The sequence below is a fragment of the Equus quagga genome, chromosome 2 (genome assembly GCF_021613505.1).
Source record: "Equus quagga isolate Etosha38 chromosome 2, UCLA_HA_Equagga_1.0, whole genome shotgun sequence".
In the NCBI taxonomy this organism is placed as follows: domain Eukaryota; kingdom Metazoa; phylum Chordata; class Mammalia; order Perissodactyla; family Equidae; genus Equus; species Equus quagga.
Window position 1 is genome coordinate 63,703,737 of NC_060268.1, and position 72,089 is coordinate 63,775,825.

The window sequence follows — 72,089 nt, forward strand, 5'->3', positions numbered from 1 at the left end:
TTCTTTGTGTCTTCTTCGATTTCTTTCAACAATGTTTTATAGTTTTTGGCGTACAGATCTTTCACCTCTTTGGTTGAGTTTATTCCTAGGTATTTTATGCTTTTTGTTGTAATTGGAAATGGGATTGTATTCTTAATTTCTCTTTCTGTTACTTCGTTGTTAGTGTATAGAAATGCCACCTATTTTTGCACGTTGATTTTGTATCCCATGACTTGACTGTATTCCTTTATTGTTTCTAAAAGTTTTTTAGTGGAATCTTTAGGGTTTTCTAGATACAAAATCATATCATCTGCAAAGAGTGACAGTTTCACTTCTTCTTTTCCAATGTGGATCCCTTTTATTTTTTTTTCTTGCCTGATTGCTCTGGCTAGGACTTTCAATACTATGTTAAATAAGAGTGGTGACAGTGGGCATCCTTGTCTGGTTCCTGTTCTTAGAGGGATAGCTTTCAGTTTTTCTCCATTGAGAATGATATTTGCTGTGGGTTGTCATATATGGCCTTTATTATGTTGAGGCACTTTCCTTCTATACCCATTTTATTTAGAGTTTTTATCATAAATGGATGCTGTATCTTGTCAAATGCTTTCTCTGCATCTATTGAGATGATCATGTGATTTTTATTCTTCATTTTGTTAATGTGGTGTATCACGTTGATAGATTTGTGGATGTTGAACCATCCCTGCATCCCTGGAATGAAACCCACTTGCTCATGATGTATGATCTTTTTAATGTATTGTTGTATTTATTTGCTAGTATTTTGTTGAGGGTTTTTGCATCGATGTTCATCAGTGATATTGGCCTGTAATTTTCTTTTTTTGTGTTGTCCTTGTCTGGTTTTGGTATCAGGATAGTGTTGGCTTTGTAGAATGAGTTAGGAAGCCTCCCCTCCTCTTCAGTTTTTTGGAAGAGTTTGAGAAGGATAGGTATTAAGTCTTCTTTGAATGTTTGGTAGAATTCACCAGGGAAGCCATCTGGTCCTGAAATTTTATTTTTTGGGAGGTTTTTGATTCCTGTTTCGATCTCCTTACTGGTGATTGGTCTATTCAAACTTTCTACTTCTTCTTGGTCCAGTTTTGGAAGTTGTATGTTTCTTAAAATCTATCCATTTCTGCTAGGTTATTCAATTTGTTGGCATATAGCTTTTCATAGTATTCTCTTATTATCTTTTCTGTTTCTGAGGTGTCTGTTGTAATCTCTCCTCTTTCATTTCTGATTTTATTTATTTGAGCCTTCTCTCTTTTTTTCTTGGTGATGAGTCTAGCTATGGGTTTGTCAATTTTGTTTATCTTTTCAAAGAACCAGCTCTTGGTTTCATTAATTTTTTCTATTGTTTTTTTAGTCTCTATTTCCTTTATTTCTGCTCTGATTTTTATTATTTCCTTCCTTCTGCTGATTTTGGGCTTTCTTTGTTGTTCTTTTTCCAGTACCTATAGATGCACTTTTAGATTGTCTATTTGGGATTTTTCTTCCTTGTTGAGGTAGGACTGAATTGCTATAAACTTCCCCTTAGAACCGCTTTTGCTGTATCCCACAGATTTTGGCATGTCATGTTTTCATTTTCATTTGTCTCCAGGAAGTTTTTGATTTCTTCATTGACCCAATCGTTGTTCAGTAGCATTTTGTTTAATCTCCACATTTTTGTGGCTTTTCCAGTTTTCTTCCTGTAGTTGATTTCTAGTTTCATACCTTTGTGGTCAGAAAAGATGCATGGTATTATTTCCATCTTCTTAAATTTATTGAGACTTGTTTTGTGGCCTAATATGTGATCAATCCTGGAGAATGTTCCATGGGCATTTGAAAAGAATGTCTATTCTGTGGGTTTTGGATGGAATGTTCTGTATATATCTACTAAGTCCATCTGGCCTAATGTGTCCTTTAAGGCCAGTGTTTCCTTATTGATCTTATGTTTGGATGATCTATCCATTGGTGTAAGTGGAGTGTTAAAGTCCCCCAATATTATTGTGTTACTGTGTATTTCTCCTTTTATGTCTGTTAATAATTGCTTTATATATTTAGGTGCTCCTATGTTGGGTGCATAGATATTTACAAGTGTTATATTTTCTTGTTGGATTGTTCCCTTTATCATTATGTAGTGCCCATCTTTGTCTCTTGTTACAGTTTTTGTTTTAAAGTCTATTTTGTCTGATATAAGTATTGCTACCCCTGCTTTCTTTTCTTTGCCATTTGCATGGAATATCTTTTTCTATCCTTTCACTTTCAGTTTGTGAATGTCTTTAGGTCTGAAGTGTTCCTCTCGTATGCAGCATGTACATGGGTCTTGTTTTTTTATCCAATTGGCCACCATATGGCATTTGATTGGAGCATTTAGTCCATTGACATTTAAAGTAGCTATTGATAAATATGTATTTATTGCCATTTTGTCACTTTTTTTTTCTGGGTGTTTTAGTAGTTCTCTGTTGTTTTCTTTTTCTCTTGTTCTCTTCCCTCGTGGTTTGATGGCTATCTTTAGTAATATGTTTGATTTCTTTTGTCTTACTTTTTTTCCTGCTTGTTATAGGTTTCTGATTTGTGATTTACCATGAGGATCCTATTTAATATTCTATGCATATAACAGTTTATATTGAGTTGATAGACTCTTTAGCTTGACCTCTTTCTAAAAGCTCTACTTTTTCACTCCCCTCCTCCGACATTATGTGTTTTTCAAATCATATATAGTCTCTTGTTTAGTGTGTGTCTATCCATTACCCTCTTATCATTGAAATAGGTGATTTTAGTACATTTGTCTTTTAACCTTCATATTATTTTCACAGGTAGTTGATCTGCTGCCTTTACTATATTTTTACCTTACAAGTGATTTTATTGCCTGGTTTTTTGTTGTTGCTGTTTTGGTTTTTTTGATAATTTGTTTTAAATCTCTATTTGTGGTCATTGCTTTCCCACTTAAATAAGTCCCTTCAGCATTTCTTGCAGAACTGGTTTCTTGGTGATAAACTCCTTTAATTTTTGCTTGTCTGGGAAGCACTTTATCTCTCCTTCCATTCTGAATGACAACCTTGATGGATAGAGTATTCTTGGCTGTGGGTTTTTTCCTTTTAGCACTTTAAATACGTCGTGCCATTCTCTTCTCGCCTGTAGGGCCTTGGCTGAGAAGTCCGCTGATAGCCTGATGGGCTTCCCTTTATATGTCACTTGTGGCCTTTCTCTTGCTGCTTTTAGGATTCTCTCTTTGTCTTTAATTTTTGACATTTTAATTATAATTGGTGTGGGCCTCTTTGGGCTTATCTTCTTTGGAGCTCTCTATGCTTCCTGAACTTGGATGTCTGTTTTCTTCCTCAGGTTAGGAAAACTTTCGTCTATTATTTCTACAAATAAATTTTCTGCCCCTTTCTCTCTCTTCTCCTTCTGGGACACCTATAATCCAAATGTTAGCATGCTTGATATTGTCCCAGAGTTCCCTTAGACTGTTCTCATTCTGTCTAATTCTTTTTTCTCTTTTCTGTTCTGCTTGGGTGATTTCCTCTAGTCTTTCGTCTAGCTCGCTGATCCGCTCTTCTGCTTCCTCTACTCTGCTATTGAGTCCCTCTAGAGAATTTCTCATTTCCAGTATTGTAGTCTTCATTTCTGACTGTTTTTTTTTATATCCTCCAGTTCTTTGCTGATGTGCTGTGTCCATCCATTCTTCTCCCCATATCTGTGAGCATCCTCATGATAATTTGTTTGAACTCTTTGTCAAGTAGGTCACTAGTTTCTGTTTCATTTAGTCCTTTTTCTGGGGTTTTGTACTGTTCCCTTGCTTGGAAGGCATTTCTTTGCCTCCTCATCATGCCTCTTTCTCTGTGCTTATTTCTATGTATTAGGTGAGTCGGCTATGTCTCCTGATCTTGGAGAAGTGGCCTTATGTATGAGATGCCTTATGAGGCCCAGCAGTGTGCTTCCCTCTCATCACCAGTCCATAAGAACCAGGAGTGACCCCTTTGTGAGCTACTTGTGTCCTGCTGTGGCAGGGTTGCTCCCACTGCTGGTACCCAGGCAGTCTAATCTTTCCTTCCCTGGCCAGCTGTTTGTAAATCCAGTTTGGGGAGCCTCAGCACTGTTTGCTACAAAGTCTATCAGCACACTCCTATTGCAGTTTTCCTCTTAATTGGGTTGGTACCCAGTGTAGCTGGTTGCTAGGCTCAGGGGCATACAGTTGTGATAGGCCTCAGGCCTACAAGGCTGTTGTCAGTTCTCTTGGGAGTGCAGCTGAGTGGGGCTGGCCCTAGGCATAGGGGCACTCAATTGTTTCAGGCTTTGGAAGGTGGGGATGATCCTTTTTATGGCTATTTGTGAAACACAGGTTTTCTGCTGCTGATAAGCCTCACCCCCCCACAGGACGACATACACCGTCAACACAGTCCTGGTCGTGCACACTTCTCAATCCCCTGGAGCATACCCCGACGCCACACTGCAGGGGCCCCCACTTCTCCACCTGTGCTCCCCACAGTTCACCTGGTCCTCACACGGGCCCTTTCCCATAGAGGCAGACACCCTTGCGTGCCTGTAGAGGATCAAGACACCAGTCAATGCAGGCTGAAAAGTAGTCTGAGGGCTTGCTGTTAGGTGGGGCCAGTCCCTAGGGCGGGTTGCCTGCCCTGGCTGAACTGGATTAAATCTGTGCTCTAGTGGGCATGGCAGACCCCTGGGCTAAAAGGCCAAGGGATGAACCTCAATGGCACCCTCTGGGGTCCATGTCAGCACACCTGGACCAGCTCAGAACAATGGCCCCCACCAAGGTCTCAGTCTCCGGAGAGGTCCCTCCTCTCACCAAGATGCCCCCAGAGCCCACGAGGTGAGCCCCGTTTCACCAAAGGACTGTCAGCCTTCTCTCTGGTGATTTTAGGTTGCTGCAGTGAGTGAGTTTGTGGGTGGGCCCATTAAGACCCAGGTCTTTTCGGCTTTCGGCCGATAGCTTCTCTGGGGGTGTCCCCGCTGCAGTCAATAGCCAGCAAAGCCAGACAGTAAGACCCCCGTCTCAGTTGGGCTGAGTCCAAAGGATGCTTATAGCAGTATCGCCCCCACTCTGGACCTCACTCCTCCAGGGAAGGCTATGTACCTTAGGGTGACTCCCGCCTGGCCAGTTGAGAAGCTCCGCTGCTCCCAAACATGGCTTTTTTCCTCTCTAGCAGGAATTACTGCCTCTTCTGCCTTGGTCAGGACTGTCCCTTGATGTGGGGGTTCTTTTTATCCAGTTTTCAGTTTTCAATCTGGGGTGATTTTTCCAAAAATTGTTGTAACTTGGTTGTGTTCATGGGAGGAGGCGAGTTCAATGTCTGCTCACACCGCCATCTTGACAAGATCTCTGTTGAGAAGAATTTGAAGCCCCAGTTAATGTGTGTGGAAAGAACATAGCAGGAAACAGTGGCAATATGTATGCGTTATATTTACCATCCTTGTTCCATATTGTCCATCAGAGGTCAACGAATAAGGAAAGTAGAATCATCAAAGTTAAATGTTAGGTGGGCCACTTGGTAAGGGGATTTTCCAACGAGTTAAGTAACATTTCTCAGGAACAGTGATGGTGAAGGCAGAACTTCTTGAGTGAACTCAACCAGACATTATTTATGTCACTGCAGAGCACAGTCCTATGACGGAGGAGACCCACACTGCCTGGGGCAGTGCACAAGTGGGTTTACAGTGGTCACAGAGCTGGTCATCAGCTTCATAGGTCTAGAAACACAGTGTTGTTGGTGCATCTGGAGCTGACTGGACTCTTGGGAACACACCTACAAAACTCACATTCATGAGATGCCGACAGCAAAATAAAATGTGAGCACTTCCCAAAAATACAATTTTTATCTGCTCCCCAGACTAAATGGTCATCAAAAAGGCTCAGTCCCACGAAGATGATGGAATGAGAAAAAGGAAGTGGGAAGGTTCAGAGAGAATGTTTCACACAAGTCAGGAAAGGTGGATAAACTGTCTCTGTCTGACAACAGTGCCCTCTCTCCAGCAATGGTAAAACCCCTGACCTCATGTCCAGTGCCTCTCTCCCTTGAGACTAACTGGAGGCACACTGACCATTTGTAGACATTGATTCCTCTTGTAACATCTCTGCAGATCCCATTCCTTCTGGAAGACATGCTTCCTCGGTCACATTAAAATAAATGATTAGGCCATTGGACTTTTTAAACTTTTTCTGTTCAGAAACACCTTCTGGGGATTCCACCTTAATTGGAGTTTGCTTTCCCAAGTTCCTAACTGTCCATTACCACCTTGATTTATAAGGCATCTTATCCCTTTGAAGATTTCTATGTAATGCATTGATTTTGTCCATCCACCCATCCATCCATTTATCCATCCACCCACCCATCCATGCATCTATCCATTGTTTCACCTATTTTTCTGTAAATACTTAATATGCACTCAGTTGGTCCCGGGGTACAAAGAGGAATGGGGCATGAGCCCTGCCTTCAAGGAGCCCCAAAGGTAAGAAAGGAGACAGGAGTCTAGGTGGGAGACCAGTCCTAGACAAGAAAAGGGAAGATGTGAGTACACTCTGACTAAGACTGATCAGAGGTAATGGGGAAGAAGAGGCAGATAGTATAGAAAGAGAGCATTAAAGAGAAAACGGACTGTGACTACCTTGTGGGCAGGCAGTGAGGGAGAAGCAGAAGACCAGGATAATAAAAAAGATTGTTAACTACTAAGTATTTATTAGTGTCATCATCATTATTATTAATAGCTGGCATTTATTGAGCACTTCCACCATGCCAGGTACTATTCTAAGCCCTTTATATGCATGAATTCATTTAATCCTCACAACCCAGTGAGAGAGATACTGTCATTACATCCATATTTCAGGCGAGGAAGTGGAGGCACAGAGAGATAAGTAACTTGTCCAAGGTGACACAGCTGGTAAGTAGCAGGAATGGAATGGCCCTTAGTCACCCAGTTCAGTGTCTAAGTGGGTGCCTCCCACAAAGGTAGGAAATATAGGAGGAAGATACACAGAATAGTTTCAGAAATGTGCAATTTGGGATGCCTGGGACCATCCCCGTGGAGAGCTCCAGGAGGGAGTTGTATGCATAGGATGGAGGCCAAGGAGAGCGTCTGTGCTGGAAACATCAACGTAGACACCATCAGCGCCTACATGTGGTGGCGGAAGCCATAGGTCTGGTGTGGAATGTCAAGGATGGGGGTGAGGTCAGGACCTGGGAGAAGACTCAAGAGTGAAGGGGCATTTGGAGAAAGAGGAGCCAGCTTGGGAGTATGGAAATGAATAATTAAAGAGTTAGGATGTGAACCAGGAACAGGGGGGTCTCATAAATGGTGAGGGAGTGAAGAGTTTCATAAGGAGGCAGTGTTCAAGCAGGTCACATACCACCAAAGAGAGCACACAATTGAGGCCTGAAAAGTAGCCACTAAATTAGACATGCAAGAGTTTTCACAACTAGTGACCTTGACAAGCACAGTTCAGTTGCATGAACTCCAGATCCCAAAGCACTTGCATCACTGGTTCTCAAACTCTGGTGCAGAAGACTCTCCTGGTAGTTTATTAAAATGCAGATTCCTGGGACCTACCTCCAGAGACTTGGATTCGTAAGGCTTGAGTTTGGGCCCAGGAATCTGAATTTTGAATAAGTCCTCCCAAACACCCCTCATCCCCATGATTCTGATGCAGTTGGTTCACAAACTATATTTTCCTAAGCACTGCCCTGAAGACACAGCACTTCCTTTCCCACCTGCCCCAGGTTCTGGTTTCCTGTTAAATGATCCACAATCTCCACATGGGAGCTTAACACTGTAAGTGGCTGAGCTTCTCAACACCTCCCCAGAGGGGCCTTGCCGCACAGGCCCCAGTGGTATAGACATATTTCAATACTACAATTAGCAAAATGTTCATACATACCACACACACACACTCACGTGCATATGCAGAATGGGAGAGAGATAAACAGTTATAACGCAAATAAATATAAACACACATGACTAATTCAATGAGAAACAAGGAGGAGACTAGAATAACACAAAAGGAGGCAATGCTCAAGTGAGTCAAACACGCCAAAGGCAGCCTACAAATGAGGTTCTTAACTATTAAGAGTAAATATAAATACTCTTATATTTACTCAAGAAAAAAGTGCAAAGGAACACAGAGGAAGGAGTAACAAATTCAGCTGGGAGGACATGGTAAAGGCATCCCTAAGAAGGTGACATTTGAGTTAGACCTTGAAGGGTGAAAAAGAATTACAAGGCAGAGAAAGGGAAAAGGATTCCAGGCAGAGGAAGAGCAAGTGTAAAAGTATGGAGGCACGAAGGAGCACGGTGTTTCCAGGAAAGATGAGAAGTTTAGTGTGGCTGAAATAGAATAAACAGGGTGGAGGGCGGTAGAAGCAGATGGAGTCACTGTGAACTGGGCCAGAAAGCTACACTGGACCATCCTTTAGAAGGTCTTTGATGCATGCTAAGGAATTTGGACTAGGTCTTAGAAGATGTGGAAGCCCATGTGGTTTCTAAGTAGGGAGTCTGTCTTTTGTTTTAGGGAGCTAAGGATATCACAGTGGGGAAGCTGGCAGATCTCTTCCTTTCAGTCTACGACAGCATCCAGTGGAAGGAAAGCTCTCGTGGAGACAGAATCCTGAATTCACATGGTTCTTGCAGACACAGCTTTTGAGTTTTCTTCTTCTAAGCTGTGGAGCCTGAAGACTCTCAGTTGGGAAATAAACCATGGGGAATGAGGAGGGAGAGGAAGAGGGGAGAAATAACAGTCATCTCCAATTCCTCAAATGGAAAAAGAGAAGTATAATGTCTCCTTGTCTAAACATGAGTTTAAAATAATCATAAAAAATAAAGTTTAGTTTTTGCAGGGTGGGCTAGGGGAGGAGAACCAAAAATGATGAAAGAACAACAAAGTAGAAAAAACAAGCAGAGGAGGAAAGAATATAAAAACAGGAAGTCAGCAGGCAGCAGTTCCCCATGAGGTCATTGGCAAAGGCCCCAGGACCGATTCTCTGCAGGTCATGGGGATGGGGAAGGGAAAGCTGGGGTACAGGCCTTTTCTCATGGCCTTGGGCACTAGAACAGGCCAGAATACAGAGTCAATGCCAGACACACTTGGGAAATTTCAAAAACTCTTTCTATGTGGGCTGGGGGAGGGGTAGTCTTAAGGCTGCCCAACTGAGCCCTGGGGGTGAAGTCGGAGGCAGCAGCTAAATTCAAGTCAGAACGTGAGTCCTGCATCTGGGTCTATGTGACTCTGGGCAGGGCCACTACCTCTCTGGGCCTGTTTCCTCATCTGGGAGTTAGTGTGGCTGGTCAGGCCTCCGTGCACAGGTGGCCAAAGGGCACAGTGAAATCCAGCTTTACACTCTGGCATGATCTGTGACCAGGAAGAAAGTATTTTATTTTTCTAATTTACACCAAAACATGGTTCTGCCAGCCAAACCCAGAGCCCACAGGGCCATGACCATTTAGGGAAGTGCCTTTTTCTCATTCATATATAGGATCTTCATAGGCTAATGGTGGACCTGAAGGGGGGCGTGTGGAGACGCAGTGGACTAGGTTGGAAAAATAGGCTGAGGCCACCCCATGGAGAGTCTTGGGTGCCATGCTAAGGAACTTGGACCTGATCTTGAATGAACAGAAAGCCAGATTTTCTTGAGCCCACTTGCCTCCCCACACACTCTTCTCCTGGCCCTTCTCAATAGAGAGCCCCTGCTGCCACTGTCACCGAACTCCTAACACAGCAGGCTGCCTTAGCCACCCCGAGAGTGAGGGGTGGGTTTTGGCATGACTTTCATTATGTCCACTGTGATGGGAAGAGCTGAAATGGCTCCTGCACCCAGGTCCAACCTGACCTGGACCCACTGAGTTTGGCCCCATAGCTGCCCTAAGGGCCCAGCTACACAACCCGAAGGACAAGGGAGTTAATGTCCCATGGGGTGAATTTTGACCAGCAAGAGACCTGAGAGAGGGAGGAAGCAACGGAGAGATTCCTGACTCTTCTCCCCAGCAGATTGTTCAAGGCACAGTAATTTTGTGTGGTCCCTCCAGAGACATCCAGCATGGCTAAGAGATCCTTTCTATTTCTCGTGGGGCCACAGCCAGTTCAGAAATGGACCACTTTGTGTTTGCTTTGCTCTTTCTCTGCCTCACTTCCCCTTCCTCTCACTGTTGCTGCCCTGGGATTAACTCCCCCTCCCCATAAAGCTTTAGCATATAAGCTTTGCCTCTTGCTTCTTAGGGAAAATGGGCTAAGACAGAGGGCTCCCAGTAATAACTGATGCTGGCTATCTTGCTGACCCTGGCACGTGAGGGCTTGCCACATTGGTAATATGATTTTTCTTGCTCCTGAGAAAAGGAACAAACTCATACTTGTTACAGACATTTGGGCTGTACAATCAAGAGGGCATGAAGTCAAACAGACTGGGCTCAAATCCTGGCTCCGTCGCTCACTGGCTTTGTAAACTTGGGTGATGACTTGACTCCTCAAAGTCTTGGTTTCCTCTTCTGTGAGATGGAGATAATAAAACTTCACAGAGTTGGCAATGACTAAATGAACTGGCATGATGTATGTAGAATATTTAGCACATTGCTAGACATGTAGGATGAGCTCAGACAATGATGTTTTTGTTGTAATGATCAGGAGAATTGAAGAGTAGGCATCCAGGAGGCCTCTGAGTCAGCGTCCTGCAACAGCACCTGCAGAGAGGGACAGACGTGGCTCACAGGAGGGGCGTGACTGTGGTGGCAGAGGCCAGTCTGGAAGGTTCCCCAGACTAGATTCTGCACGTGGGGATTCTCTGTTGTTTGAACGTGCAGAGTGACGTGAACATTAATCCCGGGCCCTCCTCCTAACTCATTTCATCTACACGTTGCGCATGCCCTCTCTGACCTTGGCCCAGAGCATGTCCACCCTCACCCGGGAGCACTATTTCTGCTCCTGCTCCGGCTCTCAGTTCATCCTCAGAAAGGACCAGACTTCTTGCCTGGCTTGTTTCCAGTCTGGCCTTGGTCTTGGAGACTGAAGGTGCAATTTGGCGAGAGGTAAGGCCCAGGGCAACCTAGGACAGAGCTCTCACTGCCCTCAGCCTCAGCGGCCTGCAGAAGCCTCTGATGCCAGCTTACATGTCAGCAACTCAACCTCAAGGTCATCATCACAGCAGTGTTGCTGCTGGGGTCCTGTGCTTACTTTCCCTGCTCCACTGCTGGGTGTAACAGACCACAGGTGGGGCGGGGTGGGAGAAGGGGGAGGGGCTTCTACCCATTCCTCAGCCCCCTGTGTCTCTACACCTGCCCCACATCTGAAGCTGAGCACTTAGGTTCGAGGGAACTGAGGCAGGCTTGAGAACACACTACTATAGCTTTTGTTTTGTTCTGTTTCATTTTTTGGTGATGACAGAGTTTGCACATGGAAGGAGACAGAAAGAAAGATGAAAGTCGGTGGAGCAAAGATCCAGAGGAAACCTGGGAGGGGTTGAAGGCTCTGGAATCCAGAACACAGGTGAAGAGATTCTGGTCTCTATACTGGTGGCGCACGTCTGACCCCTGACATTGGTGGGACGGCGTGAGGGGCAGCAGACATAAGCAAGTTTGTAGGTGAGAAGCTGGAAGTCGAAAGATTTCGTGCCAGGTGATCTCAATTTTCTCTGGGAACTAGGAGGCAAAGCCATCTGCTGAGAGGGGAGTTGAAGTAAGCATGGAATTAGAGTAGTGGTGAAAATCTGGAACAGCCATAGTGGGGAAGGGACGAGATGCTTTCTAGAAACATGTCAAATGATGGCTCGGATGCACTGAAAATTGTGAATTTATGATTTCCTCTGCAGCAGCACCCAGCAGTACAGAGATTTTAGTTTCCACCAGGCCATCCCATTCGCCTCTGTGTGCCATCTCCTACTCCTCTACCCCCAGGGTCAACTGACCCTGTGGACAAGTGACCTTGTGGACAGCTGGGGTGCTGCAGGAGCAGATGGCCAGGTACATACCCCTGCCTCTGTGGCAATGATTGAGCTCCCTGTGCCCAGTGTCCCAGAGGTAGCACACAGCCAAGATGGGGTGCAGCCTCCATGTGCCTGGACAATACGGGCTCTTTAAACACAAGGGTTGTCGGCTTCATGCAGCTGGGCCTAGATCTCAGCCTGTCACTCAAAAACTGTTCATGAGATGGCACTCTGCCTCCTCTCCTAGGACCCAACATATGGACAAGAAATATCACCAACCTTCCCTGAGGCGAAGGCCAGCTTTATGAACAGGGGCTTATTCTCAGAGATGTTATACTTGGTGTATAACTAACTCTATGTTTCCACAGATTAGTTGTTTCTCAAAACTCTCCATGTGGGTGGGGAGAGCCAGGGACTAGGGTGACTGGAAATGTGTTTCCTGGCAGAGGATTTATTAACAGAGCACTTGAACTGAGGCCACTTATTGTCCTTATATATGAAATAGCTTAACGCTTGGCCTTGGCTACCTTCTCGAGATGCCATCAGTGCACAGATGCCAACCAAGTGGCTCAGCCTTCCAGGAGAGATGAGCCTTGTGAATTCACTATGCACTCACTGTTTATTTGGGTTTTTTTGGGGGGGTTTTTTTTTTTTTTGCCACTTTGAATTTTGTTGATTCCTTATCTAAAAGAAAAAAAGGACCCAAAACAAAAGCCAACACCCTCCCACCGCCAACCCCACCCTGGCTGTGCTATGTCTTTATCTCCAGGTTGAACCATTTATCCCTTTTTGTTTTGGCGGAGTTGAGACGTTGTTCTATAGTGATCCATGGTATGTTGCCATCTCGTGGTGGAAGAGTGTAACAGCCTATTTATGCTCTGGGGTCGTATTCATTATTTTAACAGGTACTGTATATATTTGTTGAGAGTCCACTCTCTAGCAGGCACTGTATGGCAATTGCAGTCATTTCTTTACATTAAAAATAAGACTCTCCCTACGTGGTAGGAAGCTGCCCCTGGGATTGGTGGTAACTGGCATTCCAGACCTTCCAGAGCAGCTGCATCGTAGGAACCCGAAGGCCTCGCTTCACACTCAGTTTGAGATTTCACTAAGATTCTTGGACGCTGAAAGGAACCCGAAGGAAAAGGCTGCCTGGGGCTGCAGAATTCACTTCAGGTGCAACAGAACGTGACCTTCTCCAGCTGTAGTAATTGCCCATCCCACACATCAGTGGTTCTCAGCCCTGGCTGCACATTAGAACCCCCAGCAGGTTTTCAAAAACAGCGACGCCCAGATCTCATCCCCGGAGACTCTGATTTAATAGTTCAGGAGTGAGGCATTGGTGTTTTTAAAGCTCTCCAGGTGATTCCAATGTGTAGTCAGGATTGAGAGGCTGTAAAAATTGGTAAGCGTGGGTCAGACATCTCCTTTTTTATTGCTATATAACTGGGAGAATTACTCCCTCACATACACACACCTCTCCCCACTCCCCACTCTCAGACAGAAATTGGGAGTAGCTTGGCCCTACCGTCTAAAAATTTCATCTTTCTCACATTACAAGGAATATTTTCCACGTTTCCAGGGGAGTCTTTGAGAAGCTCCACAAGCTACAATTAAAGGGTATATGACCAATAGGCCTCTTTTCCTACTCTTGACCAGCCCAAGAGAGCACAACTTGAAAGCAGAATGGGTGGGGGAAGAGATGAACGTAGGAGCATATTCTGGTCCCTAAAAGAATGCAAAGTAAGACTCCAAGGGGCAGCCTTGCAAAGTACGGGAAGTTACAGGGGGAAAGTTTGCTTTGTTTTCTCCTTAAGAGTCTAAAGTTAGTCTATATTATCTTTGGAATTAATGTTTGTCATTGGGAGAGTGGGATGTGTGCGCCAAGTGTTAGCCCATGGATATCTGGAAGAATAATGAGGTTTGTTTTCAACTCATATTGGTGGGACACCTTAAAGAGGACCAGACATGTGGTCCCCACCTCCCCCACAGATTATCTGGCTCTGAAAGCCTGGGAGACCCCACATTCATCATGGACCATTTGCTGAGCCATTCTGGGTGGAATAACTAAGACCTGGCTGAATGAATTTCTGGGGAGTTGGGCGGGGGTGGGAGACCCTTGCGTGACAGCGCAGTCCCTGTGGGCCGCGGGTGGAGTTTTTGAAGCGTGGAAGGGATGCAGCCCCAGGGGGGAGATTTGAACAGGGAGGCTGTCTCTCCCCAAGGCAGGCAGATGTGAGGTCAAGGAACAAGATTAGGTTCTTAACAGCACCCACCTAAAGAGTTTCCTCCAGTGAAACGTTTAATTTGGTGGATCTTTTTACATCTTGGATGTTTTTCCAAGAAAAATGGTATAGGTGACCATTTAAAATTTTCTCTCTTATATGTTGTGACTAATCTGTTCAACCTTTAGTACAGTCTGATACTTTATTTGGGTTTGTGTGATGATGTTGTGAAGAGAGAAGAGACGTATTCATCAGTCTTCCCTAGCACGGAGGCCGTTATCCAGGAAGCAGCAGGATGCTGGGGGTGGCCTGCCCCGTGTGGACCTGAGTCGTGGCCCACACAGAACCCAGAGCCACCAGAACCGAAACAGGGCTCAAAGGGAGAGAGGCCAGGGAAACAGACCTGGGAGGAGGGAGACAACCCCCATTTCTCTCCCAAATATAGAGGGAGGCCACTCTTATGAAGGAAGGGAAAGCTGTCATTAGGTTCCACCATAAATTCCTTCATTATTGAGACACAGGGGAGAGAGAAAGGCTGTGGACTGAGAGGGCTGATCCAGGGACGTGATTCTAACTTAGTTTGGGGTAGGAGCGGGATATTCAAGCACAGACCTCCCATAAACATGAGGACCTGTGGTAAAGAGAAGGTGAAAAATTTAAGACCGGAGGTAGAACTTGGAGAGTCTAAGCAGTCTGAAAATTTTCCAGGTATAACAGGTTTTACAGACATAGAGCACATCCTAGCCCTTTGCTTTCCACGTGAGGAAACTGAGACTCTGAGAAGGGCAAGGGTCACTGATGTCCCCAAGGCTGCAGGGCTATTTGACATGAGATCAGTGGCTTGAACTCACCTCTCCTGACTCCCAAATCAGGTATTTGTTTTTGTTTTCTGTTTTCCAGGCGTCACCTTGATGCCGGTAATCTGAACACCTACGATGGTGCACACAGGAAAGGCAGTGCCTGGGATTTTCTGGGGCGACTCACCAACCAGTACTCTTTCACTGGATTTTCTCGTGCTGATTAAAGGTAGGTTTTATTTCCCCTTTTTTAAAAAATCTAACTTTGCTTTGTTTTGTTTTAGTAGAGTAATGACCAACGTTTGAGCAGGCAGGGAGTTAAATCTCCCAGTCGGTGCTCTCTCTTTGTTTCAGAATGCTCAGTGACTTTAGGACCGCGTGGGCAGAGTGTATCAAATGGTTTCCATTTAAAAGGGAACTTGAAGTCGAGCCAGGAGCTTGGCTGCCGTCCTGTGCTAAGTGATTCCAACGGAAGCAGGCCTAGCCCGGTCATTGAGGAGACATTAGCCCACGACCAAGGTGACCAGGGCTTGGAAGAGGAGAAGCAAAGCAGGAAAGCGCTGCAGAAACATCCCAGGAGCCAGGTGAAATGCCCCCTTTGAATGGGAATTGGCCACCCTGGGGCAGCAAAAAGGGAGGCGGCAACGATCCTTGGAGCACTGGCTTATGTCTTCCTCCCTCTCTGTCTCCTTCTTTTATAGAGTTAATGTCTCTATAGCCATTTTGTCAACCTGGATTTGGGGGTTTGGGTTGGCATTTTTTGCCGTTGACCAGAACATCTGTCAAATAAACATCTTTACTGGCAAAGTATCATCTCCTCTCTGTGTTAAATGCGAAGCCGCCTCAAGTGGTGACTCACGGGCCTCCCGACAGCCTTGCCCTCACTCATTTTCCAGTGTTTTCTGAGGTCAGGGGTTCTAGCCCTTCCCACGATGCTCTGTTCTCCACGGTTAAGCCTCAGTTGTCCGTGAGGAGTGGGGATGGCATAGAAACTAGCTCCTGGAGGCGTTCAAACTGGCCCGGGCCTCCTAGGTGGTGTGTTTATAGCAACGAGGCACAAGCCGTGGGCTGGAGGAAGCTGGCAATAAAGCTTCTGTGGTCTGGGTCAGGTCACCTTGTACCTGGGACCCTGTGAAAAGCTTGGAGACACCACGTTTGTTTATTCTGAGACAGAAGGGTAAGAAAACACATTGGAAGAAGCCCTGTCCCTTCATCATTGGAGTCAGCCAGACGAGGAAATTCTCTCTAACCACAAGACAAAACCGTATTTTAAAAGCAAACTGTTTTCTTGTTCCTCCCAGTCCTCAGTCTCAGTTAAATGTTCCAATTATTTGGACCTCTCTTCTCAGGGTATGATTACTTTTCTCTTTAACTAATCATCCTTTTAAGTGAAAAAGCCCTTTTTCCATAATTCACTATTATCCATCCATTCTCCACGTAGCAGCCAGAATGATCTGTAAGCAGCACAATTCCTTTCCACCTGTTTCTATGGCTCTCCATGGGCTGGCCCTGCCCTTCTCTCTGACCTCACTGTGCCTCCCCCCAGCTCCAGCCACACTGGCCTTTGGTTTATTCCCAAGCACTTCAGGTTTGGGGGACTGATGAGGATGGATCAGGCTGCGTACACACTTGAAACCACTCATCAGTTATTTTTATTACTTTTTAAAAACTTACATATAGTAAACATCCCTTTGTTGTTATACAGTCCTAGGAGGTTTCACACATGCATAGATTCTTATAATCACCACCACAAACAGGATACCAAACAGCTCCAACACCCAAAAGAATTCCCTCATGCGGCCCCTTTGTAGTCAGTTCCTGCCCCCACCCCATGGCAACCACTGATGTGTTCTCATAGTTTTGCCTTTTCTAGACTGTCATATGAAGGGAATCATACAGTATGTAATCTTTTGAGACTGGTTTCTTTCACTTAGCATAATGCATTTGAGATTCATCCACATTGATGTGGGTAGCAATAGCCCATTCCTTTTCATGGTTGGGTAGTGCTCCTTTGTATAGATGTACCACTGTTTTTTAAAATCCATTTATTCATTGAAGAATATTTGAGCAGCTTCCAGTTTGGGGCAATTATGAATAATGCTGCTATTAAACATTTGTGTATAGGTTTTTGTGTGAGCGTAAGTTTTCTCTTCTCTGTAGTAAATACCTACAGGTGAGATGGCTGGGTCAAATGGTAAGCGTATGTTCGACTTTGTAAGAAAATATCAAACTGTCCTCCAGAGTGCCTGTCCAGTACCCTATTGCATTCCCACCAGCCGTGTATGAGAGTTCTAGTTGCTACACACCCGTGTCAGCACTCCATATTATCAGAATTTTTTATATTAGCCATTCAAATAGGTATGTAATGATATCTCATTGTGGTTTTTAATTTGCATTTCCTTAATGACAAATGATGTGAACAGCTGTTCATATGTTTACTTGCCATTTGTATATTTTCTTTGGTGAGGTGCATGTTCAAATCTTTTGCTCATTTTTAAAAATTGGGTTGTTTGCTTTCTTATTGTTGAGTTTTGAGAGTTCTTTATATATTCTGCATACAGGTCCTTCGTCAGATATGTGATTTGCAAATATTTTCTCCCACTCTGTGGCTTATCTTTCCATTCTCTTAACCATGTCTTTCACACAAAAAACTAAAACTTTTTAATTCAATGAATTCCAATTTATCAATCTTTTTAAGGATCTTGTTTTCTGATCCAAGAGCACAAAGATTTTCTCTTATTTTTTTAATCCAAGTGTCGGAGTTTTTTATGTTTAGTTCTGTGATTCTTTTTCAGTTAATTTTTGTATGTGATTTGAGGTATAATTGAGGTTCAAACTTTGCATATGAATATCCAATTGTGACAGCACCATCTGCTGAAAAGACAATCTGTTGAATTGCTTTCATACCTTTGTCAAAACTTTGAACAGCCACTTCACAAAAGAGGGTATACAGATGGCAAATAAGCATGTGAAGAGATCTTCAACGTTAGGAAAATATCTTCAATGTTAAGAAAATGCAAATTAAAACCACAATGAGTTATCACCACACACCTTTAAGACTGGCTAAAATTAAGTATTGGCAAGGATGTGACAGAGCTGGAACTCTCAGACACTGCCGGTGGGAATGTAAAATGGTACAACCACTTTGGAAAACTGTTTGTCAGTTTCTTTAAAAGTTAAACACTCAGTTACCATATAATCCAGCCATTCTACTTCTAGGTATTTACCCAAAAGAAATGAAAGCATATGTCCATACAAAGACTTGTGCATGAATGTTCCTGGCAAGTTTGTCTGTAATAGCCAAAACAGGATACAGCCCGAATGCCCATCAACAAGTGAATGCATAAACATGGATACAAAAGACTACTGTACCACAATAAAAAAGAATGACCTATTGATGCATGCTACAAATGGATGATTCTCAAAATAATTATGTCAAGTTCAAGAAGCAAGACAAAAAACCACCTTCTGTATTATTCCATTAATATGAAATTTCAGGCAATGTAAATTAACATAAATGGCATAAAGCAAATGAGTGATTGCCAGGAGATAAGGTGGGGAGGTGGAAAGGGGTGGGAAGAAAGGATCACTGAGAGACACAAGGAAACGTTGGCGGCTGATGGATGTGTTCATTATCTTAATTGAGGTGATGGTTTTACAGATGTATACATATGTCAAAATTTATCAAACTGTACACTTTAAATATGTGTAGTGTGTTGTAAGTCAATTATACCTCAATAAAACTCTTTATAATTGACCATATTTTATGGATCTATTTTGGAGTCTCCATTCTGTTCCACTTCTCTATGTGTCTATTTTTCCATACCATACTGTTTTGATCACTGTAGTTTTATTTTATAGTATATATTAAAATCAGGCAGTGTGAGTCTTCCGACTCGTTCTTTTGCGAAATTGTTTTGGGTATTCTAGGTCCTTTGCTTTTACATATAAATTTTATAATCGGCTTGTCTATGTCTACAGAGAATCGTACTGGAATTCGTTTGGGATTGCTGGAAATCTATAGATTAATTGGGTAAGTTTGACATTTTAACTGTAATGAATCTTCTAATACATGAACAGAATATGTCTCCCCATTTATTTAGGTCTTCTTTGATTTCTTTCATCAGTGTTTTGTAATTTTCATCATATAGATCCTGCACATATTTTGTTAGAGTTACAGCTGAGTACATCACATTCTTTTTGGAGCTATTATAGATGGTAATGTTTTTGAATTTTTGCAAACATCTTGAATGTTTTGAACTTCAGTTTCCAATTGTTCATTTGGAGGTATAGAAAAATGATTGATTTTTGTATGTTGACCTGTTCCATGACCTTGCTAAACACACTTAGTTCTTCTAGAACGAGATTCCTTGGGATTTTCTACGTAGACAATAATATCATCTGTGATGGGGCAGTTTTATTTCTTCCTTTCCATCTGAATGCCTTTTATATCTTGTCTTATTATACCTGCTAGGATTTCCAGTACAACATGGAACAGGCGTGGTCAGAGCTGACATCCTCCACTGATCATTCTTAATGTAACAAAAAGAAAGACAACCAGACAGCAAGGCCCTCTTAATATGATGCAGAAAGGATACACAGTCAGCTATGAAGTATCCTTGACAGAAAACTGAACCTGAGACTGACCAAGCCTCTAGCCAGAGCCAATACTAGAGGATGCCAAAAAACTCAGTGATCAAGATAAGTAACATTTTAATGCAATATTTTTAAAAGTCAAAATTAATGCAAAAAAATCATGATGAACAAAATATCAAAATTTTAAATAAAGACAGAATCAGTGTTCCCGGCTTTTCCTTTGCCTCAGCCTCCATATGGCTCAGCACTGTTCATGATCTTGACCCTGGTCTACAGTCCATTTTACAGAAAACACAGGGATAGAAGAAATGTTGAATGAATCCGGTATGTGAGAAACTACAGGACGATGATGAGTTTCTTCAATAAGTGAATTAACAGGAAAAAAAACCTGGGGTGCCAGAGTGGTGGTTACACAGATCATTCACTTTAAAGTGAACTTCAGCAAGCTACACTCTTACAATATGCACAATTTTCAACAGTATGTTATATTGTAATAAAAACGTTTTTAAAAGATGGAAGAAAAAGCACCTAAATTCAGTTACTAAGCTCAAGTGATTAGATTATGGCTATTTATATAAATTTATTTTTAATGTTTTATAATGTTTAGTAATTGTTTTAGAATTTATAATTTTATAATTGTATGGTACATAATTTATATAACTATTATTAAAATGTCTAGTTATTTTATATTGTTATATAATTTATAATTTATACATTATAAATTTTATGAATTAAATTTATTTAAGCAAAAGTTTTAGAAAACTACACTCTCGTCCTTAATCATTAGAGACGCATACTAAAGTATGTAGGGGCGAATTGAATGAATCTGGGATTTGTTTTTAAATATTTTAGCAATTAAATCCAGAAAATTTGCCCTGAAAAAAAAATACATTTTAGCCAAAGAAAAAAAAGAAGAAGAAAGGAAGGAAAGAAGATAGGAAAAGGTCTAAATGAAATAAATATGGGGGAAATTGATAATTGTTGAATCTGGGGAACATAGAGTTTCTAACTCTCTACTTTCGTATTTACTTGAAAATTTTTTTGTTATAAAATTAAAAATAAATAAAATAGCCTTTCACCCCCACCTGCTGTCATTTTCTACCCCATTACATTGTTTTATATTTTCTAAACTATTTATTATCTAAAATTATCTTGTTTACTGGTGTATTGCCTGCCTCCTCCCAGAAAAGTATAAGCACCATGAAAACAGTGTATACCTGAGTCTTGTTCCCTCCTTTATTCCAAGCAACTAAAGCAGTCAAAAACAAGGAGCTTTATCAGTGTCTCACATCTAATATGATTTCTCAACCAGGTGATGTGTTGTAGGCACTGGATATTTTATTGCTGATATTACTGAAAGAATAAGATCTCAGTACAGCCTCACTTTTTGTCTCAAAGGATTCTAGCTTTTCACACGAGTGTCCCAGCTCTTTTCTCCTTGGATGGTTGATAAGATTTTGATGGATGCAGAGACTAAATTCCCTCCAGGAGTTCTTCACGATTATTTCCTAGCCCTGAAACCTGGTTCTTTGCCAATCTATCAAACCCAGTGCTTCAATTGTTAAGTTCCCTGTGAAGCTGTTAATTTCAAAGTCCTTTGGGGTTTTACGACTCCATCTCCCTTAAATAGTTTTAAGGCTATGCCAAACAAAGAACAGATGTTGCACTCTATACATCTGCAATTACCAGCTTCTAATCAGTTCTCAATGTCAAAGTCAGCTTCTCCATCTTGTGAAGAGGCTGTGCAACTCAGAATAAGCAAGTTTCTGTTCCAAAATTTAGCTCCTTAAAAGTAAAAACACAGTCGAAATTTCTTAGGTAATATTTCTTGTATTTAAAAACAGAACAAATCTACTTGTCTGTCTCATTTACTTTCTTTTCTTGGTTGTGGGTTTGTGGACTTGTGGTATTAGAATAGTCATTTTTGGATAAAGAAAATATTTATTCATGGTCATAACAGTTGCTGTCTGTTCTTTCTGAAGGCTGCCCTTTGGCCTCTTGAGAACCCATATTAGAGACTCAAGTACATTTGTATAATTGAATTCATCTGGGCCCCTGTTAATTGGGTTGGCCCTTCAGAGTGGATTCCAGGTGCTTCAAAATGGCACCATCACCCTCATTTTACACACAAAAGAGGCAGCTTCAGTGGTCCCTTGGTCCTGACTTCTGAAGATCCCTATTGGCCCTTGGGTCCATCCCTAAGCTCCTCCCCATCCATTCCAGATACTCATGCTCCTTTTCAGATTCCCCAGGGGTTCAGAGGTCCGGAGTCCCCATCCCAGACTTACTCATGCAGACTATGCTTTGCCATACCTTAGGATGGGACATACAGACACTCGAAGGGTGATTCCTGGGCCGGAGTGTTTCAGGACAAGGTAGAGTTGCCACGCAGTGCCAAATCGTAGAGCCCTTGGAATCTCTATGGCCTGTAAGAGGGTCTGCTTGGATGTTTGGAAACACTAAATTTATATTACATTGTACAATATTTCTGAGATGGGACGATAAGTTTTTTTTTTTTAAAGATTGGCCCCTGAGCTAACAGCTGTTGCCAATCTTTTCTTTCTTTCTTTCTTTTTTCCTGCTTTAGCTCCCCAAATCCCCCCGGCACATAGTTGTATATCTTAGTTGCAGGTCCTTCTAGTTGTGGGACGTGGGACACCGCCTCAACATGGCCTGATGAGCAGTGCCGTGTCCGCGCCCAGGATCCGAACCCGCGAAACCCTGGGCGACTGAAGCGGAGGGCGAACTTGACCTATTGTTAAGTTCCCCTGTGAAGTTGTTAATTTCAAAGTCCTCTGGGGTTTTTATAGACTCCGTCTATAATGAATAAATTTTATTCATTATCCATTCAACAAATATTTCCTGAGCTCCAGCCACGGGCCAGACTCCAATAGATGTGTTGAGATACATGGTCCTTACCTCATGGTTTATATTCCAGCAAAGAAATGGTGCATAAACAACTGACTATAATGCAAAGTGATTAGTGCTCTAGATACGTCTTTCCCATCCGTCTTACTTAGGATGAGTTTATGGCCAAGAGGTTTAGTGATAACGTATTTTTTGGAGCAAATTCTTGATGCTACGATGGTGTGAAATATTTTCCATATGTTATCCCCTTTAATCCTTACAAGAACACTGATGTTGTAGGTATTACCATCCTCACTTTACAGAAGAGGAAACTGAAGCTTATAGAGGTGAGAGGGGTCTCATAGTTTGGCAAGTAGCAAGGCTGGAATTTGAACTAGGATCTTATTCCCTAACCATGGGAACGTAAGCCGGACTGCATGCAGGTGCCAGATTACGATTCCTGTAGATAGGGCTATGTCCCAGTTTGGACACCAGAGGGCGCTGAGAGAAAAAGAGAGAGAGAGAGAGAGGGAGAGATGGAGACAGAGATCACAGCGAGAGCTGGGGAGAGCGAAGCAACGGGAGGAATTTGCCTCCAGGGGGGGCCACTCTGAAAAGCTACAGGAAATTGACCTTCCCAAATTCATCTTTGAAGTGGGTTAACTCTATGCGCAGCGTTGAGAAAGCAGGTCTGAACCTACTGCACATTCCAGTTACAGCTAAGAGCAAGGATCACAGGATTCATCTTTCATCCAAAGCACTTCAGCCCGCAGCTTCTTTCACCCATAGGATAGAATGCTTGTGGAATTTAGTTGGATGTCTGTGTACAGTCACAAGATTCGTCTTCTGCTCATCCCATAGCTGATTCCAAATCAGGGGTGTTATGCAAACAAATGCTCATCTAGAAATTGTTCCAAGTGAAAGTAGCTCAGTTCACCCATGGGCTGCATACACGCTCCAGAAACATCCCCCAGCACCCCATTTATTCCAGCTCCCAGAGCAATGAGGGGCCGGCAAGGCCCCCACTCCATTGACAGCATCACAAAGGATGAATTCATCAACATGACCACCATCCTGAGGGATGCTTCGTGAGGACGAAGTACTCAGGCTGTAACCTACAGGATTACCTTTCCATTAAGGAAATGACACTCACCAGGATGGAAGTTGGTGCTGGGAAAAGAAGTCAATATTCCCTGTTGTTTCAATCCCTTCCTCCTTAGAGCTTTGACATCAGTTTCTAGGTAACTTTCCCATCCCAAGTTTACAACTCACAAGTAGAATATGTAGCTGAAAACTACTGGAAAAAGATAGTTCACATTTTAGGAAAAGTATTTAAAAATAATCGATGACCGCTGTGTTTTCAAAAAGTACTTTCTCATGTGTTTCAGTTCCATGTCGCAGAAACCAAACAGAACCTTTTTCAACCCAGCCACACCCTGGAGTGATGCAATAGTAAATGAGACTCAGGCATGGACACATTTCTGGATGTGAAGCTGGCCTGCAGCTCAGGATGTAACCCTACAGTCCAAGAGGTTGTGGATCAACCAAGTGAATGTTCAGAGAGCCTTCCTCTGAAGATGCACAGCATGGCAGGGGATTTGGGGAAATCTGGCTCTTATTCTATGTTTAGGGAAGCGGCAGCCAGCAATTTTATTTTTATTTTTTTTTTGGCTGAGGAAGATTTGCCCTGAAGTAACATCTGTTGCCAGTCGTCCTCTTTTTGCTTGACTAAGATTCACCCTGAGCTAACATCTGTGCCTCTCTTCCTCCATTTTCTATGTGGGTCACTGGCATAGCATGGCCACCAACAAGTGGAGTAGGTCTGCGCCCGGGAACCAAACCTGGGCCATGGAAGCAGAGCACACCAAACTTAACCACTAGGCCATGGGGCCAGCCCCAGCAATTTTTTTTTTAAGGAAGGAAGTTATACAAACAGAACTCTACTTTAGTAAGATGGATTTGGTGGCATTATGGAGGATAGGTTAAAGAGGAGGATTGGAAACAGGGAGACCTTGCAGGGAGGGCCTATGGAACTAAGCAAGCGCTTGGGGAGGAAGGGAGCATGTGAAAAACAATTCAGGGCTGGAAGCAACGGCTCTGAGTTGTTGACTGAATGTGGGAAACGGTGAAGAAGGTATAAATAAGACAGCCTCACATTCTTTGAGCATTTACCATGTGCAAGTTAGTAAGCATTTTACATGTATTAACTCATTTAATTCTGACAAATCGTATGAGGTAGGAATTATTGATATCATCCACCTTTTATAGGAGAGGAAACTGAGGCACAGAGAGACTAAGTCATTTGTCAAAGGTCACTAAGATCTGAACCCAGACCGAGGAACTCCAGAACTTGCATTCTTCACAAATGGCACACAGTCTCTTTTCCACTCTGGCGGACATGGAAGCTGGTGACGTCACTGGCTGAGATGAGCAGTCAGGAGAAGGTGTGCGTGTGTCTGTGGGAGGGGGGTCAGAGGGTGCAGACAAGGTGGTCTTTTGGCCGTGCGTAGAGTTGGGATGTCGCGCCAGCACCTCAAATGGATGTCCAGCAGGCTTCAGGTCCCGATGTGGAGAGGGAGCTGGATTTCATTAAAAATAGTGAAACATCTGTAAAAATGCTGTTGGCTGAGTTTCCCGGTCAAGCTATTCAAGGAAGGCCTGCTATGCTAACAAACAGGAAGCCCACGCCCCAGCTGCAGGTTTGGTCAGAGATGGAGAAAGATCAGGTGCATGAGCAAGGTGCTCAGGTCTCTGGACCACTGTGATTTGGGAAAGGATTAAGTGCAGCATGGAGATCTACAAAAGAGACCAAGCCCAAGCCTTGAAAAAGGAGGAGGTGGACGTCTCGAAGCCTCAATTTATTCCAAGTCCCCTCCTCATTCCAATGGATCAGGGCTTCTCACACCGCCTGCCCACAAGAATCTCCCAGAGAGGTTTAGAAACCACTGGTGCCCAGGCCTCACTCCAGAACCAATTAAATCATCCGATGTCAGGGTAGACAGGCAAGTTTTGAAAAGCTCTCTAGGTGATTCAAATGTGAGGCTGCAGTTAAGCACCAGAGCAATAGAAGGCGGGCTTGTCTCTGGAGATGATCAGAGAGCAGGTAATGACTAACACCTACAAAGTCTTTTCCAGTTCATAAAGCACTGTCACATACATGGTCTTATTTAAGGTGTGTCTTACTGTTACCCACTGATTGGATGGGGAAACCGTGAAACAAAAAGAGAAACGACTTACTCCAGATCAAATAGTCACTTACTAGAAAAGCCACGACTAGAACCTAGATCTGCTGACCCCCAATTCAGGGCTCTTTCCTAAGGTCATACAGGGCAATGCCACAGACAGAGGGCCAAGTTCATCAGTATTCACATAGAAAGGTGAGGGTGCAGCTATTTTTTTTAAGTAATTACTGTGCACAGGAGGGAATCTTAAAACACCTATAGCTCATGTGCCAGAGCATAAAGGGGTGGAATAGCCTGAAGGTAACCAGGTCAAGAGCTGGTGAAGCCCAGATGGCCCCATGGTCCAGGAGCAGGTGGGTGGCTGTGGGGAAAGGTCAGGCAGGGGGTGAGTGGGAGCAGAGTCAGGGAGTGAAGCACAAGGAGGGGCCTGGAGTGGGGCTGTGGCATTGCCCAGGGTCAGGAGGCCTGGGGGCCTGGGGGCCTGGGGACCAGACACAAGCCTTTGGGCGACCTACAGCTGGGAGTGGTGGAAATGGCAAATGCGAGTAAATCCTGGAGGCATTTGCCAGTCAGTAGGAATTCTTCTGGGTCTTCAGGGACACACTATCTTACTAACCAGATAATAACCACCTGCTAATTTGTATGGAACTGTATAATATAAAATACACTATCTTTTTCTGTTTTCACAATGGCTTGGGGTATTCTCCTACCTCAGCAGCTTCATGAGTAAAACTGGTATAACCTTAGGGGTATTAACCTTACGGGGCACTGATAAGACAAATGGAAGAATGTCTAGCAAAACGCCTAGCACACAGGAGGTGCCGAATAAATATTAGCACCTTTTGTGGTTGCTTCTTTTTAGAATGTGGATGGTGAGGTTCAGAGATGCCAAGTACCATCTGATGGTTAAGAGTGTGGAATCTGGAGCCAGACTGCTAGGTCTAAGCCAGCTCCACCATCTAGCTATTAAACCTTCGAGGAGTTAGTTACCCACCAGAGATAACCTCTGAACCTTTCCAGCGTGGTTGTGCATGGAAATGCATGGAAAACTCACAGCATAGTCCCTGGAATCTAATCACTGTTCAATAATTATTAACAAATTCCATTAAACGTGACTTGCCTAAATTCACCTAAATAGTGAGCAGATAAGCCAACACCGGAATCTAGGCCAGCACTCTTTTTGCCCTACCAAGGCAGCTTCCAACGATAATGGGCATTAACCCAAAGAAAAGGAGCTAACATTTACGGTGGGCCAACTGCATTCCGGACACTGACATCAAGACGAAGTACTTTGCAGGGAGACAACGAGGCTGACCTTTTCTAAGGTCACAGAACTAGTTAGCGGGGATATGGGAGTCCAACTGTCTCACCTCAAGTCCCACAACCCTTGTCTGTCCCAGTGGTTCTCAAATCCTAGAGTGCATCAGGATCACCTGGAGGGCTGGTTAAAATCCAGATTCCAGGCCCCTCTCCCAGAGTTTCTGATTCAGTAGTCCTGGGACAGGGCCTGAGAATTTGCTTTTCTAACACGTCCCCAGGTGATGTCAATGCTGCTGGTCTGGGGACCATACCTAGAGGACTTGGTTTATACTAAGCTGCCTTCACGTGGTATGATTCATCATGATGACAGATGTGGTGTTCTAACAACTGCACAAAGTCGGCCCACCTCTCAGGCTGCCAAGAGCCCGAAGGAGAGCCCCACAGCTGCCCGAGGGCACATTCAAGAAACGTGTCTCTGTTAAGTTCCTCAGGGGCTCATGACACTCTGTCCACAGGCTTGTCAGATGAGCACAGACTTTTGTCAGGCACAGTCTATGACTTCAGAGCCAGCACTCCCAGGCGGGTGTTTTATTATTTATTCACTTGACAGGAAACATACATTTGGTCCTACAAGACACCACGGCTTAGGCAGTCGCCATTGCACAACAGAACTCTGGGCTCTCAGGAAGCCTTTGCATGGCCGACTGAGGACAGCTCAGTCACCACAGGGAAGAACCCTGCCCCAAAGAAGAGGTCCACTGCCAGGCCTTCCCTCGAGAGCCTCTGTCCCACAGCCCTGAAGAGCCGTGACATTCACACACATCGGGCATCATCAAAATAATGGTCATGCTGGGAGGAATGGGTGTTCTGATCTAGAAGATGGTCTTAAAACCACAGCATACCAGACAATTATATACATTACAAATATATAAATTAAGAGGTCTACAGGTATAGAAAATCTTTCAAAGGGGACTTAGTTTCATTGTATGTCATGCCAGGTATTTGTCAGAACCTTGAAAACAAAGGTGGTTTTCAATGGAGCTGGTATTAAAAATAGAAGGTATTTATACACAGGCCCTGCTCCTCTCGTGTCCACCATGGAATCCTCTGGTGTTGTCAGGGCCTCTGGGCAACCTGAGCACCCCCACAGGTAACCCATCTGCAGTCTGCATCTTCCGAGAGAGCAGGGGACTTGCTCCAGGACTCTTCTCCTGTGAACCCATCTCGGCTTGGCGACGCCTCCGAACCCAGGGGCTGCCAGAGGGAGTGACACTGCTGTCAGAGGAATAATCCATGCACTTGCGAAAGATATCAGGACTGGCACTAGAGTTCAGCCTACCTTCCTCGGCCAGTGGGGATTTTCTGGAAACACCTTTGCGTTGAGCCAAGGGGCTGCTCCAAGGACTCGAGCACGGGGAGGCATTCGGGCTCAGAAAGAGATTCTGGTGGCCAGAAGGGCTGAGCTTGTTGGCGACCACATGTCGCCGGCCAGCCATAGGGGATGTGGGATTGCTCTCGGGGTCAGAGGAGCTGTTGGCAGAAGACTCGTCACCCATGTACTGAAGCTCCTCAACCCTCTTGTTTAGGGACTTGTTCAGGTGGATGCTCACAGTGGGCTCCTCTTCCTGGTTCTTGTCTTTGGGAGGTTTCTTTTTGGGTGGCTTCATACCAATCAGGACAGCTTTCATGTTCTCCCTACCCTGAGATTCTGTCACCATGAACTCATGGGCTTTGATGGCGGCTTCCACCTCCTCAAACTCCACAATGGCGCACTCTTGGGTCCCCACCTGGCTGTACCGGCTGCTGATCCTCCGGATATCAGGGGGCAGCTCTCTCCCGGGTTTGAGGATCCGCACGGACGAGATGACTCCAAAGGTGCCAAAGAGCTTGAGCAGGTGTTCCATCACCTTCTCCTGCACCCTTCCATTCTTCTGGGGGGTGGCCAGGGCCCACAGCTTGGGGGACAGGTAGAGATCATAGACCAGGAGCATCTTGCTGGGGAGGTTCTCATTGGGGAAGAGTGGGACAGGGGTGGTCCTCCTCACCTTCCGGTGGTCCTCATTCAACTCAAGGGTCACTGAGTACTTCAAGGCATGGGCTGTGGTTCTCCAGTCCCGTGTAAGGTGTTTCACCTGAAGAACATAAAGCAAATCTGAAATGGTACCTATTGTCCTTGTCTGTCCACGTCCTCTAGAATCACCCTCCCTCCTTGCCTTACCCCAGTAACACTGGTATCTAGAATCATACTTGGTGTGTGTACACACTCAAAAACCTAGTGAATGAATGGGTGAACAAACACTTTCTACAACTTCAAACAAGGCAGCACGCTGCAGAGCAGCACTGTCCAACAGAACTTTCCGCGGTAACGGAAATATTCTATTCTGTGCAAGTTTATAAGGTAAACCTGCAGCCTCTGGAACAAGGCTGTTGGATACACAAGTCAAGGCCACCTCCAACTGGCAGTAAGACCTGAAGAGTTATTTAACCTCATGGTGCCTCGACTTCCTCATCTGTAAAATGGAGATGTTAATAGTGCCTATCTCGTACAGCTGTCGTGAGGATTAAATGAATAAATAAATGTATACATCCAGACACACATTATACACATAAAACTTAGCACAGTGTCTAGCTCACAGCGAGTACTCAATAGATAGTATGTGCTGTCATTATTTCAAATATTGCTATCATTTTGACAGAACTCAGAGATTTTAACATTGAAAGGCTTCTCTGAAGTTGGATTTCTTCATTTATGCATTTGATACAGAGAAGGTTCCAAAAGATTTTTCATATTTCATTGGAATATGCCCTGAAAATGATGTGGACTATTTCAACTTGGAATTAAATCCAACTTGGACCTCACGGAGAATGATGAAATGGTCCCTCCCTCTTCCTCCCTTAGTGGAAACTGTGTGTATCAATGTTGCAGTATATGAAAGCTGTATTTATATTATAAAACAGTAATTTTCGAGAGGCCCACTTCCGGTGAAGGGAATGCCAGGGAGAATGAGTCATCCCAAAGAAACGGTGGAGGTGGGCGGGGTGTGTAACCCGAGCCAGGAATGGCGAGATCACCCTGTGTCCTCTGGGGCCAGGCCAATGCAGTTGCTCTGCAGAGGAACCCTGGGACCACAACAGGAACCTCCCAGAACTCAAGAAGGGAGGGCTCACTAACAGGGTGGCAGGGGGGAACGCTGGCAGAGCTATTAGCAGTACAGGGAGGCTCCTCGGGAGAGGCCACTGTCCACTCTAGCCTGTGGCCTCTGGGTGAAATGGCCAAGATTCGGCCTTAGGGTGCAGGAACCACGAGTCACCTCCACACGGAATCAGTGGGCTGATAACTGTGCCATGGGCCAAGGGCAGAAGAGGGCAGGTCCAGGCAAAGGGTCAGATGTCAGGTGGACAGAGTCAAGTCGAGATCCAGAAAGGGTGAAGATGATGACTGTGGGTCAGTGCCAGGCTGTGGGAAACCCAAGCAGTGGCTCTCTGGGTGGGAAACATGGGCAGCCTTCTCCAAAACCAGTCAGGGAGGGAGTGCTCAGGAGAGGAAGAAAAGCTGCCAGCTAAGCCCGAAGCCTGAGCAATGAGTGCTCCGGGGAAGGCCAGTGCTGCCTTCTCAGGGCTGGAGAAGCTGGTGGAAGACCACGTCCAATCAAGAGAGAAGCAGGCTCTGGCAAGGACCCAGCCCCGCTCCAGAGGCAGGAGGTAGGTCCCCGGGGAAACCCCGGCTCTAGTCTGAGCATCCCAGGCCTGTGTCTGTGAGCCTTGAGAAGGAGTGTCCAGGCACCACTGAATAAGAGGGACCAGGGAGCTGCAGTCTCTGTGCAATTACTTGAAGACCTCTGGCAGATGTTCAGCAACAGTAATTCCCCAGTTTGTTACCTTTGTCATACATGTTTCCTATTATGATGAGCACGAAAGCCCTTAGGATGAAAAGGGCCTTTGCTCTCATTCCGGAGGTGGGGAGTCTGTGTCTACTCTGCAGCCAGTTTTCAACAGAGGAGAACCCTCCTAAGCAGATCCCTAAGTGGCAGCTCAAAAAGGAAAGAGAATCGGGCTGCGTCTTAGGGTTCCTGGGGGGAATAAAGGAGTATGTAGGATGATTCCACTGGTTGCTTCACTTTGGGGTCCCCCACAAACACTTTTCATGTGAGGGCTTCTCATTGCTCTCTGGACATGTGTGATGTTGTGATTTGTAATAAGAAATATATATATATATATTTGGTCTTCGTCCCCATTCCTGGCACTGAGCTCCTGAAATCTTTGTAAATTCCTAAGTGATAAGAACACTAGAAGCATCTTTTGTTCTAATGAGGTGACTCTGGGTGAGCTCCTGGATAGCTCCTGGATGGGGGCTGGTCACCAGAAAGACCAAGCCATGATTAGAAGCTTGGAATTTTCAGCTCCACAGCTCATCCTCCAGAGAGGGGAGAGGGGCCGGAAATGGAGTTAAGGATTGACGATGCCTACATGAGGATGCCTCCATAAAAATCCCAATAGCAGAGGGTTCGGAGAGCTTCCAGCACTCCAGCTCCACAGCGACAGAAGCTCCTGCACTCAGCACCCTCCCAGACCTCGCCCTAGGTATCTCTTCATCTGGCTGTTCACCTGTATCTTTTATCATATCCTTTAATAAAATGATGAATGCAAGTAAATATTTCCCTGAGTTCTGTGGGCCACTCTAACACATAAGTGAATCCAATGGACAGGAGGTCATGGGAACCTCCTATTTGTAGCCAAGGTGGACAGAAGTTGTGGGTAACCTGGGGACCCACTACTTGTCACTGACATCTGAAGTGGAGGGCAGTCTTGTGGGACTGAGCCCTTACCCTGTGGGATCTGACGCTATCTCCACGTACACAGTGTCAGAATTGAGTTAAATTGTAGGATACCCACCTGGTGTCACAGAGAATTGCTTGTTGTGAGGAAAAAAAGCCCCATACATCAGGTGTCAGAAGTGTTGAGAGTGTGGCGGTGGGGTGAGAGGAAAGGAGAGACACAGGAGGAAGAGTACGTTTTTCATTTACAACACGAAATGCCCCCTCCCTTCTCCAGCACCTCGAAAACTCCCACTCATCCTCCAAGATCCTATTTCAATGTCACCACTTCTGGGAAGCCTTCTCAATTCTCCAGGCAGGGTTAGTTGCTCTCATCAACTAGCTCCTAACAGTACTTTGCTCTTTCTTTTGTAGTCCTGTCTCTGGTCATATTGTAATCCTTCACTGATCTCTCTCCTTTATTGGACTTTTCAAGGGCAGAGGGAATGCCATATTCATTTTGTATATCCTGTGCTTAACACAGCACTCAGCCTATGGAATGAATATGTTTGATGAATGAATAAAGAAAAGAGAGCAAGAGAAGAGGGCAGAGTATAACGGTGGTGGGGCAGAGAAGAGCTGCAGGAGAAAAGCTCTGCTCCAGTGCTCTCTGACAAAGTGCACAGGCGACTTGGCTGGGACCCATTCGTTACACATCCCGTTATGCAACAGGCCGTGTGGTGCTTTTCCATTCTAGTAAATATACTTCCCCCAAGGGAGAGAGAGTTCTTACTCCAACTGACCCGTCAACTCCTGCAGAAGCAGGGAATTCACAGCCCAGTGCTGGATCTGTACGTAGCAGGGACATGCGGTCTGCTGCCCAAAGGCTGCACTCATTAGACATGCCACATCTCCATCATATAGATAGCGGCATTACACAGCAGCGGCTGCTGGAGTCTTGGAGAAGGCTCATCTCCCAGAGCTCCGGGCACTCCTTCCTCCTCTTATTTATCCAACTTGACAAATGAAAAACTTGGATTTGATAAAATTCTAGGCCTGGTAGGTGTCTCTCAAGGCCACTGAGTCCCCTTGTCCTGGCACAAATCCTCTTGGCCACCCACTTGCCTGGCAAGAGTGCCTGAACTTTACCAAGAACGAGCAATATAATTTCATAACCGCCACAGGCTGAGATGTGTCCCAACACCCAGGACCCTTTTAATAGTGTGGGAGGACATTCTTAATAACAATCCCAAATCCCTTGTCTTGATCATTTTTTAGGCCTCAGAGGAAATAAAAAATCACTCGCCATCACGTTTCAAGGGGGTGAAAACATTTAGAACCCCAACCCAAAGCACTGTTGAAATCCTCGAGGCAGCTTCAGAGAAGGAAGCCTCACCTTTTTGAAGGACGTGAGTAGCTTGACGCTCACATATCCCAGCTTGTTCCTCCTCACATGCTTTAGCAGGAAGGCATCCTTCTCCAGGTTTTCGTCAGAAAAGTAGAATTCGATCTGATCCACCAGCTTCTTGATTAACTCCTCGTCCGGGGGCTTCCACTCCTGTTCCAGGTCTTCACGCTCATTCTCGCCCCCACTAGTCGTGGCACCACTGAGACCAGAAGGAGACACCGGGTGTTATGGGTTGAACTGTTTCCTCCCAAATTTCCCCCTCAATGTTGAAGTCCCAACCTCCTGTACCTCAGAATGTGGGCTAATGTGGAAAGAGGGTCTTGCAGATGTCATTAGATAAAGATGAGGCCATACCAGAGCAGGGTGGGCCCTAATCTAATATGACGGGGGTCTTATATAAAGGGGAAATCTGGAGACACACGCACACCAGGGGAATGCCGTGTGAAATGAAGCCAGAGATCGGGGTGATGTGGAAGTCAAAGAATGTCAAAGACTGCCAGCAAACCACCAGAAGAAGCAGAGAGGCCTGGACCAGGTCGTTTCCCAGCAGCACCTTGAGAGGGAGCACGCGCCTGCTGACACCTTGCTTTCGGACTTCCCACCTGCAGAACTGGGAGACAACACACTTCTGCGGCTCTAAGCCACCCAGTTTGTGGGAGCTCGTCACAGCCCTAGGACACTGCACGGGTCACCCCTGAACTGCACTGCTCAGAGGTGGCGATCACACAGCCACAAGGGGATAGGTTCTGCCTCTAACCAGCTAAGAAATCAGTTTTTAACAAGGAGAATCAGTAAAATAATAACGCCCTCTCCTAACCTTTATGTGCTGCTCTGCCAATGACAGGATGCTTTTCACATACCTTCTTTTTCTTCCCTCCCTACTCCAACCCTCAAATCCCAATTTCTCAAAGACAGTTTAGTACAGTAACTAAGAGCCCCAATTCTAGAGTTAGTCTGCCTGGGTTTGAATCCTAGCACCACCAATTATTAACTGAGTCAACTTAAGCAAGAACTCCACTGCCACACCTCAGCCCCATTATCTGTAAATGCGAATCATGATAGTCAGTCCCCCGAGAGGACTGCTGTGAAGATTAAATGAGTTAATACATGAGATATCCAGAAGAGTGCCTGGTATACCCTCAGAGCTCAATAAGTGACAGATACACTCATTTGCTCATTCCTATGAGGCAGATCTAGTATTCAAACACAACTTTTCTGTCTCCAAAGCCAATATACATAACACCTTCCACCTTCTGTTGGGACCCTGCCATGGAATCTGCAAACAACCCCACTCACTGGGGCCCTTCTGAACGAAACCCATGCCTTCCAGCAGCTCCACCTGCACAGACTTCTCCTCCCCCTCCCTGAGAACAAGAGGACATGAGAAGAAGCCAGAGAAATCCTGGGCAAAACTTCTGTAAGAAGGCCAATCTTTCATAAAGAGATTATAAAAATTTCAAAACCATAAATATTTAGAGAATTTGTCATTATCCACATCATAGTTGACACAATTATTACAAGTTATCAAAGGTGAGTTCTCTTTTATACATTTAATGACCAAATTAAAATTAGGTATTATACAAATACTATACATATTATTCAATAAAAAGAATTGGTTAAAAATTACTTCCAGAAAAAAAATAACTGCTTAATTTCTAATAACATGGCCATCAGACCCGGAGCCTCCATTAACGTGTTCTGAGCAGAAAGAGCTTCGTCTGGGACAGACACACACACCCGGTCCACCGAAAGCACCCAGTGTGCTTCTACTCTGTGGGGAGAACGTGCCTGGCTCCCAAAAAGGCTCAGAAAGTTCACAGCAGCATTGTTCACAGTAGCCACAAGGTGGAAGTAATCCAGGTGTCCACTGGCAGATGAATGGATACACAAAATGTGGTGCATACATACAACGGAACAAGATTCAGCCTCAAAAAGGAAATTTTGACACAGGCTCCAACATGGATGAACCCTGAGGACACTATGCTAAGTGAAATAAGTCAGTCACAAGATAAACACTGTATGATTCCACTCATATGAGGTATCTAGAATTGTTAAACTCATAGAGACAGAAAGTAGATGGCGGTTACCAGGGGGTGGGGGATGGGTGAATGGGCAGTTGTGAAATGGGTACAGAGTTCCAGGTGGGAGAGAGGAAATTCTGGAGATGGATGGTGGTTGCACAACAATGTGAATGTAGTTAATGTCACTGAACTGCACACTTAATGATGGTTAAGATGACAGATTTTATGTTATGTGTATTTTACCACAATTAAAAATTTTTCTTAAAAGGAGCCTTTTCACATAAGAAGTATGCATGCTTACATGCACACTGTGTTTCCTTTATAAAGAAGCAAACTGTTACCATTTCCTTGGTTTGGGATTAAGCTCTTAAATAAAAGAAGCAACCAATTAAAAAAGAGAGAGAGGCTTGGAAAGTAAAGGTGAGCTATTACTTGACAGTTTAAAGCGGGAAAAGGCACGTACATGAATGTCCTTCAACTCCAGCAAAATTCACTGGCTTTCAACCCTCCCCCCAACCCCCCACCAAAAAAAGCAATTGTGGAAGAGTCAAAATGAGAATAAAGAGTAAATATTCTGGCAGGAGAGAAAACACTACATAAATCTCTCACAATTTTTAAAATTCAGAAACTATAATTAGCATAAAATATTGGCACTGGTCGATTTAAAAAATGAAGTTTTAGGGGCCAGCCTGGTGGTGCAGGAGTTAAGTTTGCATGTTCCACTTTGGCGGCCCAGGGTGCACCGGTTCAGATCCCAGGCGTGGACCTACACACCGCTTGTCAAGCCATGCTGTGGCAGGCGTCCCACATATAAAGTAGAGGAAGATGGGCACAGATGTAAGCTCAGGGCCAGTCTTCCTCAGCAAAAAGAGGAGAATTGGGGGTGGATGTTAGCTCAGGGCTGATCATCCTCAAAAAAAAAGGGAATGAAGTTTTTAGTTATTTGCCTGTAGACAGCCTGGAAATGGTTTTTAAAAATACCTTACTGATGTCCCAAGACTAATGTGTACTGAAGAAAAAAAAATGATCTGAGAGTCTAACCTTAAAAGCATGTTTTTTAAAAAGTCTTTTAAAAATGGGATGATAAACTAAAGGGATATATTAAGGTAGCCCAAAAGATATAACAGGTCAAATGCAACTAAAACATTAGGTAAGCTGATTATTTTAGAAGTCCCTAAAAGGTAGCTGTGGCGGACATTAGTCTGACTCATCCAACATCTAATATCGAACTCTTTCTCACTTGCCTTCCTTTACTATAGAGGCTATAAAAAAACTAAATACACACTTTCCTAGTATCTCTTCCAGTTGGTAGCCATTTGTCATGTTATGGCCAATAACACACAAGTGAAACTCTTTTGTCCCTGCCCCTTTCCCTTTTATCTGTTTTGAGTGTGGATGTGATGGTTGGAGCTGTAGCAGCTATTTTATTGCCCTAAGGAAAAGGCCAATAAACCAGCTTGGCCTGATTTATTGACATTATTGACTCTGACATTACCGAGTTGCTGAACCAATTCCTCTAACTACCTACCTGAAGATTTCTAATTACATGAGCAAGAGAAAATCCTATTTGTTTAATTCACTTGTTAGTTGGGTTTTCTATTACTTACAGCCAAATATTAGGATAGTAACATTACAATGAGAAAAGAGGTCCTCAAAACATGCCAAAGGAAAAGTGTCAGTGGGATAATCAATGGAATGAAAAAGGAGAAGCAAGACAGAAAGAATAAATTTTCACTTTATAGAGAAAGTTTACACCCTAAATAGTAGTTACAACACATAGATTGACCACACCAGATAAAATAACTACAAATGCATAGGAAATTCTGAGGCCAGCACACAAGGATGACAATACAGAGCAGAAGATGGAATGAGGCGTGCGATAACGACCAGTGAAGAGTTCTGGGTGGACTCAGGGATGTTAGCAAAATCGTCTAACTTACTACAAATGGTAGTATATCAGAGGTGACCAGACTATCAAAGGGACCCACAGACCAGTAAGTCCCACTTCCAAACTAGACCAGTTGATGCTATTATAAAAGGTAAACTCATAAACAAAACATAATGGAAGGAAGGCGATGTAACTGCTCACTTTCTCCGATGCCCAGTCTAGAGCCTCCCATTCTTCCCAAAGTTGGCCATGGGGAGACTTGACTCTCTGCAGATGATTCCATCTCAGACTTGATGGAGAAAATGAAGTTCATCCAATCAGACTTGCCCAGACCTCCCTCGGGCACAGCCCTCCCTCCCCCTATGCTTGTTCTATGAGTCTGGACATCCCCCAAAGAATCTGTTTGCCATAACTAGCTGCCTCTTCTCCTTCTTGGTCCTCTGCCGCCACTGCAGGATGACACACTGTTGACCACTTTCTTCTTGATACCCCTCCCCCAGGCTTCTGTGACTTGCTCTTGTCTGATTCTTCTTCCTATTTAAGCGCCTTTTCAGTCTCCTCTTTCTCCTCCCATTTCTAAATGTGGGTATTCCCCAAGGACCTATCCTTGACTCTTTATCCCCTGCCAACCTCTAAACTTGAGCCCCTGGTGAGCTCACCCAATTCAAATCTGCTTCTCCTCCCACCCCTCCATCCTTCTCTCACTCCTGAGCTCCAGTCCTCAATTCCTAATTGCCTCCCTGACCTTTCCACTTGGATAGCCTGATATTGCTTCAAATTTAAATGTCCAGAATTGAACTATCACCTTCTGCAGAACTCGACCTCAGGTAGGACTGAAGCCTGGGTCTACTCAGAGACATTCCATCTGGGAAGCTCATCTTCCTTTTGCAGTCTCACAGTCCATAATAAACAATCCATAATGGGTTCAGAGGGTGACTCTCTATCAGTTATTTGCACTCAGTGAACAGACAGGCAGGTGGCCAGAGAGGCCAGCACAGATGGGTAATACAAAACCCTTATGTGAGGGCAGAGATGAGCTTCTTGCACCCAGAGGACCCCTCCCTCTGCATGGGTGCCCTCAGCAGCAACTGTGCATCTCCAAAGGGGAGTCTTGGAAGAGCAGCAAAGCCCGGTTCACAGTTGGGAGCATGCTACATTGTTTCCTGGTTCGTGTAACAGCCTCTGAACAAAAGAGACCCTGTATCCTTTACAAACATTAAAGAAGTTTAGATCTTTTTAAATATAAATATCGGCAACTTTTTGTCAATTACAACCGTCCTGTAAAAACTACGTATCTTCCCTCCCAAATTGCCCCACCAACGACTTTTCCTATTCACTCTTCTCTGCATTTACACTCGAAACCTAAGATGCATCTTTTAGCCCTCTGTGATGTCCCTACATGGAGTCAGTTATCAAGTGTTGATTTTATTCTGCGGTGTCTCCCATCTGTTCTCTTTTCCATTCCAACTGTCCTCATTACTTCTCCCTTGGACACTATTAATAGCTCATCAAAAGTGAATCTTAAAAATTAAAGTAATACATATACATAGCAAAAACTAAAATAAAATAGTAGAGAACTTATAAAGAAAGCAACAATTCCCCGCTCCACCTCTCCTCCCTAGAGGTAACCTCTGCTCAACTATTTCCTTCTCATGGCGGTTGCCTTATAGTTCTAGAAAATATGCTCATAGCTCTATTTCTCACTTGCCAATCTTAGACATTCTCTATTCATGTCCTATTATAGAAGATGAGGATTTGGGGTCACTCATCTCCCAAAGCCTCTTCGTCCAATTTTTAAAATTTTTATGTTATTTTTGGTGTTTCTATTAGCGTCTATTTTATTTTAAATATTACACTTAAAACTGTTTCTTATTCCACCAACATTAAATAATATTTCTCAATTCCTCACTACCTATGATGTGCATATTATCACCCTACCTTTTCCTTCATTTCCTTCATCCTTCCTGTTCTTCCATTTCCAATCTTCCAAATTCTATCAGAGGTACCTTTATTTCTTTCTGTCACAGTTCATAATATTTACATCCTATTCTGTACTAATCTTTCATGTTTTGTCTATAGATACTAAAAGTTGAAAGCCAATCAGCTGCATTTATTTGCGACTATGTAAACGTTGTTCACTGCAGGGCAAAGGCATTTGCTAAGATTTCATTTCTTTCTTAAAGTCCTATTAGTTGACCGACCAGTTGGATTGATCTCTGTCTCTGACCTTTTCTTTCATATTGTCTGTCTTTGCCTCTGTCTTTGATTTACACGGTAAGAGATTTCCCTGACATTATCTTCCAACCTTCCCTTGTGATGTTCTTAATTTTAGTAATTATTTATTTATTCCCTAAGAACTCTTTTTTTTTTTTTTTTTTTTTTGGTGAGGAGGGTTGGCCCTGAGCTAACATCTGTTGCCAATCTTCCTCTTTTTGTTTGAGGAAGATTGTCCCCAAGCTAACATCTGTGCCAGTCTTCCTCTATTTTGTATGAGGGTTGCTGCCACAGCATGGCTTGATGAGCAGTGTGTAGGTCTGAACCTGCAAACCCCGGGCCACCAAAGCAAAGTGAGCAAACTTAACCACTGCGCCACTGGAACTGAGCCCCAAGAACTCTTTTATGTCTTCAGATTATTCCTTTTTAAGAGCATCTTGTTCTTGTTTTGTGGATGCAATATCTTATATTCTCTCTCAGGGTAATAACTGGAGTATACATTTTTTACAGTCTTTTTGTTTCTTCTGGGAAAGTGTCACTTCTGTATCTTCTGGGGTCAGTTTTTCTATTTAACTTTCATGTCATTGATATTTTTTCATGTGACTGGTAAACAATTCATCTTTTTCTTTGTTAACAAATTTTTTTAATAAAGTTATTTTAGAATAGTTTTAGATTTACAGAAAAATTGTGAAAATATTACAGAGAGCTTCCATATACCCCACACCAGGCTTCTTCTATTTTTAATATCTCGCATTAGTATGGTTCATTTAATGAACTAATATTGACATATTATAATTAGCTAAAGTCCATACCTTCTTCAGATTTCCTTAGTTTTTAGCCAATGTCCTTGTTCTGTTTCAGGACCCCATCCAGGTACCATATTACATTTAATCATCATGTGTCCCTGGGCTCCTCTGGGCTGTGACGGTTTCTCAGACTGTCCTGGTTTTTGATGACTTTGACAGTGTTGAGGAGCACTCACTGGTCAGGTATATTGTAGAATGTCCTTCATTTGGGATTTGTCTGATATTTTTCTCACAATTAGACCAGTGATAGGGGTTTTAGAGAAGAGGACCACAGATGCAAATTTCCATTCTCATCACATGGTATCCAGGGTACATAGTGTCAACATGCCTGATCACTGTGGACGTTGGCCCTGATGGCCTGGCTGAGGTAGTGACTGTTAGCTGTCTCCACTGTAAAGTGACTCCTTTGCCCCCCTTTCCATACCATACACTTCGAAAGGAAGTCACTGCACACAGTCCATATTTAAGGAGTGGGGAGTTATGCTCCACAGCTACTCAATGTGAAGAATGAAGGTCTGGGATGCTTTTTCTTGGTGGGTCGTGTGGGTTCCCTCTGCAGCTGTATACTCCTATTGGTTTTCTTCCTAGGTGGCTCTATAGCCATAGGTGGGGCATGCCAACTGGCAGGCTTCACTTTGGGGTGAACAGGCAGGGATCATTAAGTAGGGGCCTTATATGGAGAAGGCTGTATCTGCAGGTACCAGCTCTACCTTAGCAGCTCTAGGTCACCAGTTAGTTCATTCAGTTCCTTTAGAAATGAATCTGGTTCCTTTTTTCCCCCTTGGAAGTACAGGGTATGTGCCTGCTCCTTTTCATTGGCAGAGAGGCTGGGTAATTGTCTAAAGGAAGAATTTAAATCACCTCTCAGATATTAGCATCCCTTTCCCCTCTTGCATCCTTCATAAATTTTCTAACCAGAGCCTTTCTAGGGCTCTGTCTTCCCACCTCCTGCCACCTGCCCCTGCCCCACTCCTGATGGATTTTGGGTTAAGCCTCTTCTACTCCGTGCCTCATTACAAGTTTTGAAAAAGAGCTATGTCACTGCTCTACTTCAATGATAATAATAATAATAATAATAATAATAATAACAATGTTTTCTATTTCCTATTAAATAAAATCCAAAGTCCTTAGCTCTTTATTCAGATTCATTTAGAATCTGGCTGTAACCAGCTTCCAGACTCATTTCTGTCTATTTCCTTTCAGATCCTTTGCTCCAAGCAAATAAAAGACTTATAGTTCCCTGTAAGTGTCACAAGATTTCTGGACACCCTCCCTTCTCTGAAACAGAAAGTATGTGTACTGGTGAATGTGTTGTTAGTGGCCTTTCAGGAGGACTTTGAAAAAGTTTTACATTTGAATTTTACATCTACATTATTGTTTCCTTTTAAATAAAGCATTGTAAACTGGGAGTGGTAGTGAGTTCTTTTGCTATAGCCATAAACTTGCTAGAAATGAAAACAAAGGGTAGAAATAAGAGGGTACTTTTCAAAACAGACACGGGGCTCCACAGATAGCATTGAAATATTTACCATATTTGTAAATGATCTGGAGAAATAAGTACAGCATAAAATCTCCAGGGCTGTTTTTCTTACAAAAGCCCAAGCTAATTTGGATATGGTAATTGAGTGGCTAATCAAATGATACCTTATGAAGGAAAATATCCAAACTAAATGGTGGAGTAATGAGCTCCTCACTATGACTTTCAATACAGGAAAGATTTCTTGGACTCACCATCTGCCCCTCAGATGGTCTAATATGATGCTTTGGCCACCAAGACCAGGAAAATGGTGGACAGCAACAAGGAGGATATTGAACACAAAGGGAAAAACATCATTTATGAAAAACATTAGGGTCCAGTACAATCTGTGTATACTTTCTTTTGACTTGCCTCTAGAAAAAGATAATGAATCTGAAAAGGTTCAAAAAGGTTACCAAATTGATAACGCAGTATAAAAACATGAGGGTAGATTCAAAAGATAAAGGTTCTTCACAGAGACAGACTGCAAACACACACAAGTACGTTCCCAACTTTGGAAAAGGCATCATTGGAACAAGTACATTTTGGATGCCACTAGCAGAGGCCACATGCTATGTCTGGGTGGCCCACAGGTTCTTAAAGATTTATTACAGAGACCATGACTTTCTTCTCTAACCCTGTCTTCTGGCATATTTCCTAGGCCTGGGAAAGGAGTGCAACTAATGGATGTCTCTGCAGGTCCAAATATGGTTTGTGGTGTGGAGCAGAGATAAGGTATACAAAGTGCTTACTTCCATGTCTGGCATATAATTGGCATTAATAAATGGAAGCTTTCATTATCATCATCCAAAATGGGGAAAAGATTGCTTGTGCAATGTCCCTGAAAAATCATGGAAAGAAAGAAACCTAGACGTTTCTGTTTGTTAAATGAAAAGCAGGTGTGCTCAGTGGTTTTATTATTTATACTAATATTTAGTATTATAATTTTAACTAATTGTTACACACTGTAAGACAAGGAAGATAAGTAAACATGTTAATGTTATTAGCTAATCGAGATTTTTCAGTATAAAAAATAAAAGAAGTCAAGCAAAAACCCTGTAGTGGTAAATCTGAATTGGGATTATCAACACAAATTTATTTTTAAGAAATATATTTCCTAACTCTGTCTATTGAAAGGACCTAAAAGCAATGCTGCCCCAGTAGAAATTAGCACTCTTAATTCCAGGCCTTGGTTTCTAAATACCTTCTTCCTAGTGTTTGAAAAACCAAGGATTCCTGTAGAAATGGTTGGATCCCATGACTGGAGTAGGAAAAGCACAAATTGAGCCTAGAATATCTGGCATCAGAAAGCAAGGACGTGCTCAAAGACCAAAGGGCATGTTCTAAAAGGATATCTGAAGCCAACTTGAAGGGGCTCCTCTTGCTAAATCAGGGACATTTTGAGCATCAAAGATAATTATTGTAACTAACTATAAAAAAGTGAATAAACAAAAATCCATGAATCGGAGAGAGTGAAAGGGAGGCCCCCAATTTAAATTATTTGATGTGACTATTACACCAACTCCTCTCTTTGAAAACTGGCAATTAAGCATTTATGCTTGCCTCTTAAGGAGGAACTCTTGTTGAATCCCAGATGACGGGGCAAAGCTCGCTTTTACAGAAGAATGTCAGCTAATAAACGTACAAAGAATGATAAAATTAGAAAATCACCAATTTGTAATCCCCAGTGAACTAACGGACTCAGGCAAGGATCATCAATGGATCCTGCTAAAACCACTAGGCAGACGGCTTTGGTGAAAGAATATTCAAAAGAAGCCCTCATATTACTTGCTAACTGCAAAGGAAAGATGAACCCTTACAATGGAGAGATCACCATAGCCAAGCGGTTAAATTTAGCATCACTAACGGTGGAAGCTGCGTGAGGTCAGGCAACAACGAGTCCATGGCGTTGCCTATGAAGTGTTCTTGCCAAAATGAATCTTACCAAGCCCTCAGCCCTAACTTCCAGTTACAGGAGACATAGCATATAGAGAAGCAAGTTAAACTAGATGATGGGAATATAATCAGACCAATGCAAACTGTGAAACATTCAACAAGACATCTGGCCTCTTATTTCCAAAACAGCAAAGCATTAAAAAAATAGTGGGAATATTCTAGGTTAAAAGATTCTAGAGAGATAACAGGCAAATGCCTCGACCTGGATTGGATTCTGGTTGGATTCTGGTTGGAGGGGGAAAAGAAACAGCTGTAAAACACAATGTGGGGCAATTGGGGAAAACCTGAATGTGGAACTTGGCTGTTAGATTATTTTAGGGATTATACTAAGGAATGACTATTAACTTTCTTCATTGCAGTAACAGTACCATGGTGTTATGGGAGAACATCACCATTAAGAGCTACTAAATGAAGTGCTTAGGGTATAATGAGTCTGTGTACAGCATACTTTCAAGGGTGAAACGTATATATTATATGTCCATCAAACAAAAACGGCAAAATACTAACAACTGTTAAATCTAGACGGTGGGCATATGAATGCTCACAGTACTACTCTTTCACATTTTATGTTTGAAATTTTTATGTTAAAAAGGTGAGAATAAAAGGAAAGACATCTTTTTGGTGAGCAAGATGCAGGGAGAAGACTAATGAACATTTGGAGGTTATAAAGATTTTTCCTTATTTCCATTTATTCCTTGTCCCCCAGGGACAAGCCAGGTGTTGGGCTAGGTACTGGACATACAGAGAGGACTAAGCAAGGTCGCTGCCTTCAAGGATGGCACTGTCTCGTGGAAGAGAAACACACCAATATTTCAACTCGCCGGAGTGAGTGAGATGATACAGACATGCATTCATTCAACACGTATTTACAGAGCACCCACCACGCGCTGGGTGCTGAGGATACAATGAGAACAGGTAAGCACGGTCCCCGAATTCACAGAGGGCAGCAGATCTATAGAATTACAACTGTGGTAAGTGCTGGGTGTAAAATGTACAGAGTACTACAGCAACACAAAGGGGAGGAAACAAACCCAGCTTCGGGGTAGGGATTGGGGGTGGTGAGGACAAGGCAGCGAAGTTTTCAGGCTGAGTAGAAACCAATCCATTAGAGTAACCTAGATGTGGGACCGCCAAGGCACACAGACACAAAACTGCGCCCTGTGTTCAGGGACCTAGAGGGGTCAGTGCAGTGGGAGTGAGAACTGCTAAGACAAGCAGGGAAGGAAGCACTGGGTTGAGGGGATGAGGTGGGTACATGCCACATCTCCACAAGCAGATTTAGGAACCGGGGCTTTCTCCTGCAGACTTTCAGAGCCAAGAAATATTCCTACAGGGCGGTGGCCGCTGCTGTGCCAGGCTGGCCCAAATAGGGGACAGCGTGGATCCTGCTCTTGGATACATTCTCCTCATGCTCTGGACGTCTGCCCGCTGGGCTCTGTCAGCACCACTACCCTGAAGAGCCCCAGAGATTTTCTGGGGTCAGAAAATGCCAGAGGGCAGCAGGAAATGCTTCAAACTGAATGTTCCATGAGACTGCATCCGCCAGAGCTGGGAGAGAAGGGTGGCTCTGGAGGGAGGGTGCAGGGCGTGGGGGCAAGCAGCCCACCAGAACTGAGGTTCACATTCTCCCACATCTTCACAGGGGATCTTTCCAGGCCCAAGAGATAAGCAGGGCTTGAATCCCTGCTAATGGTACAATCTCAAAACTTAGCTCCCAGGATAGGGGACAGCAATTTGCCATAGTCACAGGGAAATAAAGTCAGAAGGAGAAGCCACTCTGGGCTATTTGACACACCTCTGAAATTATTTGACCAGGTGCTGCCTTCTCCTCAAGATTGTGAGATGTCAGATACTACAAAGGCATTATTTTCATACTCTCAGTACTCAGCACAGAGCTGAATGAATGAATGAACGAGGTTTGTACATCCATACAAAGTGTGGATATGTTTACTATGTCTACTGTATCTACCATGTCATCTGCTGTGTCCCGCTTTCCTGCTCTAAGCTGTTGGGCTGGACTTTCCTCCTTGAGTGCCCCGTCTCCACTGAACTGCCCTGAATCTCTGGGTCCCTAAATCCAGACCTTTTCCACTGGAAAGGGTCAGCCTGCGATGGGGAATGGCTCTGGCTTCGGTATCCTTATGCCCTTGAGTTGAGTATTTTCCCAGTGAAGTCAATATAAGCCCGCCAGCAAATAATCCTGAAGAGCTCTGACAGCTAAAAGCCTGTGCAGAGAGTCCCAGAAGAAAGAGGGCTCTGAAAGAGTGCCTGCTGGCATTTCCCAGAATTTGCAAGTTCTGCCATGGCCCGACTCTCATCTCTATGGACACTCCATACCGTATCTTCTCTCAACAGCAGGAGCAAAACCACAGTCCTGAAAGGCCTGGGTGCTAGTGGACACAGACTGGGTCTCCGGTTGATGACAACGCTCAGGGCCCAGAGGCAAGGTTAGACAGCTGGTTTCTTGTGCCATACCGCCTCCAGACTACCCAGACCCAGGAACCCAATGCCAACGCAGCAAGATGATGCAAGCATAGAAGTCAGGTGGGGAAGGCTGCCTGAAAATGGGAATCCCCCGGCCAGGAGGATGCAAGCAGCAAGCCCTGAACTGATCCCAAATCAGGGCAAGAGAGCTCTCTACACCGTGAATCGCTCCTCCTCGGATCCGCCAGCAGCAAGTGTCAGCTGTGCTTGGCCTGCCCCCAGCCATCTGGACTGATAAGCAGACAGGGCGATGATGACGGCGGTGAAGGCTAGGTGGGATCACTCTCACTGGGCGGTGGGCCAGCCTCGGAGGTGAAGACCGGGCTGGGCTGGGCTTTGTGGAGGGTCTTTGGGTGAGCTCACGGAAGGAGAGTCTCCCCCTGGGAAGGAGATGGCGAGGATGGCCCGGGAAGGACTTCCTCCTTGGTCCCAGAGCATGCCCACGTCCAGGCCCCTCAGATCCGCGTCGGCAGCCCCGGTTCCAAAGCTGCGGACCGGGGCACCAACGACCGCCCAAAGCTGGTCCGGACTCGTGAGCCGGCCCGAGCAGGGGCCCCGCGGCGGGGCGGATTCAGCCGGCTCTGCCCGCCGAGTTGCCGTCCCCGGACTCCCGTTCGGCCCCCACCTGGGCCCGGGCCGCCGCGCCTACCTGTGCCCGCGGCTCGGCTCTTCCTCGCTGGCGCTGCCCCAGCCGGGGCTGAGATACCGAGCCGGGTCCCCCGCGCCCCGCGCCTCCGCCCTCTCCTCCTCGTCCTCTAGCTCCTCCACGTCCTCCGCCTCCTGGATGGCGACGCGGATCTGCACCGCGGTCTCGGGCCCGGGCAGCGCCTCCTCGCCGGTCTGGGCCATGGCTCGCGGTCCGGCGGGGACTGCGGCGCCGCTGGAAGCCCGCGCCGCGAGGCCGAGCCAGCCGGGAGGCGGCGACGGCGACGAGGGGGCGGGGGCGGCGCGAGCGCGCCCGCGGCTCGGCCCCGGGAGGGACAGGGGTCGCGGCGCCCCGCCCCGGCCGCGAGCCGAGCGCCGGCGCAGGCGGGGCCACGGAGGAGGAGGGCCGCTTCGCCTGCTCGCCTCTCCCAGAGGCTGGAGCCGGAACGGTCTCCTGGACCCCTGGTCCTGCCTACGCGCGCCCGCTGCTCCAGGGGCCCAAGACCGAGCGGAGGTGCTGGGGCTCCCTGCTCCTGCCCGCTCACTTTCAAGGCTGCCCCGGGGAGGGGAGGGACGCGGCACGTCTGACTTCTCAGTTGGCGGACGACTCTGGGGGTGGCAGGCACAGACCGCAGCTTAAGGGGCTCTGTGCCTCCTGCTTGTCTCTCCCACTGACCTGCCAAGATGACCGGAATCTCCACCCTACACGGTGTGTCCTGTGAGGTCAGGGACCTGTTTCCCGCCATGGCCTCTACCAGTGGTTCTCAAAGTGTGATCCCCAGACCTGCGGCATCAGCCTTACTTGAACTTGTGACAAACAGATTCAAGGGCCCATCCAGACTTCCTGAATCAGAATCTGTGACTCAGAACTTGGTGTTTTAACAAGCCCTCCAAATGGTGGTGAAGGTCGCTGAAGTGTGAAAGCCACTGCCGTGTATTGCCCCTTAGAATATGCCCTGTACACAGTAAGCATTCAAATATTTGTTGAATGAATAAAGGGAGCTACTGAAATGCCACTATGTTCGAAAACCCTGCCACCGTTTTGCTTTTAGCTTTAAATTGAATTCTATTTCAACCTTTCAAATGTGACCCAGAAACTAAAGACAGGGGCAAGAAGTGAATAAAACCTGAATCTGCTTTCATAAAGTCTTTTATTTAGTGCCTTAAACATAATTTATCGTATTAATTTGCCACATTAGGGCTCCAAAAGAATGCAACCCTGGACCAATACGTTTTGAGCCAGGGACGCAAGTCAGGAGAGGCTCAAGAAATGGGGTGTCTTGGAAAGCAGTGTCCTTGTGAGTCAAGAACACCATGCATGGGGTCCTGGGTGTCTGGGCTGGGGCCGGGGGAGACCCAGGCGTGCAGCAAGGACAGCCCCTCTTTTTACGATTTGACTGGAATCTGTGTCCCTTTCTTTGTCAGATCTATCTTTTGATAGAAGAGGTCCTAGAATGAGTAAGTGAAGGAAGACAGACCCTTGGTGTTCTGCACCAGAACAGCTCAGAGCCCTGGGTCTGAGCTATCGGGAGGAAGAAGCAAGAAGTCAAGAGGATCTTTTCCAAGCCGGCTGTGCCTCCCTCCAGCGCTACAGCTGTTATAGAAGGGCTGCATACCTGGTCCACCACTGTAATGAGGATCAAGAGGAGAGAGATTTGCAGGCCCCTCCGTGCCCTCCGATCTGACAACTTTAGTTCCTAAATTTCACAAAACAATATGCATGATCTCATTTAAACCATCCTGTGTGGTAAAGACTACAAGGATTATTATCCCTACCCATGAGGATGGCTCACATTTCTTCCAGCTTTTACAGTTTATGAAGAGTTCATGCATGCCTCATCTCAGGGGTTCCAATTGCCTGACCATAAGAGTCCCTTGGGAACTTTTCTGGACATATAGATTCCTAGGGCCCTGTGGCTTGAGAACTGGCAGTTGATGGGTGAATCCAGTCTACACAAGTGTTTTATTTGGCTGGAGATTTGAAAAAATAAATGGAATTTATATGCCTTTAGATTCAAATATATCTGCCTATGCTGTTTATGATACTGTTTATATCTGACTTCTCATAAGGGAATTTTGGATCTAGAAAGGATGTCAGACATCCTCCAGTCCTGAGCTCCGCCTGTTGGGGTTTGTGTAGCCCCAAGAGTACAAACCTTTCTGCCAAGCCTTTACTGAGAGAAGAGCCATTATATATATATAAATACAACTCGGAATATACTATGGAATTGAATGCAAAACTTGCACGGAATTTTTAAGGCAATTTCACGTAAGTTTCTCATTCGTAGTAGTTGGCTTTGCGTGATGCCTGGGGGAGGGGAGGACAGACACCCTCATCTGCAATGGGGTACTTCATGGGGGAGTCCAACTCGGTCACTTTTCAAATGAGTGAAGTGAGTCCTAATGAGGCTCACTGGTATTTGTTGCATGCTTAAACAAATAATTAAATGAGTGCATTTGTTAGTGAGAGAAGGACCTCTTCTACTTTGTTGCACCCCCATTCTGTCTAGCAGACAGCCTTGCGTCTAGGAACACACAGATTTGATTTGATTAGTCCTACCCACACACCCCATCATTCACGTCACTGGTGAAGGAACCAGGTCTTTTTAAGGGCTCCTTCTGGTTTCCAGCTCCTTGCTTCACAGAGTGTGGCTGCGGAATGAGGCCAGTCCCACCCAGGCCTGTGTTGAGCATCTCTGTGGGGAATTTGCATCAGCATTGAGATGATTAGCAAAGACTCCTTTAACAAAATCATGACCTCAGCCTGGAGTTGGCATCATTCCCTTTACTGGGAAACTTGAGGGCTCATTTTTATAATAAACTCAAAACGAGAAATAGCTTTTTTCTGTAGCTTCTGAGGATGAAACAAAAGGAAATATACTGACAAGGCTTCAGGATGAATTGAGGTAAGGCCGAAGCAAAAGCTCGACCCTGGAAGACTTTTCCAGTGTGTAAAGAGTTGTTTCAGAATCAATTGGAAATATTTTTGAGTGTCCCTGGCACTAGAGTTGGAAACCAAGGACTTAGATTAAGATATCAATGTAGGGAAGTTGGGAGTGGGCTAAGTGCCGAAGGGAAGAATTGGTAATATGAGAGGGAGTTCAGTAAAGGCTCTGTTTATAACCATAGGTGAAGCGGGCATTTTATTTACTCATTTAATCATTATTTAAGCATATAACAAATTCCAGGCCCTGTGCTGGCTTCAATTTTGTAAAATGACTAAGACACGATCCACGGATATCAGGAGATGGAGGGAGCCTGGAAAAGATAGCCTTCAATAATAAGAATGTCTACAGCAATAAATGCTGTAGCAGAAATCTGTACAAAGAGCCACAGCCAGTAAGATCTTGAGAATGTCTTGAAGCTGACTAGAAAAGCTTCCACGTAGGCAGTAGAGTGTTGCGGGAAAAGCACTCGCTCTGGGATCGAGCAGATGAGGTTGCAGACACTAGCCTCGCACCTGGACCCAATTAGATGCCCAGTAGACTCTAGTATGCACTGTGATGGGGCCTTCTAAGTACCTCTATACCACGAAAATCTTACCCTGCTTGGGGAACATAAATATTCTAGTTGCTAGATATGTATCTTTCTCCATTGTAAATTAAGAAATTGGTATTTTTTGTCTATATGCAAAACTCTTATAATTTGAGGTAGCCGTTCAGAGCCAACTTAATCCTGAATACACTGACAAAACAGAGGACTTCTCTGTGCAGGAAATCAGCATCTTCTTATAGTTCATTTCTAGCTTCAATAAGAACTAAGATACCCACTCACAGGTATGAAGTGTTTTATGAGGCTTGTCCATCAATATACATTCTCTCTTTTTTTTTTAAAGATTTTATTTTTCTTTTTTCTCCCCAAAGCCCCCCAGTACATCGTTGTATATTTTTAGCTGTGGGTCCTTCTACTTGTGGCATGTGGGATGCTGCCTCAGCATGGCTGGATGAGCAGCGCCATGTCTGCGCCCAGGATCCGAACCGGCGAAACACTGGGCCACAGAAGCAGAGCGCACAAACTTAACCACTTGGCCACGGGGCTGGCCCCTACATTCTCTCTTGTTTAATAATATCAATCCTCAGTTTTAGATGGATACACAGCCACCTAATTAGAGATTACATTTCCCAGCATGCTTTGCATATTGATATAACCATGTGACTAAATTCTGGCCAATAGGATGTGAGCGAAAATGTTTTCTGCCACTTCTGGGTTCTGCTTCTAGAAACATGGATGTGCTTCCCAGCCTTTTTCCTTTACTCATTGTCTAGAGCAGCCTTGTTGGACCCAAGGATGGAAACCATATGTTAAACATGGCAAAGCCAACAAACAAGTCCTGGACTTTTTTAGTGGACCATAATCTAGACCTTTATTTGAGAAAAAAAGAAAATCACACCTTGTTTAATTCACTGTGTTTTGAGATATCTTTGTTACAGCAGCTTGGCCTGTATCCTAGCTAACTAATAGCTGAGAGGTTAATCAAGAATCAGTGAGATAACATATAAAAGTACTTAGTTCAGGACCCAAGACATAGTAGCAACTCAATTAATTGGTGTTGAATTTGAATTTTAAAAATTTGACAACTTGGTAACACTTATTGCATGCCAAAAGTTTACCAATTATGTGGTAAGAATGATGCAGGATTCACAGAGGAATAGCATGTGGTCTTTCTTTCTAGGAGCTCATGTTCTAGTCCGGGAATTGGATTCTTTATTCCTCCTTCTAACCCCCTTGCAAGAATAGCATCACCAGCATTGTTAGTGGAAGTCCAGCCATTGCAGCAAGTGGCAAAAACAGTGGGGGCTTCCAAAAGGCTCTCAGCTGCTCTCTCCCACTCCCCTAAGTTTGAGTTTCCTCCCAAAAAAGCCACAACATCTCAAGTTTGGGTCTCACCATTTAAAAATAGCACCCTGCTGTTATAACATTAATTTCTTCGTGGCATATCACTGGATTGTTTTGATACATGTGTCAGAGAGAGTATTAAGCTTTGCTTGACATTTATGCCATGCAGAAGATGGGTTTATCAAACTGATGGGCACAATATGACACATTAAAAATAGATGGATTTTGGATGCTGGCCCAGAAGCATAGCAGTTAAGTTTGAAGGCTCCGCTTCAGCAGTCTGGGGGTTCACAGGTTCAGATCCCAGGCACGGACCTACACACTGCTCATCAAGCCATGCTGTGGTGGCATCTCACATACAAAGTAGAAGAAGATTGGCACAGATGTTAGCTCAGGGCCAATCTTCCTCAAGCAAAAAGAGGAAGATTGGCAACAGATGTTAGCTAGGGCCAATCTTCATAAAAAAAAAAGATGGATTTTATTTTGGGGGGGAGGGAAGTAGTGAAAGGAGGGCTAGGTCTGGGAGGGTGTTCAGAAATTGCAGGGGTAGAGGTGACTGACAGAAATGCCAAGAAGCACAAGCAAAGCTTCTCATTCTTTATTGAAGGAAAGCCTGAAGAACTTGCACAAAGCTGGACCTCACAAAGCAAGAGAGCTAGGTGCATTCTCCAGTCATAAAGGTGAGCCCATCCCTGGCGCTCCCATCCCTAGGAAGACACACAGCAGACAGCTCTTCTCCCTGGTGGGGATAAGGGCTTCATCAGTCAGGAATTCTGCGCCTTAGACTCTCCTGGGGAGCTTTTAAAAATTCTTATGCCCAGGCTGCACCTCCACTCAGTTAAGTTCTGGGGGCGAGACCCAGGCATCACACTCTTTCAAAGCTCCCAAAGTGACTCCAACATATGTCAGGAACCTCTGTGTTAGATTTTTCAAGCTCATATTCCCAACACCCCTCCCAACAGGTCTGGAGACTAGTTACTGGCTCACTTGGTCTCCAGGTGCAAGTAACCAGCACAATTTAGCCCCAGGATTTCCCTAGAGTTTACTGAGATTGGGTGACTTAAAGATGAATTTCTGAGTTGTGCCGTTTCTTGGCAGGAGCAACAAACAGTTGTGCAGGTTGTGTACAGCACAAGGATGCTTGGCAAAGAGGATGAAGGGACTGAAATTACAGCCTAGACTCTGCTCACCAAGTTCTCACCCTGGCCTTGGACTTGGTGCAACTAAAAGTGGAAGAGGTGCCTATTTCTAATTCTCACAAAGGAACTAAAGGGTTAATAGTGTCCCTGGTTCAAGTCTGCCTCAGGTAGGCAAAACTCTGCATCAGAACTGCCTGGGATCTTATTAAAACATAGGTTCCTGGGTCCTTACCCTAGATCTGATGAATGAGATCTCTGGGGATGGGGCCTAGAAATCTGTGTTTTAAATAATATCCCAAGTGGTTTCCAACAAGCTGCAGTTTGATGACCACTGGCCCAGGGTACGAGATGGTCAGATGGTCTTTCAATAAAAATAGATGGAGCACCTCCTACCTGCCAGGCCCATGCCGCCTTTCAGATGTACAAGGGCAAATAAGACCTTGTCCCTTCTTTAAGCATGCTGATCTAGTGGGAGACACAGACAAAAAGCGTAGGTCCTGGCAGGAGCCCAAGCTACGACCTCTGCTGGGGGTCAGACGGATCTGGCATATTCAGAGAACCAGTGAGCAACCCAGAAATCTCTCCAGGAGGGACTGACTCTCCTCCCGGGAGAATAGTCATCCCCGGGAAGTGGGAGCCTGGCACCACAAGCCTGACTCACTAACAAAGCCTCTGTTGTCAGAAAGGAGTGATTTGCGGGATAGCTTAGTGTCTGACACGTGTTTGCTTGTGGGGCAAAACCCTGCTCCCCAGCTCCTGTTTACACCCTGTGGTTGTGTATCTGAGTCCCACGGACAGCTGGGGGCCTGTGCATTAAAACTGAAAGAGCTGTTTCCCTAAAACCCATGTAAACTATTTGGGCAAAAGGAAGATGACTTTGGGACCCCACTACTTGCGCTTACACATAAAGGGAGAGGCAATCTTTGCCACTGCGCAGAACAACACCTCAAAGCTTCAGCACCTCCTGTACTGCCCCTCAGCTGTGGGAGGAGGCTGTGGTGCCTGGTGGGCAAAGCTGTGCCCAGGGGAAGTGTCAGCAGTGGCCAGGGGACAGGGCATTGTCTAGCAGAGAAGTTCTGGGGCAACAGAGGAGGGATAACCTGCAGGCATCTGGTGGTGGCTGACTAGACTCGTCTGCAAACACACGTGAGACACCCCGAGGGAATGCCCAGAGATACTCGGGGAGTGTTTAGGGAGCTAGGATCACGTACTGATGGCATTAGTGTGTAAGAGGGAGCAGGTGGCAGGAGCCCAAAAATTTGGGTAACAGACTAAGAAGATCTGGCTTCTCTTCATTTGCCAACCCTTTTGCAGAAAGAACCTGGTGCGTAATCAGAGTGACTTCTAATTTGTAGCCCAGACCAAGCACTCTGAGGACCCAAGTCATGGGCACTGGGATGGGGTGGGGGTGTTGAGAGGGAAGGACCCTGGAGTTCCTGAGGGAGAGGATGTGTGGGTCATTTCCTTTGCACAGTTTGGAGGGTCCAGCACTTTCTGACCACTGCCCACCTTTCCCCCTTCCTCTCGTGTCTGTCTGCTCCAGCCACATTGAAGTCCTCTCAGTTTACTCCAAGGCACCACCCTCTTTAGCTTCCTGTCCTTTAAACATGCTGTTTTGGATGCTTGAAATGCTTGTTCTCCCCCTTTCACCTGGCCAACCCCTATTAATCTGTCAAGTTTCAGTTAAAATGTCACTCAGGTAGACTTTTCTGGAGTCACCAGTTTAGCGTATAGGACATTAAACGCAGGAACTCAGATGTGGAGAAAATGTAACTCTTTGGAGTGATGGAAACTGAATCTCAGTTTCATTTTGGGCTCTTCTCATAACTTGGATCAAAATTCCAGGCACCTGGTCACCAGTCATCTGTTTACGCAGGAATCAATCTCCTGAGATGTCCATAGCCTCAGTCAGGGCTCCCCTGCCTGCTTCTATGCCAAGTTTGGGCTGTGGGGATCTTTGCTGGGCTCTATTTGATCCCATGTGCCTAGAGTCAACACCAATGACACACAATCGTTTTGCTCCTTTTTTCTCTGGCTTCCATTCTGGAGAAATCCTTTTCTGGTTCAGGGAGAAGTCTCTCTCATCTCCAACTCCACTCTGCTCAATGATTGTGGACTTCTTTCCCAAAACTTTTTATTATTTTTATAGATACCAAAAGGTTTTAAGAATAATAAAATGAACATTCTTATACACTCTACTGGATTAAAAAATTGTTAAAATTTTGCCATCCTTGTTTCCTCACCTCTAAGTACTCCAGCCTATGACTTCTTAAAATAAGGGCATTTGTACATAACCACGTCTAACAAAATTATCAAAAGTTCTACAAAATCATTTAATATCTAGTTCATATTTGAATTCCCCCTAAATGTTCCATTTCAATAATTTTTTATGCTTAAAAACAAAAACCAGAATCCAATTAATTAATACATTGCATTTTCTTTTTATGTTCTTCTGGGCTGTTTTAATCTAGAACAGTCCCTCCACATTTTTATGTTGTTGTTGCTTCATGACATTGACTTTTTGAAGGATTCATGTCAGTTATCCTAGAGGACTCAGGTATTTGGAAACAAAAAGCCAGAGAACTCTGCTCTAAACTTTCCCTGAGGCAAGAAGTGTAACCAACCCATTCTGGTTTGCTCAGGATTTAGGGTTTTCTCTGACCGTGGGACTTTTAGTGCCAAAACTAAGAAGGTCCCAGGCAAACTAGGATGGGTTGGTCACCCTAGAGGTAAGGAGGCACAGAATTGGATATTTGCTTGAAGGCTGCAAGGTACAGAGTAGAACCCTAAAAATAATAATAACCCAATATTATGCAGCCACACTTGATCAATAAATGCTTTCACAGCATCCTGTGGTTACCCTTTTGCAACATTCATATTTTGACTCTCGGTTTAATGTCTAAATTTCTCAATAGATAGTAAACTCCACGACAGCAGGAACATATATGTCTTTCTCATTACTCTCATCCGACTGTATCCCCATTGTCCTGGTACATATCAAGTGTGTATTAAATATTTAATGAACGAAAGAATAATTGAATGATCTCAAGGTATTTCAGAACAGAACGTATAAAGTAGAATTCAGCATCTATTTTGAATGCCCAGCTGAGAAATTTTCACACAGTAAGGCTGCAGCCCTGGTTGGTAATCTCCATCCCCTAATCACTGAGTATGAGTAGGTTACGTTGCCTGCATGGAAATCTTAATAAACACCCTGTGCAATTGTCCTGGCCTTCTGGGTGAGACCCTGTAAGTTTGAATAATCTTCAACATCAAGTTCAAACCTTAGCTTCTAAGTCCTCAGAGGCTTCATGCAATGAGAGGATAGACAAGGGTAGGGGTATCTGGGAATCTGGAGACACTTAACCCGTTGGCTCAGCAGCACTGGCCCATGTACCAGGTCCCAAGGAAATCAATCACACTGTAAGAAAATTCAATTAAATCATGTAGAAATTAAAATAATAATTCTACTCCTTGTCCCATTCTCCAGATTTGAACACCTCAGGGTCATTAAATGATTGATCTCTGAGAAGCCAAGAAAAAGAGGCTGGGATTGGGGAGGCAATTGCAATATAGTGTAATTCTGGACTTGGCCTGAATTTCAGGTCAACTCAAGGTCATGTCTGGCCTTTGGGAATTCTTCTGGGCTGGGGATTTGGTGACAGACTTGAAGCAGCATTGGGTAACTGATGGTAGAGAATTCAGATGGAGGCTGATCTGGGCTGGAATCTTGAAGGCCCAGAGCCCAGGACTGGCAAGGTCCAAGTGGAAGACACCACATCCCAATGCACGCTCTCTCATTCCAGTCTCCCTTCCCAGAGGAAGGTCTGGTTGGGACCCAAGCTAACCTACATAGGGCTGGCTTTGTGGCAAGAATCCTTAGTTCAGATGCTTACCAGAGACAGGTGTCAGAGTCACTAAGAAGTATCAGAGAAAGACTGATAGACAAGAGCGTTTAGAAAAGAAGAGAACTTCCTAACTGTGAAGGAATTTTGAGGTGCTTGATGATATTTGTTTTTTTCTGAGCATGAACAGAGTACTTTTTATATGTCCCTCACAGTAGGATGAGGGGACTGAGGTACTGAGAAGACACCAAAGTACTGTAAAGGAGATCAAAAGGATGACTACTTATGGAGCAATTACTGTGTGCTATGCACACGACCTCATTTGATCCTCGCAGCAGTCCCAATGAGGTATTGTTTGGAAACTGAGTCTTAGCAAAATTAAATGACTAGCTAAAGATTATAAGACTGGGATGTGGGAGAGCATGAAGATTTATACCTGTGCTGTCTGACTCCAATTCTCTACCTTTCCCACTACGCCACACTGCATTTTTCTGGAGATGGACTGGGACTAGGGCCTAAACAGCTTCAGAAGTGAAGACATTATTAATCCAGCTGAAGAACATAGTTATTGCTGCCATGCTATTTGAAGAGCACTGGAAAGACCTCTTGGCTCCACACTTTTCTCTACCGCACCTACCACACTACCTGAAACCCTGGCATGCATTGCTTTGAGGTGAATATTGGGGTCGTGCCTCTTGGAACCATTCTAAATGAACTAATCTGATCCAGAGGTGGTGGGGTGAATGCTCTGCACTCTTCCTCTCTGTCACCTCTATTCTGATACATCCCAGATGCTCCAGCAGCTGCATTTCTCAGCATTAGCTGTAAACTTGGGAGCATTGTGTTTTTCCTGCTCTTTGGCTTGATTGTCCTTTGCCTCTAGGGGAGGGAGGGGGCTGCTAACAGCCTGGAGGGTAGCCAGATTTTCCATTTTGCAATCTCCAGTCACAGCTGCTAAAGAAAACTTATATTGTGTTTTCATTCAGCGGGGAAAACATGTTTGTTTTGCACCCTTGCGTAACCATGAAACATCTGGGGTAACTCAGTTTAAAACTTCCCTCCAGTGTCACATTTGGGCTAAATGATACAGAAAAATGTTCACCTTGAAATGCAAGCTGTAATGGTGTAATATGTCATTCTTACGCGTGTTTGGATGCAGCCCCAGAAGGGAGTCATCCAGGACTTACAACTCAGGTCGTCTAAACTGCATTCATCCTACATCACATTGTCCTTATAAATGGTCAGGGCCAGAAAATGGAATTTGGGTACTTGAAAGGGGGAAACATTTGGCAGGGCTTAGAAAGGACTCTTCAATGCTTTCTCAAACTCGAGCGGGTATCAGAATCACCTGCAAGACTGGTTAAAACTCAGGCTGGCTCCCGTCCCCAGAGTTTCTCATCCAGTAGGTCTAGGGTGGAGTTCAAGAATTTGCATTTCTAATAAGTTCCCAGGTGATGCTGACGTTGCTGGGCTGGGGACCATATTTTGAGAATCTCAGCTTTAAACTTTGGTCAACCTAAGTGAGGAGCTGAATCAATACATGCGATTGGCAAAAACTGTATACAGAGGCAATGTCCACTTTTATGCTTTGTTTGTTGTTCTAAATGGGTGAGTTGGTGCTAAAATGAGATGACCACACTTAATCATTGCTGGTAGGAGCACACTTTGGTACAAACTTTGTAATTGGCAGTAAATAAATACTTATAGGCATTGGTCTAGTAATCCCACTTCTTGATATCTCTAAGGAAATAGTAAGAAACATGCACAAAGATTAAGGTATAGGAACGTTTATTGGAGCTTGATATAAAATTGTAGAGACTTGGAAATCACACAAATATCCAATAGCTCAGAAATAATAATATCCACATAATGGAGTATTATGCCACCACCAAAGTACTTAAGGAAAGTTTTTTACTTTATTTTATTTTTTTGAGGAAGATTAGCCCTGAGCTAACATCTGCTGCCAATCCTCCTCTTTTTATTGAGTAAGACTGGCCCTGAGCTAACATCTGTGCCCATCTTCCTCTACATTATACATGGGACGCCTGCCACAGCATGGCTTGACAAGTGGTGTGTAGGTCCGCACCTGGGATCCGAACCAGGGAACCCAGGGACATCAAAGCAGAATGTGCAAACTTAACCACTGCACCACCAGGCCAGCCCCAAGGAAAGTTTTTAATGATGAAAGGAAATGCTTGTGATATATTACTAAACAAAAAGCCCAAGACACAGAGCTACATATGTAGTAAACCAAATATATAATACATATGTACTGCTATAAATAGCATATCAACTAAGGAAACACGCTGAAGTGTTAACAGTGATGAATTCTGGGTGCCATTACATTTGCACTGCACATGTCAGTCATTTCCTCCCTACCTGATCTTCTGAAATAATAAATCCTACCCTCAGCCTCACCCTTCCAAATCCAAAAGGGGATTCTTTTTTTTTTTTTTTTAAAGATTTTTACTTTTTTTCCTTTTTCTCCCCAAAGCCCCCTGGTACATAGTTGTATATTCTTCGTTGTGGGTCCTTCTAGTTGTGGCATGTGGGACACCACCTCAGCGTGGTTTGATGAGCAGAGCCATGTCCGCACCCAGGATTCAAACCAACGAAACACTGGGCCGCCTGCAGCAGAGTGCACGAGCTTAACCACTTGGCCACGGGGCCAGCCCCAAAAGGGGATTCTTAGGCTGCCATATTTATACCAAGTGATCCATCCTTCTAATGATAGGTGACTGGACCCTGTAATAGACACCTGACTCAAGGCGAACCTATCAGAGACTCCATGACAAAACTGCACTGTTAACCTCAGAAACTGTTAGATGGCTGTGGGATGTACCCACGTAGACTGAGGGCTGGTGGCCGTCCTAGGCTGTATGCAAGGGGAGGAGGTGAGTGCAGATCTGCAGCTCTGTGGGTTTCTGCTGTCTGCAGTACAGGTTCAGTAGCTGAGCAGCATGTGCAAGCACACATGCACACAAAAATCTGCCTTAAAAAGCACAGGTGGGGAAGGGTTGTAAATATTAAACTGTAATACTTATGCTCCTGCTATGCTTCCAACAATCTCCCTTTTGTGCTTGAGCTAATTAGAGAGAGTTTCTCTTCCTTGCAATTGTGTCTTAAATTAACAAGTTTCTTTTATTTATTTATGCATACACGTTTGTTTTTTCTTAATCTCCCACACTGAATGTATTGTTGCTTTTGTTCGGAGGAAAATATTGCTAAAATTAAAATACTGAGCTGCAGCTGAAAAAATAATTATTTACTGGAAAATTTCCTAGTCGATTAGTAGCCCTCACTCCTTTCCTATTTTTGATACCCTGAGCTTCAGAAACTATGAGGTTTTCTTTGCTTGCTTTCAGTTTGGTTCAAAACGCAGCAGTAAGTTTACTTTAAGTTTGGAAAGCGTCTGTGCAAAATTCTTGTCCTATACCGCTCTAAGCCCGGCCATTTCCCCAGCAACTCTCTGAGGATTCCAACAGCAAAGACTGATGCAGAATAAAAGATGCAGAGTGTGGTTTTCCCCACTGATTTATAGACTCAAAGATTGGAATGGGTGAGTCATCAGCAAATTGAATTGGGAGAGATTACTGCAGAGCAGCCCACACTTTGTTATATAAATTCTGCTGCAGTATCACACTAGCTCAACAGTGGTTTTTCATTTTTAGAAATATGAGTGAATGCCATATAGTTGGTCACTGCTTTTTTGTGACACGTTAGATTCATATGAGTTTGCACTAGCCCCAAACTGTGACACAGTTTGGGACAGGACTATTTGGAATAAGCCTATTAGGTCATTCTTATCCCTCTCAAGGTCATCATCTCATCCTCTTCCTCACTGAGAGTCAAATTCTAACTAAAGTGTGATTAGAGTTGGTTTGAAGAATCTTTACAAATGCTGTTGATCTTTGAGAGAGGAGCTGATTCCGTCATGTTCAATTTTATCCTCAGTTTGTTGAATGAGTAAAAAAATGTTCATATTGTGCTTCAAGATGAACCTAGGGGATGAGCGCTTGGAAGTAACTTCCTGAGGGGTCTAGTTTGGGGACCTATAATTATGGTTTAGAAGCCTGGAATGAGGTTGGAGATAAAGTTGTGATGCAATAAAGAACTTCCAAAAGTGTAAGTATTCTTAAAAAATGAGAGAATTGTCAAGAAGGAGAAAATTATTGGCACATTAATAAAAGAGGAAATTTAGACCAGAGAAGTTCCATAAGCAGAAGCTGAGAAAGCTGTCATGTCCTTGAGGAGAGTGATTCAATCTGAAACCATGGAGTGAGTCTGTGCCTAGAGAGAAAGGGGACCTTACTTGCCAAGAGACTCCAAGACCTGTGAGAGAAATGACTCTTAAGAATGGATTGGCAAGCAGATAACCTGTCGAAACCTACAGCTGACCCAATTTTAATAACAATTATACTCTGCTATTCCCCACATATCCCCACATATAGTCAAAATGGCTAACTAAACCTATTATGGTAGAAGAATAGGAAGATGAGGGTTAAGGTGAGGAGGGAACAGGAAAATACTGACTGTCGTTTCCTGAGGGAGTCTTCACCACTACATACACAGCAGGTAGTGTTTGCTGTATAACATGCTGCCCCAAATGTAATGACTTAAAACACAACCATTAACTTATCTCATAATTCCATGGGTTGGTTGGGAAGTTCTTCTGTCCGGAAAGGCTGGGCTGATACTGCTGGGTTGACTCAGCTTCTCCAGTCAGCTGGTATGTCAGCACCGGTTCTGATCTAGGATGCTCTAGGATTGCTTCAGTCATATGTTTGGGATTTAGAAGCCTCTTGTCAAGGATCTGGCTGTTTCTCCACATGGTCTTTCATCCTCTAGCAGGCTAGCTGGGGCTTATTCACATGGTAGTTCCAAGGTTCCAAGCACAGCAAGAGGACTAGCCCAGTGCTCAAGCACTTTCAAAGCCTCAGCTTGCATCACCTTTGCTAATATCCCATTGGCCAAAGCAAGCCATGTGGCCAAGCCAGATTCAAGGAGTGGACAAATAGATGTCACCTTTTGATAGGTGTGGAAGAATTTATGGCCATTTAAAAAATCTTCCACAAGTAGATAGTAAGGTTGGTAAAGAAAAAAACCAGTGAATCCTTAGAACTACAGAGAAAGAGTTGGGATGTCAAGGAGACTGTCCTTGGCTAAAGAAATTCCTCGTTTCCTGGCTGTGTTAGCAAAACACTACTTCCAGTATGATTTGGTCCAGCTAGGGAATGCTCTGTTTAGGGATTGCCCTGGGTTATGTTATCTCAGATCCCAACATAACTTTTGAGGCTCTGAATAGAACTGCAAACACCATCTTAAAACAATCCTGGAAGTGGCCCAGATTCCTGGGATCCATCTGTTCTGAAACTAGCCAGGCAGGGACGACCTCCATGGAATATGTGAAACCCAGGCCTACTGGTTCAGGGGTGACAGAGGACCTACTTTTTCTTTTTAAGTCAGGGATTAAGAACCAGAAGGTGCAAGGGGCGGGTGGATGAGTAGCAATGATAGGGTAGGTTAGGATTTTTAGCTGGAAATCACAAAAAGGAAGGATATAAATGGTAAGCCTGCTCCCAGAGGGAAGCAATCAAAATTAATAATAAGGTGGAGAATGTGATCTGGAGGAAAGTTTAGGGACCATTTAAAGGACAGGTGGAAGAAATCTGATCATCTCTTGAAGGAGTTTGATTTTTTTTTTTTTAAGAAGATGAGCTAAGGAAGATCCTAATCTCAGCTCTGCCACCAACCAGTTAGCTGTGTGACTGTGGACAAACCACCTCATTTAGTTTTCAAATCACCTCATGACAAAACGAGGGATTTTGGCTGGGTGATTTTTACAAAGTTCTTTCCAGCTCTAACATCTTCATGGAAGCTAGAAAAGGATTGACATATACGCGAAGGGAATGAGGCTCTGGCAGGAGGAATCCCCTTTAGAGAGCATTGAAACAAGTATTGAGGACGATTTCAAATCTCTAGAGCTTTAGAAACCTGATAGATCCCCATCATTCACGCAACAAATATTAATTGAGCATCTGCTCTATGCCAGACAGAGCAGTCAGTGAATGACAGCAGCTTGCTCCTGCCCCTGTGGAGATTACAGAATCATCTGGGTTTGATCAAATGATTTTAGAGAAAAATGAGGTTTTATAAGCACATCCAGCTTCATGATTCAGTCATTTGTCATAAAGAGTGGGATTGGGTTTGGCAGAAATGGGGAGGCTGGATTGCTGAGACAATTGCAGGCAGGGATTACATCAGATAACTTCTCTGAACTTCAGTTTCTTCATCTGCCAAATAAAAAGGGCACACTAGATCACCCCTAAAGTCTCACTCGGCTCCAGAATTCTGACCTGGCTGCCCAGCTTTCTTAGGCGCTTCAGCTCAGCAACTCCATCTAGTGTCACTGTGTGAACTTAGTAGAAAACATCTAACAGTCCTTCTACCAACTGATGAGAGCACTAAAGAGGCTGGACATAATGAAGACGAGATTGAGAATCAAGCTATCAGAGTAGGGGGTTGATGGTATTAGAACTAACACTGACGTAATGTTGACTGTGTGTCAGGCAGTGTTCTAAGTGGCAAATATTCATTTAATTCTCACAACAATCCTATGATAAACTACTAACACATACTAACTACTAACTACTACTAACTACTAGCTACTAACTACTAACACATACCTTACAGATGAGGAAACAAGACACAGAAAAGTAACTTGCCTCATAAGCAGCAGAGGCAGAATTCAAGCCCAGCTAGTGGGCTACAAAGTCCATCTTCTTAACCACCTCACTTTCCCGCCTCCAGCTAAGAGTGGTGGCATACTTACCACACTTACCATGTGCTGGGCACTGTTCTAAGAGTTTTGCATATTTGACCTCACTTAATCCTCTCAACAAAAATATGATGTAGGTATTAAAATCACAATTTTTTTTCACATGAGTAGACTTAGGCTCAGGGAGATTAAGTAATTTTTCTAAACTCATATCGTTGATAAGTGGTTTCAAACTTCAATATTCAGCCAGAGTGAAGGGAGCTGACCAAAAGATGCATCTGGGCTGCTGCCATCTCCCTAGTCCCACATGTCACTGCTTCATTATACTTGGTACAGAAAGGGAAGATGCAAGCATTAAATGCCAGATAGAGCTTTTTTTTTTCAATTATTCAAAGAGCCAGTTCCTGAACATTCAGAAGTTATTAATTCAATTAATGGATAATGCAGGCTTGTATGCATTTTCTTGGCCATTCTTGCTTCTCATCTTGGAGCAATGTTGTCGGGTAAATAATGAAGACATTAAGTGCCACAGAAGGTTTATAAGCTCTCCTTTAGGGATCCTATATCATAGTTTGAACTATCACTTTTATGTAAACACCGCCCCAGACTACATCTCCATGTCTCACCGCTCTAATTGCCTGAGGAACATGTCTGCTTTCCTGTTCCATTGTCCTCTCAAACTCAACATTCGGTATTCATTTGCAAATGCTTACAAGCACTTACTATGCACCAAGCACATATGCAAAACCATTAGACCTTAAGAAGGTGCTTGGCACATGGGAATACTAGTGAAAGACAGTCCTTCCTGTCAAGTTTTACAGAGTCTAGTCGGGGAGACTGGTAAACAGTCACTACAACGCAAGGTGACAAATGCTATGATGGGCTAAGCAGAAACGCTTCAGTATGTGCAATGATATTTCATCCAGTCTTAAGAGAGAGGGAAGAGTCGGGTCAGGGTAGTTTTCTCAGACAATTGACTCCTAAAACTGAAATCAGCACCTTTCTCCCCAAACTGGCTCCTTCTTGTCTCTGCTAGTTGTACTGCCATTTTTAGTTATCCAGGCTTGAAACATTGTGTACTCTTTCCTTGTTCACAAATCCATTGTCTAAACTAATCATCATTCCAGTCAATTCTTCCTTCTCAATATCACCTCCATTCTTTACCTTTCCCCATTCTGGTTCAATCTTTCGTCTTCTCAAGCCAGGAGTATTGTTACCGAACTCAGGTTCATTTTTGCTTATTGCCTGGAAAGCCAAACACTGAGACACCGAGATTGCAGCAGAGAGAGTTTAATCACAAGGCAGCCAAGTGAGGAAGCAAGAGAATGAATCTCAAATCTGTTTCCCCAAAAATGGGGACTCAGGGATATTTATGGGGTAGGGGGCAAGGAAGTCTGAAATGTGGAGGTAGATGATTGGAGGTAAGGAGAGATGATGATCTATGCAAGTGTAGTCAGACTTCATGCCTCTTCATAGGATGCACGTTCACAAAATGGAGGCATTAGCATGATCTGAGGGTGGAGTTTTAGCCTCTTGATGTCAAGAGGGCGCTTAGCGGACATCTGTGTGAGGATGAGTTGGTGGCCTCAACCTGCCTGAAGTGGACAAGGGGTTCTAATTCCTGAGAAATAGTTCAACCACCCATTACCATGGTGACCCAGGCTCCAGGGAAATGTTATCTATAGGAACCTAGTGGGAATCAGATATCTTATTGCCTAAATAGCACAGTTAACAATCGGTGGGTAAATGGCTAAAAGCTATAATCAGTAATTGCAAAAAGGGGAAAAAAACCCTCTCTTTAGTTCCTAGCTACCTAATTATCAATGGCTGTTTGCTGGTTTCACTATTGCACACGTCTGTCATCCTAACCCTAACAGTTCTCTTTTTCAATTCTCCCTGCACTGTACTCCAAATTCATTTGCTTAACATATTTTCCTGCTCAAAAATCTCTAAAGGTCATCCAGTTCCCAAAGGATAAAGACCAAGCTCCTTGTTCTGGCACCTCTGAATCGCCCACAACTCCCTTGTAAGAGCCTCTGCCTTCAATCTAATGATACTATTATCCCTCTAAAGTGCTCACTCTCTGCTCTTTCTGCATTCATGCCTGTGTTGACTTTTATTTGCCTCCAGTTCCTTTTTTTTTTAGATATAGAGTATCTACTCTATCTCTCCTTAAAGAGCCATTATTCTACCTCTTCTGTGAAGCTGATCTTAAAAAACTACAGAATTTATTGTTTGTGTTAGTCTTTTGGCAATCATAATGTATTGCTGTTTTCTTCAGTCAACTTTATAAAGTATAATTTACGTACAACTGCAACTGTATGTACCAATGTAACCATCATCACATCAGGATATAAAACATTGGCTTCACCCCCAAACATTCCTTCTGCCATTTTGCAGATGGTGTTCCCCTGCCCCGTCCTAGGCAACCACTGATTTTCTTTCTAGGACTACAGATTAGTTTTCTCTTTTCTAGAATTCCATACACATGGAAATATAGAGTATGTGCTCTTATTTGAGTTTGGATTTTTTCACTCAACATAATGTTTTCAAAATTTATCCACATTGTTACGTGTATGTTTGTTCTATTCTATTTCTTGAGAATTTCATTGTTTGGATATACTACAATTTGTTTATCCATTCACCTGTTAATGAACATTTGAGTTGTTTCCAGGTTTTGGCTCTTATGAACATTTGTGTAAAAGTCTTTCTGTGGACATATATATATTTTAACTTCTCTTGGGTAAATACCTAGGAGTGGAATTGCTTGGTTGAATGATATGGGTATGTTACCTTTACGACAGTTTGCCAAACTGTTTTCCAAAGTGGTTATAACATTTTGCATTCCCATCAACTATGTATGAGAGAGTTCCAGTTGCTCTTTGTCTCTCCAACACTTGGTTATTCTAAATCCTTTGCATTTCCATATTGTAAATGGTATCGATTTTTTATTTCACTTTCCAGTTGTTCATTGCTTGTATATAGAAATACAGTTTATTTTTGAACGACTGTACTAAACTCACTTATTGATTCTAGTAGCTTTTTTGTAGATCCCACAGGAATTTTTATGTACATGGTCATGTCATCATTTTTTTTAAAAAAAAAGACAGTTTTGTGTCTTCCGTTAAAACTTCTACTCATTTAATTAATTAATTTTGCCTTTATTGTACTAATTAGGATCTTCAGTACAATGTTGAATAGAAGTTTTGAAGAATGACCATCCTTGCCTTGTTCCTGATCTTAGGGATAAAACATTCAGCCTTTGAACATTAACTATGATATTATTGGTATATACTTCACAGCTGCCATTTATCAGGTTGAGAAAGTAAGTTCCCTTCTATTCTTAGTTTGCTGAGAGTTTTTATCATAAATGGATATTGATTTTTGTCAAATGTTCTTTCTAAATCTAATGAGATGATCATATGATTTTGCTCCTTTATTCTGTTAATGTGGTGAATTGCACTGATTGATTTTTGAATGTGAAGACAACCTTGCATTGCTGAGCTAAACTACACTTGGATGTGATGTATTATTCTTCTACTATATTGCAGGACAGGTTTACTAATAGTTTGTTGTAAGGATATTTGCATCTACATTCACAAAGGATATTGGTTTGTAATTTCTTATAATGTCTTTGCCTAGTTTTGGTAATAGGGTAACACTGAACTCAACGTGGAATGGAAAATATTCCCTCTTTCTTGAAGGGTGCTTGTGTAATGTTGACATTTTTTCTTATGTGTTTGATAGAATTTATAAGTGAAGTCATCTGGGCTTAGAATTTTCTTTGTGAAACGATTGTAATTACAAATTCAATTGCTTTAATAGATATAGAACTACTCAGATTTTCTATTTCTTCTTGTGTCAGTTTTGCTGGCTTGCCTCTTTTCAGTTTCAATTTGGTTCTTTTTTATAGTTTCCTTTTCTCTGCCAAGATTCCCCCACCTCTTCATCCATTACTGTTACATTTTCCTCTTTGAACATATATATAATAAATCTTTTAAAGTTCTTGTCTGCTAATTCCAACTTCTGGTTATCTTGAGGTGGTTGCTATTGATTCATTTTTGTCCTTATTATAGGCCACACTTTCTGATTTCTTCTCACGACTAGTAAAGTTTAATTTTATACTGGACATTTTGGAAGATAAATTCTGTTATCTTCTTCCAAGGCATGATGGATTTTTTTCTAACAGCCAGTTAACTTGGCTGATCTCAAACTCCAAACTCTGCTTCTGCTATGATACGTAGCAGCTAACCTAAGGCTTCCAACTGTTGCTTTCTGCAGGGCTGCCTGAAGTCTCTCCACACAACACCCGTGTAGTTCAGTGACTAGTCAAAGATTTGCGCGGAGTTTATAAGCAGGTTTTGGTCCCCCTCCCCAGTGGGGACCATGGTTTTTCTGCTTTTCCATGACTTGCCCCATCACTTTTCACTCTGGCAGCCCTTAATTTTCACCTCTGACTCCTCAGGCCAGTAAGACTGCAGCTTTCTGCTTGAGTTCTAACTGCCCTTCGCGGTGTGGAATAGGGAGTACATTGAAGTGTAAAGACACATAAAAGACATCTCATGCACTGAAGTTCACTTCTTTCAAGGTTGACTCCCTGTTTCTTCCCACTTTTAAGGCTCCTCAGCTCCCTCAAAGTTATTTCGTGTATTTTTTCCAGAGTTTATACATGTTATCTACGGGAGGGTTTAATCTGATACAAGCTTCCTCACCACTAACAGAATAGGAACTGATCTGTTTTCATGGAGAAATTTTGGGAGGTTTTAAAAAATGACACCATCACTACCATCATCTTTCCAGAATTCTCATAGTGGAACATTTAAAAAAATTATTTTATTGAGGTCATAATAGTTTATAACTGTGAAATTTCAGTTGTATGTTATCTTTTGTCAGTCACCCTCTAAATATGCCCTTTTACCCATTATGCCCACCCACCCCCAAACCTCCTTCCCCTCTGGTAATCATTAAACTGTTCTCTTTGTCCATGTATTTGCGTATCTTCCACATATGAGTGAAATCATATGGTGTTTGTCTTTCTCTGTCTGGCTTATTTCACTTAACATTTACCCTCAAAGTCCATCCTTGTTGTTGCAAATGGGACAATTTTGTCTTTTTTATGGCTGTGTAATATTCCATTGTGTATATAACATATACCACATCTTCTTTATTCAATCATCAGTCAATGGGCACTTGGGTTGCTTCCACGTCTTGGCTATTGTGAGTAATGCTGCAATGAACATAGGGGTGCATAAGTCTCTTTGAATTGTTGATTTCAAGTTCTTTGGATAAATACCCAATAGTGAGATAGTTGTGTATATGGTATTTCTGTTTTAATTTTTTGAGTAATCTCCATACTGTTTTCCATTGTGGCCGCACTAGTTTGCATTCCCACCAGCAGTGTATGAGAGGGTTCCTTTTCTCCACATCCTCTCCAACATTTGTTATTTTTTGTCTTGATGATTATAGCCATTCTGACAGGTGCAAGGTGATATCTCACTGTAGTTTTAATTTACATTTCCCTGATGATTAGTGATGTTGAACATCTTTTCATGTGCCTATTGGCCATCTGTCTATATTCTTTGGATAAATTTCTGTTTAGATCCTCTGCCCATTTTTTGATCAGATTTTTTGCTTTTTTTGTTGGGTTGTGTGAGTTCTTTGTATATTTTGGAGATTAACCCTTTGTCAGATATATGATTTGCAAATATTTTCTCCAAGTTGGTGGATTGCCTTTTCATTTTATTCCTGGTTTCCTTTCCCTTGCAGAAGCTCTTTAGTCTGATGAAGTCCCACTTGTTTGTTTTTTCTTTTGTTCTCCTTGTCCAAGCAGACATGGTATTCAAAAAGATCCTCCTAAGACTGATGTCAAAGAGTGTACTGCCTATATATTTTCTTCTAGGAGTTTTATGATTTCACATCTTACTTTCAAGTCTTTAATCCATTTTGAGTTATTTTTTTGCATATGGTAAAAGATAACAGTCTACTTTCATTCTTTTGCATGTGGCTGTCCAGTTTTCCCAACACCATTTATTGAAGAGACTTTTCTTTCTCCATTGTATGTTCTTGGCTCCTTTGTTGAAGATTAACTCTCTGTAGATGTGTGACTTTATTTTTGGGCTTTCAATTATGTTCCATTGATCTGTGTGTCTGTTTTTGTGCCAATATCATGCTGTTTTGATTACTATTGCTTTGTAGTATATTTTGAAGTCAGGGATTGTGATGCCTCCATTTTCTGCTATAATTTTTATTACTTCCCTCCTTCTGCTGACTTTGGGCTTTGGTGGTTCTTCTTTTTCTGCTTCTGTTAGGTGCAGTTTAAGATTACTCATTTGAGATTTTTCTTGTTAGTGAAGGTGAGCCTGGGTTGCTATGAATTTGCCTCTTAGGACAGCTTTTGCTGCACCCCATGTTGAGTTGGTATGGTGTATTTTCATTTTCATTTGTCTCCAGATATTTTTTTATTTTTCCTTTAATTTATTCATGATCCATTGGTTTTTCAGTAGCATATTGTTTAGTCTCCACATATTTGTCACTTTCCTAGCTTTTTTCTTATAATTGATTTCTAGTTTCATAACATTATGGTCAGAAAAGATGCTTGATATGATTTCAATCTTCTTAAATTTATTGCCTCATTCCCCAACATATGGTCTATCTTTGAGAATGTTCCATGTGCACTTGAAAAGAAGGTGTAGTCTGCTGATTTTGGATGGAGTGTTCTAAATATATCCATTAAGTCCATCTGGTCTAGTTTTTTGCTTAATTCCACTATTTCCTTATTGACTTTCTGTCTGGATCATCTATTCATTGAAGTAAGTGTGGTGTTGAGGTCCCCTACTTTTATTGTGTTGCTATTAATTTCTCCTTTTAGGTCTGTTAATAGTTCCTTTATTTCCTTTGGTGCTCTTGTGTTAGGTGCATATATATTTATAAGTGTTATGTCCTATTGGTGGAGTGTCCCTTTTATCATTATAAACTGCCCCTCTTTGTCTCTCATTGCCTGTTTTATCTTGAAGTCTACTTTGTCTGGTATAAGTATGGCAACACCTGCCTTCTTTTGTTTTCCATTAGCTTGCAGTATTGTCTTCCATCCCTTCACTCTGAGCCTGTGTTTGTGTTTAGAGCTGAGATGTGTTTCCTCAAGGGAGCATATTGGTGGGTCTTGTTTTTTAATCCATCCAACCATTGTTTGCCTTTTCATTGGGAAATTCAATCCATTTACATTTAGAGTGGTTATTGGTATATAAGGGCTTAATACTGCTATTTTATCACTTGTTTTTTAGTTGTTTTGTATTTCCCTTGTTTCTCATCCCATGCATTTCCAACTGCCAGTTCAGTTTGGTATTTCTCTATGATGATTTTCTCAGTTTTCCCTTTATTTATCATTTGTGTCTCTGTTCTGATTTTTTGTTTAGTGCTTATGTGAGGTTTGTGTAAAAGATCTCGCAGATGAGATAGTCCATTTTCTGATAGACACTTATTTCCTTAGCCTGAGTAGTTTCCATCCCTTTCCTCTTCCCTGTCTAAGTTATCATTGTCACAACTTATTGCTTTTTGTGTTGTGAGTTTGTGATTAAAATGAAGTGATTACAGTTATTTTTGATGCTTTCCTTCCCTTCATCTTTAATGTTATAATTAAGCATTTGCTAACTAGTTCTGATAGAAAGCTGCAATTTTCTGATTTTGTCTATTTATCTCCTTGCTCAAGGCTTTGTAAGCCCTTTCTTTTCTTTTCTTTTTTTTCAGGTTTGAGGGTCTTCTTCATTATTTCTTGTAGGGGAGGTCTTGTGGCAGTGAACTCCCTCAGCCTTTGTTTATCTGGGAAAGTTTTTATTTCTACGACATATCTGAAGGATAGTTTCACTGGATAGACTATTTTTTTTTTAAAGATTTTATTTTTTCCTTTTTCTCCCCAAAGCCCCCCGGTACATAGTTGTGTATTCTTCGTTGTGGGTTCTTCTAGTTGTGGCATGTGGGACGCTGCCTCAGCGTGGTCTGATGAGCAGTGCCATGTCCGCGCCCAGGATTCGAACTAATGAAACACTGGGCCGCCTGCAGCGGAGCGCGCGAACTTAACCACTCAGCCACGGGGCCAGCCCCACTGGATAGACTATTTTTGACTGAAAGTTTTTGTCTTTCAGAATTTTGAATATCTTTCCACTCTATTCTAGCCTGTAAGTTTTCTGACAAGAAATCTGCTGAAAGCCTGAGAGGGGTTCCTTTGTAGGTTACTTTCTTCTGCTTTGCTGCCCTCAATATTTTTTCTTTGTCATTGACTTTTGCCACTTTTAATAATATACGCATTGGAGAAGGCCTTTTTACATTGATATAATTAGGAGTTCTATTACCTTCATTTGCACGTAATTCCAGCTCATTCTCCAGGTTGGGAAGTTCTTGGCTATTACTTCTTTGAACAGCTCTTTGCTCCTTTCTCCCTCTCTTCTCCTTCTGGAATACCTATAATCCTTATGTTGCGTTTCCTAATTGAGTCAGATATTTCTCAGAGAATTTCTTCATTTCTTTTTAGTGTTAGTTCTCACTCCTCCATCTGCAGCATGTCTATATTTCTGTCCTCTAAATTACTGATTTTGTCCTCCATAATATCAGCTCTGTTATTTAAGGACTCCAGCTTTTTCTTTATCTTGTTCATTGTGTCTTTCATTTCCAACATTTCTGATTGGGTTTTTTTTTTATAGTTTCAACCTCTTTTGTGAAGAATTCCCACTGTTCATTAATTATATTCCTGAGATCATTAAACTGTCTTTCTGAATTTCCTTGTAACTTATAGAATTTCTTTATGATAACTATTTTAAATTCTCTGTCACTTAGATTGTAAGTTTCTGTGACTTCAGGATTGATTTCTGGGTACTTGTCATTTTCCTTCTGATACGGAGTGTTAATATACCTCTTCATGCTATTTGATGGGGTGGACTTTTGCTGTCACATAGTCGTAGTATCTGGTTGCAGATTTAACCTGCCACCACTGGGATGGGGGCAGAAGCTGTGTTTTTGAGCCCTC

General features: G+C 43.5%; 1 protein-coding gene across 1 annotated transcript; it reads right to left on the minus strand.

Annotated features, from left to right (window-relative positions):
• Positions 1–27,365: 27,365 nt before the first annotated feature.
• LOC124234646 (la-related protein 6) lies at positions 27,366–46,752 on the minus strand. The gene is made up of 3 exons (XM_046651961.1): positions 46,480–46,752; positions 32,934–33,144; positions 27,366–28,915 (listed from the first exon to the last, which is right to left on the minus strand). The coding sequence occupies exons 1-3, from the start codon at positions 46,677–46,679 to the stop codon at positions 27,848–27,850; spliced, it is 1,479 nt and encodes a 492-aa protein (XP_046507917.1). The 5' UTR covers positions 46,680–46,752; the 3' UTR covers positions 27,366–27,847.
• Between the last annotated feature and the right edge of the window lie 25,337 nt (positions 46,753–72,089).

What these genes read in the sequence shown, in the direction of transcription:
- LOC124234646 (XM_046651961.1), bottom strand. Translation starts at nt 46,679, where the DNA reads ATGGCCCAGACCGGCGAGGAGGCGCTGCCCGGGCCCGAGACCGCGGTG. An exon ending in GAGCCGAGCCGCGGGCACAG is followed by an intron (nt 33,145 to 46,479) that starts GTAGGCGCGGCG and finishes TTCTGGTCTCAG; the next exon opens with TGGTGCCACGACTAGTGGGG. An exon ending in TACTCACGTCCTTCAAAAAG is followed by an intron (nt 28,916 to 32,933) that starts GTGAGGCTTCCT and finishes TATGTTCTTCAG; the next exon opens with GTGAAACACCTTACACGGGA.